Source organism: Thermobia domestica, chromosome 17 (assembly GCF_964235325.1).
Source record: "Thermobia domestica chromosome 17, izTheDome1.hap1.1, whole genome shotgun sequence".
In the NCBI taxonomy this organism is placed as follows: domain Eukaryota; kingdom Metazoa; phylum Arthropoda; class Insecta; order Zygentoma; family Lepismatidae; genus Thermobia; species Thermobia domestica.
In genome coordinates this window covers 43894810-43966898 of record NC_137470.1, presented here as the reverse complement: position 1 = coordinate 43966898, position 72089 = coordinate 43894810, and the positions used below count along the sequence as shown (strand labels likewise).

At 35.6% G+C, this 72089-nt stretch overlaps 2 protein-coding genes across 3 annotated transcripts; one reads left to right on the top strand and one right to left on the bottom strand.

Moving 5' to 3' along the window:
• Positions 1-20103: 20103 nt before the first annotated feature.
• On the bottom strand, positions 20104-28270 carry LOC145673806 (uncharacterized). The gene is made up of 2 exons (XM_081743572.1): positions 26813-28270; positions 20104-20793 (listed from the first exon to the last, which is right to left on the bottom strand). The coding sequence occupies exons 1-2, from the start codon at positions 28127-28129 to the stop codon at positions 20782-20784; spliced, it is 1329 nt and encodes a 442-aa protein (XP_081599698.1). The 5' UTR covers positions 28130-28270; the 3' UTR covers positions 20104-20781.
• A 14497-nt stretch (positions 28271-42767) lies between these two features.
• Positions 42768-60725, top strand: LOC145673805 (uncharacterized). 2 transcript variants are annotated; one of them, XM_081743571.1, is made up of 3 exons: positions 42768-43106; positions 44722-44827; positions 60084-60725. In XM_081743571.1, exons 2-3 carry the CDS (start codon positions 44808-44810, stop codon positions 60439-60441), a joined length of 378 nt encoding a protein of 125 aa, XP_081599697.1. In that variant the 5' UTR covers positions 42768-43106; positions 44722-44807; the 3' UTR covers positions 60442-60725. The 2 variants fall into 2 exon arrangements, with proteins under 2 accessions (XP_081599697.1, XP_081599695.1); XM_081743569.1 differs by having other exon boundaries at positions 44667-44827.
• The last annotated feature ends 11364 nt before the right edge of the window (positions 60726-72089 follow it).

The window sequence follows — 72089 nt, the reverse complement described above, 5'->3', positions numbered from 1 at the left end:
TTCTGATTTACCATTAGCTCCAGAGAACATGTGTCCACCCGGCTCAAAACAATCGAAATTATTAACAACCCTTTACAATAAGGATAGATATGTAATTCACTATAGAAACTTGAAACTTTATATGTCACTTGGATTGAGATTGAAGAAAGTGCATAGGGTATTAGAGTTTAAACAATCAAACTGGCTAAAGAAATACATTGATTTAAATACAGAGAGGAGGACGCAAGCTAAAAATGAGTTTGAAAAAGATTTTTATAAGCTCATGAATAACTCGGTATTCGGAAAAACAATGGAAAATATTAGAAAGAGGCAGCCCATACAATTAGAATGTGATCCTAAGAGGGTAGAAGCATTAATTGCTAAACCTAACTTTGATTACAGAACAATATTTAGTGAGAACTTGTGTGCTATACATATGAAAAAAGAGCGATTAACGTTTAATAATCCAATATATGTTGGTATGAGTGTATTAGAACTATCAAAACTGTTAATGTATGATTTTCATTATAACACGATGAAGCCGAAATATGGAAACAATATAGATTTATGTTATATGGACACCGATAGCTTTATATATGAGATTGAGACTGAAGACTTTTACAAAGATATAGCAGAAATAATTGACCAGTTTGACACGAGTGAATACAAGGAAAATAACATATATAGACTACCACTAATAAACAAAAAAGTAATAGGTAAGATGAAAGATGAGAATAAAGGTAAGATAATGACGGAGTTTATTGGATTGAGATCAAAGATGTATGCTTATAGAGTAGAAAATAAAGAAAAGAAAAAAAGCTAAAGGAGTAACTAAATGCGTAGTTGCCAAGGAGTTGCAGTTTGATGATTATAAAGAAAGCTTATTTAAAAATGTTAAAACGTATAAAGACATAAACCTCATTAGAAGTTATAAGCACGATATATATAGCATAACCGTTCATAAGCTAGCATTAGATTCCTCAGACGATAAAAGATATATACTACGAGATGGTGTAAATACGCTAGCTTGGGGGCATTATAAGATAGAAGAGAAGTAGATGTAATTATATGTAGTGTAGTTTTAGTTATAAGTTTTAGATGTAAGTTTTTATGATTTTAAATGTCATAAAAGCATATTCAATCTCACTTGGGGGTATCCTTCTGTGTTAAAGTACAATGGTCAATGGTGGCTTCATAAATTTTTGGGGGCAGTTAGGGGGTAGAGGGGAAAGTGGGGTAGAACATACATATCTCCCCTACTTATATATATATATATATATATATATATATATATATGTGTGTGTGTGTGTGTGTGTGTTCTTTATAAAATTTGAAACTGCAGTACATTTTTAAACTATGGAAATTCAGTACTAAAATGAAATCTTTCAGTTTCATGTTTCACGATTATGGCTTACAGACTAAGGAAGACGGTGAAAAAAGCCAGTGAATGATAATGGTATAATTGGTGGAATAAGAGTCTGGGAGTAAAAGGAAGTACCCCGAGAAAACCACTAACCTGATGTTATGCACCACAAATTTATTTAGGTTGTAATCGTACCAGGGACCCCATAAAAAATAGGTAAGCCTTGTTATGAGGCACCATGTTCTCCAGTTTATTATTGAAACCAAAGGTAGCGTATCTAAAACTTCTAGTCCTAATTGAGGAATTAGAATCGGGATTTAATCTATTATTGCGACGTTCGATTCATATTAAGAGGAAATACATTTCTTGCTATCTCGTACTGTTTTCTTGCTCTATGGAGATTAATATTGAAACAGAAAGTGATATCTGGAGCCTCCTGTTTGTAATATAGGGACTAGGTCAGAAATGAAACATATCTGTGTTGTACTGTATCCTTATAAAAATCTCGTTCTCGTTATTTATTAATATTTTCTCAGTACACCTATCAATGTTGAAGCTGGATTAGGAATGAGATTTCTGGGATGTCGGCATCTAAGACCATTTAACCCGTCACGATTTGAGGGATGACGTCCCTCGGCGAGCACACTATCCCGGAAAGGGATTGAGGATATGGACTATTTAACTTGATATGCACTTGTATCATATATAAATGGTCCGCACTTGTAACTTTGAAACTAATGGGCTACTGGTAGGGGGACATTGTTTGACATTTTGAAATGCCCTGTGATACTACAGGTTAACAGTATTGCCAGACAAGCATAAAGTTTTACTTTTTAAATAGTACTAGGTCAGGTTGTTGCATATTTCAAATTTGCATGTTAAACTAAAATTTGCAATGTTACATTTATTATTCAGTATTGCAAAATAAGGACGCTACAATATCATAAATATTCAAATGTTGGTTGTCTGTAAAGTAATTAAGACAAATAGTAAAAAATGTACATCCGAGTCCATACTGTCAAACACTATGTCATGATATGACGAATTTGGAATGCGTATCAACAAAGTTCCAAGATATTGAAAATTTGACTTTTTTCATAAGCCTTTTATTTGTAAAAAAAAATGCTTAGATAAAGACTTCATTCAGTTCCATGATTGTTTTCGACATATGTGAAGCTCACAAAGGAGGTTACAGCAATTTGATATATCATACCAACCTGGAGATACGATGAAAACTGTTAACGTTAGCGACACTGATTAAAATTATATAATTTTGAGAACTTATTGTAAATAAACCTACCAATAAAAGTAATTTTGTAATGTTATAGAATCAACGTAAATTTTTAAAATAAATAAAACAATCGACAAATAGACCATTTTCAGCAGTACAGCACATTTTATCATTTTTTCCATATATGCTGAATGTTTTGAAATATCAAATTTCTATAAACGGCATTATGCTATTGATGATTTGTAAAAAAAAAAGAAAAAAAATACATGTTTGTAATTTGATTTCATACTTATCTGAATACATTTTCGAAATAAAGTCGTTTGAAAAAAGTTAAATTTTCAATTCCTTGTAACTTTGTTTTTTTCTTCTTGAGAATACGTCCTATGGCGGCCTTGGCTTTCGATACCAAGGTACCTTAATTACCCAATCCGTCTCACTTTATTTATTGCTCTTGTAAAACTCCTAAGAATTTAGTTGTTTTTCAATGTTCGTGATAGTGTACAGTGTTGGGTAAGTTACTTGTAAAAATGTAACGCGTTACAAGTTACTTTACTTTCTCTTAAAATGTAACGCGTTAGTAACGCGTTACTTGATTCGCAAAAAGTAACTGTTACTTTACTTCGAAAGTAACGCGTTACTAGCGCGTTACTTTTAGGTCCGAAACTTTGAATATGTGGAAAAATTCTTATTACTTCAGTTTTCCGTACTGCTATTACTACCGCTATTATTATTATTATTATTATTATTATTATTATTATTATTATTATTATTATTATTATTATTATTATTATAACAATGTGTATAAACATGATATATGAATACTAAAAAAGTAGTTGATTGCCAACCTCGGTAGTCGTGAAGTCTAGGAGTAAAGGACATTGTTCACGAGCTTCTGAATTTGGGTTGAGGGTCTAGGTTGACTATTCGGGCTCGAGCCAAACGTTGTTAAAAGTTATAGGTCACTGGCCAAATATCTTCAAAACTGCTCGGGCCGGGTTTAGAATTGTCAACGACTCGAGCAGATCGGCTCACAACTCATTCACTATCGACTCAAACCGAGAAGTGAGCTGAGCCAACAACTCACCCAACCGAGTCGGCTAGAGCCCTTCACTCAGTTGAATCGAACCGAGCAGATGGCTTATCCCAACCAAGCCAGCTCGAGCAATGGTTCACCCCAAGCGAGCCGACTCGAGCCATCGGCTTAGTTAAGCCGAGCCGAGCTAAGCTTGTTATAAAAAATCTCTTGTAGTCTCGCTATCGAGACGAGACGAGATGCGAGCAGTGTCCCCTCTCGTGAGTAACACTAAAAGTATTCCATATTACTGCTTAGCTTACATTTCTCATGGCTTTCGCTTTCCAATGTAATCAGCCCATGAATTCAAAATGAGTTAAAACGAGCGAGCCACTTATCAAACTCGACTCGACTCGAAACACGACGCCAAAAACAGTGAATCGGTTCGGAACTCTACTCGAGAATTTTACTTTTTGACTTGACTCGAAACTCGACTTGGATTCGAGTCGAATTTTAGCTTGACTCTTGCCCATCCCTATGCGTTAGAAAAGATGGTTGCTTATTATTATTCTGCTAAACTAATTATATAATAACAACAATGTTGCTATGCAAAACTAAAAATACAGAATATAGAGAAACATTACACTACAACTGACGAAATGGGAACACATGAACTCGGGGTGAATCAAAATTGCCAATAACTCTAAAATCGATACAAGCTTTTTAAAGCTAGTTGTTCCAAACTCTATAATAATGGGACTTTAGGATATGCAAACTGATCTAAAAGAACCCTAATATTACATACCATCAACATTACATCAATAAAGTAGGCCTGCTCATCAGAACACCGTTTATTCATATTAAACCCTTACTGAATGTCGTTTATTATGGCACCCTAATTGTTGATAAATATTTCCCGCCGGGGCACTACTTTACTTTTAAATTCTGTTCAGCAGTGGCTTACTTACGATTTTGTTTCGGTGGGGCTTTGCCTGAAGATGTGAAAATTATGCAAGATATTTTATATACTTTACTATAGTAAGTAAGGTTTCGGGGGGCTTAATCTCGGAAGCCCGACCCCTAAATACGCCACTGCTGTTCACCATCATCTTCTGCTTTTAAGAAAAAGTATTCTTTCAAATGTTCGAACGATAAAATATTTTCGTTCTCCATCTTTATAAAAACACCATTCAAAGTAAAATAGACTGCCAGTACCATTGCACTCGTAGTTCACTCACTGAATGTATTGATTTGGAGCTGTCAAAATCTAAAACAAAATCTTCGAGATGCTTGCAATCAGTACCCGTGATTTCCCTGAGGCTGTCCTCATCTTCCAAAAGTAGCAAGTGGCACTATATTTTGTTATGTAAATAAACAAATCAAATTGTATCTATGAATGTATTTGCAACCCTACCAACATAAAGTTCGTGAGGCGAAACGGGAAAATGCACATCGAGATTTCCCGTTCCGCCTTGCATTAAGATGAAAAGTGATAACAGGTTTTACATGCTAATTTCATTACTAGAGGTCATAAGGCGAAACGAAAAAAAGTAACGCGAAAATGTAACAAGAAAAAGTAGCGCAAACTAGGTACGTTACTTAAAAATTTGTAACGCGTTACCTTTACAGTTACTTTGGAAAAATGTAACGCGTTACTAGGAAACGTTACTCAAAAAGTAACACGTTACTTGCGTTACGTTAATTCCTAAGACTGATAGTGTAGCCTCCTTAGATTGCAACACTGCATAAAAAGTGTGGTATTATGTGTTTTTCTTTAAATGTAGATTTAAAATATGTAATAAACAGACTCAGCGCTTTTAAAAAATATATAACATTATGTTAGGTTGGCATCACTGTTAACTTTGTTGTGTTACGGAGTATGGCAACAAAACTGTCATTCTTCAGATATTTGCATAGTACAACATTTCATTGTTTTTTGTTCATTAGTTTAAAGGCTACATTTGCATATGAAGATAAACGATCCACCCCATAGATAGATAAATAGACTAATAGGTATATACATAAACATTTCTTGCTATTTTTGAAAGTTTCTTGTTATGGAATTCGGAAGTAGTAATAATATTCATAGATATATATATTTAAGGGAGAAAATGATCCTATTCGTGGGATGCTAAATCAATTTCAGAAGACCACTTGTTTGTTTCCAGTGTTTTCCATCAACTGCATTTCTACAGACAGACGAAAGCAGAAAGATTTCCCATGCTTATGAATAGCATGGTTTCAATTTTAGTAAGTCCACTAAGATGGGTTATATTAGTTTGTAAATGCATGCACTGAGAAAAAAAAAATGTAGGTGGCATACTTAAAAAGATAGGTTACATGCGTAATTCCTGTAGTTTTTGGACTTAACGTACACTAGACGTATAACTGAAAACGCATGTTTTATAATACTTTCTGTATAAGTGTTCCATCTATACGTACTTTCCGTATGAAACAATATAGGCGGTCAGGATCTCACATACAAGTGGACGTATATAACATATAGCTGACGAAGGAAACATAAGTATATGCATGTGATATACGGAAAACTGTTAGATGTCAGACATCCTGCAATGGCATGATGTAACATCTAAGGGCAGTGCCTATGTAGCATACGGATAACTTATGCTCCGTACTTATTTCTATAGTGAGCAAGAGGATACCGTATATTTGTACAATATACCGCTGTCCGGAGAACGGATTTTTCTCTGTGTGGATGCACTTACTCTTAAGGCAAACTTAAATGCATGTGATGATAACACGAAATTCCCCATAAATGGAAAGCGTGTTACTATTTTTTAAAATTTCATTTGGTGTTTTGTCATTCAATTATAAATCAATTTTCAATGTTCAATTTATTTATTTGTGTATGTATGTATTTATTTATTCATATTTTTGGTAATGTAGGTTCATCTGTGTAAGGAACAATATTAAAAAAAAAAAAAACAATGCATGATATAAATTATTAGAAATTATTTAATGAGGGCCACATTTTAAATAATAATTTTGTAGCTTGAAATTCTCTAAAGTCGCTACCTGGTCACGTTCTTGGAGATAAACTTTCGTCTATTTTCTTTACAGTAGTGAATGTTAAAAAATATCTATAATTTAGTTTCACCCTTGGATACATTTTGATGGACAAAATTTCGGATTCGATTCCTGGGCTTGAAATTTGAATGCATTAGGGTGGTTCGGATGTTATTTTAAAAGATACAGCTCAACGTTTCTTATAACCTCGGCTATGGAAACGAACGCCATACTTGTATCAACCAAATACGATTGCTTCCATAAAGTTTGGAAGCTTTTGTAGCATACAAGGGACGACGGTCACCTGTGATAATAAAGGTTTTGTAATATTTCTGAGGAATCTCCATAACTTTGGTTCGAATCTCTCTACCTGTTACTCTAAGTGAGGCTTTTCCAACGATTATATCAATCCCATCAGAAAATGTACAGTCACGAACATTAATATATGGAGGCTGAAGCCATTATTTTTTATGGCTCCAACCTCCATTTATTAATGTTCGTGACTATACACACGTACTCACATTTCTTCACGTTTTCATTTCATTTTACTATCTCTTTACTTGAATCCGGATCTGATCAAAGATTTTCCTCCCGCCTTTAAGAAGCGTAGAATTTGTGGTGATTCAGGCTTCTCAGTAAGTGTATTTCTTTGTTCGTATTCACTTGTTCATAAGAGTGGTATTTTTTTACTTTATTGAATGAACTTCAGACACAGAGTACGATTCTATTTACACTGGAATAATAAACAATCTCTTTAAATGGTACACTGAGAAAAAAATTGTAGGTGGCGTACTTAAAAAGATATGTTACATGCGTAATTCTTGTAGTTTTTGGACTTAGCGTACAGCAGACGTATAACTGAAAACGCATGTTTTTATAATACTTTCTGTATAAGTGTTCCATCTATACGTACGTTCCGTATGAAACAATGTAGACGGTCAGGATTTTTTTTTTTTTTTTTTCTTTAAATGCTCAGATCCGCCTCTTCAGTTTCGGCATCTGAAGACTTTAACCGAAACGGGCTATCATCATCGCATTTTATTTTTCTTTAGCCTTTTTTCATCATCGTTTATTTGCAATAATTGAAGGGAAAAAGGGAACAAGGGAACAAGGAAAAGGGTGGGAAGGACGGAACCACAACACTCAACATCAAACAACAATGAACAACAAACAAAACAAAACATTTTGAAAAACAAAAAGAAAACGAAAAGAAAAACAAAATGGACTTGAGCTATCTCAACAATATTGCTAACTAACAAGAATTTAATTACTATCTAATTCCTACCAAATTTTATTATCATATATTTAACAGAATTCAATTGCTATCTAGCTCCTACCTAAATCGTCATGTATATTATGTTGATAATTCTTTAATATTTCCAAAATCTACAATTTCTATTTTCGTCTTATTGATTTTAGAGTTCATTAAAATAGCACGAAAAAATTTTCCTGTTATGCTCTGATCTCCAGTCAGATAATTTCGGTGTCTGCTTAATGCTGTTCTCTTCCTAATCTTGGTTTCTCAACTAAGTGATTTTCACCTGTGTGTGTGTTCCTCTCCTGTGTCATAGTTTCCTCTGTGTGGTTAATAATCACTATGTACACATTACTTCACTAAACACTGCACACACATCACTTCACTAAACACATCACTTTTCTGTAATGCACATAAGTGTCATGCTGACAAAGTTGGTTCTCTGATTTTTTTTTAAATTATGATTAAATTATGATTTTGGCTGTATTTGTTTATGTAGCTGTATTATTCATTGATCTCGGTTCATCCTGCACATCAAGAAACGGACCGTGAGTATCGACATGAGGCCCAGGACCCACTCGGAGCACTTAGTGCGGGCCCTGGTCAGTTGTGTCCCGCCGCCGCGTACACACGGACCGGAAGTCGCACGCTATCGTGACCGGATCGCGAAGCGGCTTCGAGATGATGCTCTATTTCCGAGTCTTCATGTCACAATTTCGTATATTATTATATATGATTGTTTCTATTAAATATTAGTGTATATTTATTCCCACTCATTTTATCACCATCGCATCACACACACACTCCCAGAGCATCCGGAGTTCCTTACCAGTCAAAAGACCGAGAATGCTCTAGGCACTCACACACCATCACTCAACCTCCTTCCTGGGGGCGCGGAGATCCAGCGCTTCCAGAAGTTTCCTTCGGTCCAGGAGGAAGGAATCCTCATTCATTCTATTTTCCATATTTTATGTCCATTTAGCTTGTATTTTCTCTGTAAAATGCTTTTTTGCATAGTTCTGAGTATTCCTCTGCTACATGTGCCAGGATTCTATAATCCTCTTCATCTTCCAAAATAGCTTTAATATCCTTCTGTCTAATTTGGTCACGAATTCGCAAGTGCTCCTCCAGGAACAGGCACCACAGAACACTGTGTTCAGGTGTCCCTAGTTCTCCACATTCACACCTATCATGTTCTTTCTTGTTGATTCTATAAAGATGGGTTGGGTAGGGACCATGTCCTGTTAGGAAATGAATTAGTCCTTTGTTGGGATTGAAGTAATTCCATTTAAGTCGCGTCCCAACGTCTGGAATAAACGTAAATAATCTTCTTGATGTTTTATCTAGTTGCCAGTCCTGTATCCACTTTTGTTGGATTTGCCTTTCTATTTCATCCAGTTTTTCTGCTTTGATCCCTAAGAGTTCTTTCGTCTTATTTAAATTTCCTTTTTTATACCAATACGTTGCCGCTCTCTGGATTACTATTAAATACATTGGTTTGAAACCCATCAAAATACACAATGCGCTGTGCGGTGTCGTGCTGAAGGCGCCACCGAGCCGAATTAAAAGGTTTCTTTGTGGGCGATTTATTTTTGCTTTTAAGGAGTTATTCTCTAATAATCGATGTGCCCATACGCTGGAAGCATAGTTCATCGAGGCGCTTAGGATTACCTCCTGATAAGTCTTAATTAATTTTCTCGGTAGCCTATAATTTGTTTGAGCCAATGAAATGAGTTTATTTGTTACTTTATGACCCTTTTGAGTAACATAATTAATATGCTCTCCAAAATTCAGTTTATCGTCTATCATAATCCCTAAATATTTAAATACTGATACCCTCTCGATCTTACTGGTGCCTATTTTAATTATTGGGCCTCTTAATAATTTACTTCCAAAAATCATGTATTTCGTTTTCCTCTCAGAGATTTTTAGCTTAGACTTTCCACACCAATCAAGTAATTCGTTTATAATTCGTGCTGATTTTCTCTCCAATTCTATTCTAGAGTTTGCTGAGATTATTACAGCCAAATCATCAGCAAAAGCAATTACTCGTTCAGTTTCCTCTAATTGGTTCAGTCTTTCTAAACACGGCTGAAATTCCAAATCCCACATCAATGGTCCTAAGATCGATCCTTGTGGACATCCCTTTTGTGCAGTAACTTTGATATTTCCCAGGTTCTCATGGATGATGATCTGTCTATTCAAGAAGTAATCCCTAACTATATTTACTAAATATTGTGGTAAATTTAGTTCTTTTAACCTTTCAATGAGGGATGGCGTCCATAAGTTATCAAACGCTCCCTCTATGTCAAAAAACAGGGCCAATGCATATTTTCTTCCCATGCTACTTTCCTTAACTTGATATACAAATGCATTTAAGGCATCTTCCGTAGATTTGCCCTTTCTGAAACCATATTGTAAACTATCATCTTCAATATTCCTATACTTTCGAATTCTATTTGCTATTATCCTTTCAAATAATTTTGAGATGTTTCTCAAAAGGCAGATTGGACGGTAAGAACTCACTTCTGTTAAATCTTTATCCTGACTTTTTAACAAAATTAGCAATTTCGATTCTTTCCACAACGAGGGAAATATCTGCTTCTTAAGTAGTGTGTTGAACAATTTTGTTAGATATGGAGTCCAAATATCCTTTTTATTTTTGTAGATCTCATTTACTATACCATCTAATCCTGGAGCTTTTTTAGTTTTTAGTTTATTAATTATTGTTTCAACTTCCTCATTGTCCGTTAGTTCGATATCTTCTTCTGCTGCCAATGCGATGGGTTGCAAATATTTGCTTCTTAATTCTTTCTGTTCTTCCGTATCATCTTCCTGATTATCTTTGGGAAAAAATTTGTTACTTAATTTCGACAATGTGTCCTCTCTAGTAGTATTAAATGAACCATCTTCATTTTTTAACGTTGATAGGGTCAGAGGATTAATTTTTTGCATAGCAAGTTTATATGGGAATCCCCATGGATCCATTTCTAAATTCTTTTTTAAAAAATGTTCCCAACTTATTTTCTTGGCCTTTAATATTTCCTCTGTGTATTTTAGTTTGATTTCTCTATATTCATTTAATCTTCTTCTTTTCAAGACTGTAGACCAGGTTGCTTGATAACTTTTCCGTTTAGCTTTGACTAATTTTTTTAAGCGATCTAATTTTGGTGACCAAAAACCATTATATGTTCTTTTAGGAGCCAAATCTGGAGTAGAAGCCTCTATTGCTTTTTTTGTATTTTCTTCTATTAAGGATACCAATTCATTCATATCTTCGAAATTGCTTATTTCAGGTAATTCTAAGTTTTTCTCAATTTTGCTCCAATCGATTTTATTCATATTATATTTCTTCTTAATTTGCTCTTCGTTTGATTCACTTCCTATTTCAAATGTGATTACTTCATGGTCGCTGGTGGTTACTCTATCCTGTACCATCCAATTTTTTATCCATGTCTCCAATTGTGGAGAGCATAGTGATATATCAATATGGGATGAGCCCATGGGACCCACAAAAGTTGGCTTATTACCCCTGTTCAATATAATTAATCCATTTTGATTTATAAAATCCTCTATCAATTCACCTTTATTATCAGTTTCAGGGGATCCCCAAAGAACAGATTTGGCATTAGCGTCCATGGTTAATATATACTCGTTATTTGGGTTTTGTTGAATAATTTCCTGTATTTTATCAATAAAAATTTCAGTGTTCATGCAGAATTGAAAATATGAATTTAAAAGCCAAAAACTTCTTCCATTGTAGTTAATTTCGACACAGATCAACCAATTATCACAATACTGGCCAATTTTGAGTACCCCAATTTCATTATTCAATACAGCAATTGCTACTTTAGATTCATTTCCTCCTATTAAAATCCTTGAAGATGCTGGAAAAGTTGTAAGTTTGTTTTTAGCTAAATAAGGTTCTTGGATAACTACGATATCCACTTCATTTATTTCTGCCTGTCTCCTGAGTTCCATTGTGGCGATTTTTGATCGCTGAGCATTGTTTTGCATTACTTTTATAATTTTTCTACGACTATGCATACCTCGTATGAACTATTGCCTCCCTACCTGATTTGCTGAAATCAAAGTAGACCCTGCCATGTGCGTTTACTAGCTGTTTATATACATTTTCTATACTCCAATAGATCCCTCGCCTTTCATAAACTTCATTCACCAAATCGATAAGTTCCCAGCCATTAGCTGGAAGATCGTAAATTCTCAATTCCATCCTGTCTACTTCCTCAAGAGATGGATATGTTATCGTTCTACCTTTTTCGTGCAAATCCCTCACAATTTGCCTAAAAGCTATTGTTAAAATTTGTCTATCCTCCAATTTCGCTAATTTATACTTGTGATCCATATTTTCATATAGAGGTCTAGGGCCTAATATGATTGGATCATCTCCTAGGAATTTTGTAGTCGTAGAAGAAACTGCATTGTCCTGTATGTTGTTCTCTCTATTTGGTTGAAAAGGTTGCTCGTTGCCTATTATAAAGGATTCTTCTATTTTTGGGATATTGTCCAATTTTTCAGTTTTATTTTTCTTATGTCTATTTTTTAGTCTATTTTCTAAGAGGGTAGAAAATTCGTTATTACCTTGATTGTCCTCCACTTGAGGTTCTGTTTGTACTATTTTATCTTTAGTACTTGTTCTTCCTTTCCTTTTCCTTTCTAAGAATTGTTCCAGTCTTCTTTTATCCCTTTCTTTCTTACTTGGTGATTTATTCTTCCTGATTGTTTGTTTATGAATTTTGTTTCTATCCATAATTGATTTTACTAATAATCCTCTCCCGGGCTACCCTGTAAGATACACATTCTTCACTATTGGGAGTCTGGCAAATCTTGTGCCGCAGTTTGCACGGAACACATACTTTTTTATCTTTTTCATCACATTCATCTCCTTTGTGGCGTAGACTACCACAATACCGGCATCGCTGTTTTTCCTTATTATCGCAGTATTTTGCAACATGCCCAAACTCTTGGCATATGTAACATTTTGGTACTACCAAAAAGTCCTTAACCTTATGCGACTCGTAGTCGATATATACCTTATCGTTGTTTATTAGGTGTTTCCTTATTAAGGGAGATACTTCTATAACTAAGTGACATCTTTGTTGTTTTTTCTTTCCCGCTCTGAATCTTGGTTTGATGGATTTGGCTTCCTCTTGGAGATTGTCTTCAAAATTTTGTTCTATTAGTGTTTCTATTATTTCTTGATCTTTCAAATCAGACGGAACCCCGTAAATGATCATTAGGGGATTCTTTTTTCTACTTTCCTCAAAATTAAAGTTATTCTTAATTTCTTCTTTTGTTGTAATTTTCTGTAGATCTTCTTTAGTTGCTGTTTCGAGGACGACGAGATCCCTAGTCGTTCTTACGCCAGTTATTTTTAATTTGTCTTTCCTGGGATCGATTGTTTCAGTTAATCTCCTTGCTGTTTCCTTCGTTGTCTCACCTTCTTTAGGTCGAATGATTATAGCCGGCTTAGTTTTTGCTGCCACCTGCATGATTTGTTTTTCTTTTTCTGTAATAGTTCTATCCTGTTTCACAATTTCTGACCATGTTGGTTGTCTTATAATCATTCCGCTTTGGTCTACTTCCATTCTACTGGTTTGGAACTCGTCGAGTTTTTTCGTGAGGTATTCCATTTCTTGAGATATTTTTGTTACATCCGGTTGTCTCTCCAATTTTAAAGTAGCTATTCTCTCTCTCAGTTGTGCTGATTCTGCTAATGAGTTGCTCTCTAATTTGACAATTGTCTGTGCATAATCTTTTATCTTCTCTTGAAGCTTATGATTTTCCTTCTCTAGATCAGCATAATTTTGCTCCAATGTTCTCAGCTTCTTGGTCTTTTCTTGGATTTCTTTTTCCATCCTGTCATAGTGCTTATCTCTATCGGATCTTATTTCTAATTTCTCCTTTTTAAGGTCTTCTATTTCAGTTTTTTGTATTGCAATAACCTTTTGAAGATCTTCTATTTGTTTTTTGTCCTCCAGTCTTGATCCTTTTTGCCCAGACATCATTTCTGTTTCCATCATTAACTTTTCTTTTAATATTTCTTCGTATTTTGATTGAAGATTTTCGTTGATTTTTTCCATTTGGGTAAGTTTCCCTTCCAGCTCTTCGCGGTCCTTAACCCAAACGACCATTCTCCTTTTCAAGCGTTCCAGTTTCCCTGTTCCAACTTTCTTCCAGTCTAGTAAATTATCTAGGTAGTCCAGCTCTGCTTCGTATTGATCTATAGTGTCAAAGCCATATGTTTCCATGGTTGGTTTCTTCGTTGTTTGAATTTCCGGAGAGCTTTCTTCTCTGCTTCTTTTACGAGCTTCTTCGTCGTCTGACTTGGTCATAGACATTGGGTTTGCTGATGTCGCTATTTGAGTATCCTCCTTTGCCTGTTTCTTGGCTTGCGAGCTCTTCCTACTTAAGGGTGGGCTACGTTGCATCATTTTAACATACCACGCGGTTGCCGCAAAAACCGAATTTGTCCCCTGAAAAATTACGGATAACCCCCAATACACTCACGTATGAAGGGTTGCCTACTTTTACTTACATAGATGAAGTCTGTACCTTAAGATTAAATGTTTTCTTATGAGTCTTTTTACATATATGGAGAAGCGCCTTAGTGGTTATGCTAACCAGTCCTACCACAATGCCCAAAGGGTTGCGTATCTGCTCCTTAAGATTGAAAATAATAATAATTACTCACCTATACATAGTCCATACAGCCACATGTTAAGAATGATTGTCAAGTCCGGAAATGATGACGCTGAGGTTTTTACTTTTTAAACTTCTTCGTCTTTTAAATGATACGTGTAAATTGTCTTTCAATGTTTTGTATCACAAATTAATATTATTGTTTTTCTTTTATAACGCATGAACCACTTGTCCAATTTACACCGGTTTTTGAAATAACACTCACCAAACATTCACACACACTACAGTACCATACATTGCACACGAAACACACTTTTTCTCGCACTCCCGAGCTCCTTTTCAGGAGCAAAACAAACGCACTTCTTCTCGTTTCTCGATCCAATACTCAAGTCCAGACGGTCAGGATCTCACATACAAATGGATGTATATAACATATAGCTGACGAAGATAACATAAGTATATGCATGTGATATACGGAAAACTGTTAGATGTCAGACATCCTGCAACGGCATGACGTAACATCTAAGGGCAGTGCCTATGTAGCACACGCATAACGTATGCTCCGTACTGATTTCTATAGAAAGCAAGAGGATACCGTACATTTATACAATATAACGCTGTCCGGAGAACGGATTTTTCTCTGTGTAAGAGAAGTGGAATAGGTATTGCAGGTACTCTTCCCGTATTCGCATGGCGGGACTTACAAAGTCCATAAAAGGAATACTGGATTGCATAGTAAGAACAAGCACATACCTGCTATGAAAACTAATGTATTTATAAAACATAGACCTGGTTGAGATCTCCACCAAATACGTTTATAAAGTAAGAGTCGAAATCAAGTTCTCCGGTAAGGTCTTTGTTCGTTGAATTTCAGTGTCAACTTCAGCACCGAGGCTATATGAGAACTGAACCTACAGCCAAATAACATGGGTTATATTCAGGAATCGAACCCGGGCCTCCTGCACAAATGGCGCAAACGTTAACCATATAACCTCGAGACAGCTAATTCTTCTTTAATAGCTAAACACGAAATAGCCGATGATTCATCCTAGGCTATTACGGTTTTTGTTGTATAACATAGTGTTCCTGACCTTTCTCGGAGTTTTCACCTCCAGCATATTATTATTATTATTATTATTATTATTATTATTATTATTATTATTATTATTATTATTATTATTATTATTATTATGTATTTTCTCGACTTCTTATCTAAGCAGATATCTAATGCAGTACATATATTGTAAACGGGTCACCCAAGTATATTACTTTTTTTCTCTGTTTTTCCTTAACTCTGAGGTTTTTAAGGAATTTATTATAATTCAGCATGCGCCCACATATCATGTACCTCTGAATTTTTTAATGAATCTTTCTTCAATTTCAATTGTTTCAAGTGCAATTTTCAAAATCTTCTGAACAATTCAGGTATATTCTTACTGGCAATTTTTTCCCATTTTTAGTATTTCAATGTTCTTTTATACAAAGTGGCCGAAAAGTAGGTATACACCCCTGCAACGATCAAGTATAAAATTCTAGTTTGTGGGTTTATTTGCTTCTGCCCTTTCGAGCTTAAGATGTAAGTAAAAACACATTAAGAACAAATAATAAAGAAACTAAGTCTGCCTGATGGATAACAATAAGAAATAATTTAAAAGGCAATGAGTTGATCACTGACGTATAACTGAAAACGCATGTTTTATAATACTTTCCGTATAAGTGTTCCATCTATACATACTTTCCGTATGAAACAATATAGGCGGTCAGGATCTCACATACAAATGGACGTACATAACATATAGGTGAGGTATGTACATAAGTATACGCATGTGATATACGGAAAACTGTTAGGTGTCAGACATCCTGCAACGGCATGATGTAACACCTAAGGGTAGTGACTATGCAGCATACGGATAAAGGATGCTCCGTACTGATTTCTGTAGTAAGCAGGAGGATATCGTATATTTGTACAATATACCGCTGTCCAGAGAACGGATTTTTCTCAGTGCGATGTACTTCTTTATCAGTTGGTGTTGTTCTGTTCCTGTAAAGTTTTCGATTTTCTGTTTCTAATATGGCTTCCGTTAGCGTTTATAATGCGGTAGTTCTTCTGACATCACTTCATATATTATTGCTATCTATTGATGTATTATTTTTGACACTTTATGGTGCCTTTCCTTGTTTCCGCTTTGTGTTATTATTGAACATTCACTATATTGTTTCTTGGTATGTATGACATATTCTGCACTTGCCATCTTGAATTGCAATGTTTTAGGATGAGTTGTTTTTTTTGTAGCGTTTTGTATTTACTATGTGGCCTTGCATTTCTTTTTCTGAGTTCAAATATAGTAATTTCTTCCACTAAAATGTCGTTTCCCTACCTACATGTTCCTGGTTGATTTGTTCTGGGATTCACCAATGTAGTTTTTCTTTTTTTTCGCTACGTCCCTATGTTCTCTGTTGATCGTAACATCGGTACTACTTTATTATTATTATTATTATTATTATTATTATTATTATTATTATTATTATTATTGATACAAAAGTAACTAAGCCTAAAAATAGAAAATTGCCAATAAATATTGTATAAAACATTTTGTTGCCATGCTCAATTTTCTTAAGAATGTCCACTATTAATTCACTATTACTTTTCTAATATTTCCAACTCAAATTGATTTACTTCACACAATCTATTAATACATTACGGATAAAATGAAAGTATTAGATATTTCATTAGTTCTATCGCCATATGTTTGAGTATTTTGACTTTATTTATAGTTTACGCACTATATTATCAAATTTCAAATTCTATAAATTTGGTTTGGTCTACCTTTTAAGAAATGGGACAAAGATTTTGTTATTCCTGTACCCTTATCCATTAGATTCATTTCGGACTTTTTCTATGTTATTACATTTAGGGGTCATTTTAACCCCTTGACTTTTTTCTGGTTTCTTCGATCGTTGTTCTGCAATTCTTTCTTGAAACGTACTGATAGGACAGTGATTAATATTTTCAAGTTATATTTTCTAAATTATTTCCATTTAGGTACACCCGGACAAGGGCTCCATCTTTGTATTAACAACAAGTGAGTGCTGTACATAAATTTCATAAACATTAAATCTCACTTACGCTTTCAAGAAATATAACTTTACTAGCATCAATTACCCGCTTTGCTTTGTTAAATTAAGAACAAAAATAGTGATATGTTTCGTTAGTCAGTTACTTTTTACTATTACTAAAGCGCTCCTTGATATTGGTCATTTCGATGATTTTATATATCCTCTCTCCACCATGTTGCGAGTCACGACATCAGAAGCATCACTGTTCCTCTCAGCGACCTCAAAAACGATAGAATGTTCCTCTCAGCGACCTCAAAAACGATAGAATCGACACTAATATCGGCCATTTTCGATCATTTGTAAATGTCTTTCCCCTCCTTTAAGTTACATCGTCAAAGTGACATGACAAAAATCATCTTATGTTCGAACTTCATCTACGTTGAAAATTAGATCGAGATCGGTTCGATGGTTCAAGAGTTATTAAGTTTTATTTATTTTTATATATATCTCCCCCTCCTACTTCCTCCTCTAAGTTCTATCGTAAAAGTGCATAGATTAGTAGCATCCCAGGCCCGAACCTCAGCTATGTTGAAAATTTGATCGAGGTCGGTCAAGTTATTCAAGAATGAAGTCACGTAGACAGCCACTTTTATTTTTATTTTTTACATATATTTCCTCGTCCCCCTCCCCTACATTGCACCGTCAAAGTTAAATAATAAACATTATCCCAAGACCGAATGTCATTTACGTTGAAAATTTGATCGAGTTCGGTTGGGTGGTTCAAGAGTTATTTAGTTTTATTTATTTTTATATATCTGTCCCCTCCCTTACCCTTCCATAAGGTGAACCGTCAAAGTGATATAAAAATAACCAACCCAGGTCCGAGCTTCATCCTTATTGAAAATATGCTTAAAATCGGTCCTGTGGTTAAAGCGTGATGAAATCACAGACTTTTATTTTTATTCTTTTTAAATATATCTCCCCCTCCCCTTTCCCTAGGTTACACAGTAAGTGAAATAACGAAAACATCCCAAGCTCGAACCTTATCTATGTTGAAAGTTTTATCTATTTTTATAGATTTCTACCCTCCCCTTAGTTCTACCGTCAAAATGATACGATAAAAGACATCTCAGGTCCGAACCTCATCTATGTTGATTTTTTTTTAAAGATCGGTCGGGTGGTTTAAGCGTGATGAAGTCACAAAGACAGTCACTTTTATTTTTACTTTTATACATATTTCCCCCTCCCCCTCCCCTTCGTTGCACTGTAAAAGTGAAACGAAGAAAACATCCCAAGCCCAAACATTATCTGTGTTGAAAGTTTGATCGAGATCGGTCGCGTGGTTAAAGAGTAATTTTTATAGATTTCTCCCCTCCCTCCCTCAGCCTAAGTTCAACGGTTAAAGTGGTATGATAAAAACCACCTCATATCCGAACTTAATTTATGTTGAAAATTTGGTTAAGATCGGTCGGGTGGTTTAAGCGTGATGAAGTCACAAGGACAGTAACTTCTATGTTTTACTTTTTTGACATATATCTCCCCCTCCCTCTCTTCTTCGTTGCACTGTAAAAGTGAAATGAAGGAAACATTCCAAGCACGAACCTTACCTATGTTGAAAGTTTGATCGAGATCGGTCGGGTGGTTCAAGAGTTATTAAGTTTTATTCATTTTCATACACTTCCCCTCCTACCCTCTCCCTCCCCTAAGATCTACTCTCAAAATGAAATGATAAAAAATCTTCCCAATTTGAACTTCGTGTACGTTGAAAATTTGGTTGAGATCGATCGGATGGTTCAAAAGTAATTAATTCACGAACATAGTTACTTTTATTTTTATATTTATTGATTTTTGTATATCTCCCCCTCCACCCCTTCCCCTACGTTGATCCCTCAAAGTGAAATGACAAAAAATCATCCCAGTCCCGAACCTCATCTACATTTAAAATTTGATCAAGATCGGTCGAATGGTTCAAGAGCTATTAAGTTAATTTACTTTTTCTAAGCCCCCCCCCCTCCTCGCCCTCTCCTAAGCTGTACCGTCAAAGTAAGTAGCTAGAAACACTTCCAGGCCAGAACCGCATCTACGTTGAAAATTTGATCGAGATCTGTCAGGTGGTTCAAGAGAGTAAAAGTCACAAACATAGTCACTTTCAATTTTATAATATAGATTATCAAGTTTTCATAACAAATTCCTATTTTGGCGAACTTTGATATACATTGCAAAACTTATGCAATAGGTGAACACTTTATCTTTTGTGTACAAGGGTTTCAAAGTTGTCACCCATATCCGCGTACAATATTATTTCTGTTTTCCTCTAAAATAAGTTCGTGCAAAATTTCTTCACTTCCGAGGCCAATCATCTTTCACCAGACTATTTCGAATACTTAACAATAACGTATCATATTAGACGCATTCCCTAGACATCAGTTATCTGACATAATAAGAATCTCCCAGCAATAAGATGATCATCAGGCCTTCTTCTTAGACTTTGTAACGCCCCTATCCAGGCCCAATCACTGCAACGCGGGAAATACGTCGAACGATCTAGCCAACAGAAAGGGCTTTGCGCGGACCAGATACATGCTCAAGAATTACTGGTGGAATGAAAATCCAGAGGTTTGGCAATATGGCAAAATCACAAAAAAGCAGTATAAATTCAATAAGAAACACAACAAATCAGATTTATAATTTTATTTACAATTAATAATACAGATTTCAAAAAAAATTCTTCTTCCTGGTAGTCAAAAAAAAATATTTAATTTTAAAAAAATTAATTGTATTGAAATAATTATGTCAATTCCTTCTTGGATGAAATTTCAATTATCATTGGATACAATGCACACAAAGGCCAATCCAGGACCTCTCTCATTAAAGGTACAAAATTCCAGATTCAGTTTACAGTCGTCGGAGGCCAGTCCAGGACCTCTTCCATTAAATGCAACAAATTCAGATTATCCACTAACGTTTGAGGCCAGTCCAAGACCTCACCTTCTTCAGACCTAATTTTTACCTATTAAAGCTTCCGAACTATCAAGTTTAATTTATTTCTACCATTTTTTAGTAAAGATTTCCTTCCTGTGTTTGTACTCTCTAATCAAGTCAAGAAATTATTAAAGCAGCTAATAATCCAACAAATAAATTAATAACTTCCTTAAATCCAGAAAAAATATCCTTTTCAATAATTATATTACTTATTATTCCGATGCCTGAGACTCGGATATTAATTTCCAAGCAAGTTATTTCCTCTCTAATTATTTTTAATCAAAAAATATTATTTAACTTCACGCGTAATAATTCCAAGAAAATAATTTTTGAAATCGCAGATTCTGGTGACCAAACCTGAAAAAGACAACATTCATATAACTGAGGTTTTGGGTCCAAACCCTCCACCTCGCTTCCCCTGGATTTTCAGTTGGAACAGGGACAACCGTAATGAATCCTTATTCTTTGAGAATTAAGCAAGCCAATTACTCTCTATTTTGGAGGCAATTACACAACCCACACAAGACGTCACAAACATTGGACTTAAACAGGAACTAACTTAGTACAAAGTTTTAACACTCACCTCATTTTTTCCTTAGTAATATATTACCTCTCTGGAATAATTCCTAGCTTCAATTGACTTTGGACCACTCCATGCAAACAAGAATAATTTTCATTTTATGAGGAGAAAATAGCATACAGAGAAATCACCGGGCCTGGGGGACCTCCGGAGTCCGAAATCAGATCCACTTAATATCCCAAGAGGGAAAAGAAATTGATACCTCTCATGCATACAGTTCCATTACTAATTTAAAAAATATAATTTTACACATCACTCGCAAAAAAACAAAAAAAAAAAAAAATATTTCGTCAAACCACTCTAAGGCAACAGCTGCTATAACAAACCAACAGCAATTAACAGAAGCACACGAAAAATTGCATACTTCTCAGAATTCCAATACGTAATATATTAACTCGAACAACACTTCACTCCTCATAGCACAAATTATTCTTGTTTTGCACTGTTCTTCAAATAATAATAATATTTCGTCGAAAAATCCAATAATCTTTATCAACTGACTGGATTCCTATTTCACTGCCACTCCATTTTGACAAGCATGGAAAGCGAGACCACATAGAAACATGCAAGCACACAAAGCGAGGTCACAAGCAATCCAACAAGTACAAATTCGTAACGAACACAGCAATCCCTAGTCATGATCCGATCCACAGGGCAGCTTCCTTCCAAGTTACCACACAAAGGTGGGAGCTTGGAGAAGTCAGCTGCGGTCATGCGCAAAGAAACAAAGGTCACCACTAGTAATCCTAACTCGACCGTAAGGTCGCATGGGAGAAAAAAACTCTCGACCGTAAGGTCGCACGGGAGAAAGGAAATCTTTTTACATTTTATATTTTTTCTTTTTTTTGTAAGTCTTGATAATGTAAATTAACAGTAGTTAATTTCCTTAGTGTTTTAAATACATAATACAAACAGCAACAAAGAATATTACTTTTTTTTTGAAAAGTGTAACGGTACGTTACAAACTCGGCGGCCAGGAAAAAGAAAAATTCTGCCTTGGGAATTTTTCGTCAAATCACTCCTCCTCTGGCAAGCTACGAAACATAAAAGAGACATTATAATTATACATATTTACATATTAACATACATATCTCAAAATATATAACTGTTTCAAGTTTTAATTATTTACAATTTATTATTCAATTATTTTATCAATTTTAAATTCATATTAAATCTGATTTTTACTATGAATAACTATATCCAACATATGTAATTTAATTAATATGAATTACTTTCACTTCACTAAATAAATAAAATTTTGATTACTATGGCCATAGTAATTAAAATAATAATTTAATCAAATATATTTACAATTGACACTTAGTAACAATAGAATATGACAAAATAACATTTAGCAAACATGGAAAATTTACAAATAACAAATATCTGATTAAGACTATTAATATCTATTTTCTTCAAAGGATAAGCAAGGAGTCAACCTAGACAATTTAATCTAAAATCTCTTTTTAAGATCTTCGAGATCTATAGATCTTAATTTCCGAAACGTGAGATCTACGGTAGGTTTCTGCTGCATCTGTTTCATCCGATAACAAAATGGTATTGGGAGTCAAAAATCTTCTAATAACAAAGGGACCTACCCATTTTTCAGCCAGAGATTTTGTAAATTTATCTTTTAGAGATGATTTCGCATGGGACTTCACCAGAACCTTGTCTCCAACATTCAACGTGACTGGATTTCTCCGACGCATCATTAGCATTCGACGTTTTTGCCAACTCTTCTCTAAATTTTCCATTGCCTGTTTCCACATTTCTGCTGAACTTCTACCACCAAAATCAGAATCTATAATGTCCCATCGATTTTCTAACGGTGTTGTGTACGGACGTCCATAAAATATTTCGAATGGCGACATCTTCAATCCTTCATGCTCACTGATGTTTAGGGTGAATTGCAATCGTGGAATGAAATTTGACCAGAGTTTTTGGTTTCCAGATATATAAGAGCGTAACGCAGCCTTCAAGGTTTTGATGAAGCGCTCCGCTACATTTCCCCCAGGGTGATACGGGCTCAAACGAATGTGTTTGATTCCTAGACCAAATAAAAATCTCTTGAAGGTCTCAGATACAAAAATGGATGCGTTATCAGTCGAAATGGCTTCCGGAACCCCAATTCGGCTGAATATGTCCATCAATTTATTGGCTACCAAATTTGAAGAGATATTTCGTAATTTTTCAATTACAACATATCTACTAGCATTGTCTACACCAATTAATATGTACCTGAAACCATTTGAATTGGGAAGAGCTCCTACTATATCATACATCCAGTGTGCATTTACACGATTACTATATTCAGAAGCTAAATAACCCATCTTACGCCTGTTTGATTCCTTCATCTTCTGGCAAACGTCACATGTTGAAACAAACTCTTTAACTTCTTCCTTCATCTTCTCCCACGTGAATTTTCGCATCAGTTTTCTTAACGTTCTGTATGTTCCAGAATGTCCACCCACCAGATTATCATTGTGGTGATATTCTATGAGAACTCTTCGTAATCTTTTGGGAATTACTATTTTAAATGGATTAAGGGCAGATTTTGTCCTTTTCATAAGAATCTTATTATTCAAATGATACCCTACTACTTGTTCTCCTTTTTCAATCTTCTCAATAATCATCTTCAGTTCTTCATCCTCCCTTTGTAGTTCGTCCAACGAATTCTCCACTATTGGTAATTTCCACTGGTTCGCAGCTCTCATATTTCCTTTGAACACAGCCAGGCCAACAGGTCCATCAATAATATTGAATTCGAATGGATCGTACATCCTCGTTAAGAAATCTGCTACGGTATTGTCGGCTGACCTAACATGTTTGACTTTAAATGAAAATTGGCATAGGGTTTCAACCAAAGGCCCGTATTTCAAAAGTCTCTTACTATTTCCCAGGATCCATGTCAAAGCTTTGTTATCGGTCAGGACTTCAAATTCATTTACAAGATAATGCTTGTACCTGGATATCGTTTTCACAAGACTGATGAACTCGATTTCGTAAATGCTTCTATGCCTGTCAGCCTCTGACAGGCGTTTACTGAAATAGGCGACAGGTACCAAGTTCCCTTTTTCGTTTTCTTGTGACACGCATCCAGCTACACTTTTCCCTGATCCGTCGACGTTGACAACAAAGCGCTTGTTTAAGTCCGGAATTTTTAAAACAACATTTTCTATCAATATGTTCTTCAATTTATCAAGAATTCTCTGATGCTCTTGTTTCCATTCAAATTTTACCTTTGGTGATTTCAGTGCACTTAATGGCCCCATTAACTCCTGGAATTCGGACGCGAATTTTGAATAGTAGTTGAATAAACCTAAAATTTTCATCAACCCTCTTCTATTTCTTGGTGGAGGGATGTTACGAATCGCAGAAACTCTACTGGGGTCGATTTCCATTTGATCTCCCTCAATTAGATAACCCAAATAGTTTATCTTTTTACAAAAGAAATGACATTTATCAGGTGACACCGTAATGTTGAATTCTTTAAATCTTTGTAATACCTTTTCCACTAGAATCATGTGTTCTGATAAACTACGTGACGCTATTAAAACATCATCAAAAAATAATTTTACACCATCATTTATCATGTCACCAAGTACCTTCTCCATAGCCCGAGACAAAATATTACTACCTGTCTTTATTCCGACTGGTAACCGCGTATAACGATAACAGCCTTTAGGAGTAACAATGGTAGTTATATCCCTTGACTCTTTATCCAGTAAGCACTGGAAATATGCTCGGCGCAAGTCAATTTTAGTGTATACGGTCTTATCTGCAAGCCCCGTGAGACATTCCTCTAAATTAGGTGAAGGAAAAACATCATTAACAATAAGTGAATTCGCCCTAATGTAATTTCCTACAATTCTATGCGTATTATTCTTGTTTCGCACCAAAAAACAACTACTAGCGAAATTTGAATGATCAACTTCCTCAATTATACCCTCGTCTAGTAACTCCTGAATTTGTTCATAGAAAATTCGTTCTTTGCCCTTTGGTATCGGAAAAGGTGTATCTTTAAATGGCTTGTGTTCTTTCAAATATAATCTAGCAACAAAATTCTTAATACACCCAACTTTGTCAGTTATTACATCCTTATACCTCTCCTTCAAAGAATCAATGAAAGCCATGATCTCCGGCTCGGTGAATTTCCAAGAATCATTTTCAATAATTTGGTTTTTCACCTGTATATGTTTATGGTCTTTCACCTGTACAGGGGTCTGATCCTTTCCATCACTAGATTGTCTAATATCTTCATCAATGTACTTCTTGTTTCGTTTAATAAGTTTATGGAAGTTCTCAGCTTGATCCAGGTCGATATCCGACGCCACTGAATCACTTTCACTTTTGGATGCACAACTTTGTTTTGTACTAGCGACTAATCCATCACTCCTCTTAAGATCTTCTGCACAATTCACCAATTTGATTTCCGATACATTAATGACCTTCCTGGAATCACGTGGTTTCCGACGTTTCTTTCTTGATTTAGGTTTATTTGCATCTTCAACAGTCTTTCCATCTTCAATCATCTCCTTAGAATTTAAGTTGTTGTCGCAACCCAAAGATTCTTTCTTGTTGTCAATAGCTAAACTATTAGATGATGTCAGTCCCACCACACATGGTAGATTCACTCTGTCTGTTGCACTGGACTCCTTAACCTTGGATGGTTTCATAGTCTTTAATTTGGTTTGTTTCTTGTTGATCCTTTCCAAGGACATTTCACTTGCACCACCTCCATAATTTCTTGAATTATCAATTACTGATCCACAATCTATTCTTCGGGTTAGTTCATCAGTCTCCGAACATCTTGGTTCTTGAACTCCTAAGTCATCTGTCTTAATAGGTAGCCTTTGATCACAACTACTTCGAAGAGCTCCTTCACATCTCACCTCAATTGAATTCTCAGGTAGATCAGCCTTGACTTCAGAATCAATCAAAGATCTAAGTTCCTTTAACTGCATTACACTCGGTGCACTTATTTCAAGCATCTTTAATTCAATGTCCCGATAGTCCAATTCACATTGAACCGCTGCATGACTATACCTAGAAACAAACCCATCCTCGCATATAAATAATGACGCCATGAATCCAGATAAAACTCCTAAATCCGCCTTTTCAGCAGGTGAATCCCCAAAAGATTTTTGGTCCTCAACGTTTTTTATATCTTTTAACTTACCTTTTGGTTGAACCAATCTCTTGTAGTTTAACTTCAATCTTTTTAGTCCACCACGCAAATTCAAGCAATTCCTAAAGTAGTCAATAACCGAATTCGTCGATCTCAAAAACGGTGTACCCAGTAAACACGAACAGGGTAACTCTTTAACAACCTTAAACCATACCCTCTCAAAATGACCTGAGAGATTTACGTTCACTAGAATTTCCATGTTCGTATAAAAATTAAGTCCTGATGGTGCATTAACCAACTTCTCTGGAGTAGATTTAATAAATTTCTCCAACCCACAAGCTTGAACCAAGTCTAAACGTATTATATTAAAGCTTGAGCCACCATCAATACAAATATCGGACAAGCGTCCATGAATCCTCCCAACTACAAAAGAAGCCACAGTGTCAGACATCTCACATGGAATGGTTACTGCTGAATTTTTAATTTTCTTTGAATAATCAGACCTTTCAAAACGATCCTTGTATATTCCTCGAACCTGAGACTTAACTTTCATCTGACTCTGAACATCAAATGAATTAGGTTGATCCAAATGTACATTAGTATTATGTTTTCCAGATTTTTCAAAATTTTTGGAATAACTAACATCAGGATTTTGGTTAAACATTACTAAATTCGATTTCCTTCTAGAAATGCCCATCTCCTTATTATATTCCGTCTGATTTCTAAATTCTAAATCATACCTTTCAGCAATTTCCAATAACTCTAACCTAGACACTGGAACATAATTATTTAACATTTTAAATTTATGATTTGGGTTCATCCCACTAATCATTACATTAACCATGTCGTACTCATTTACCCCGAATTGCAAAATATTCATAGCAATAAATACTGATTTGACATACTGATAAACCGATTCTGACAATCGCTGACGCCTATATATTTTCTCAGAAATAAATTGATGTAAACAAACTGGGGTAATAAACAGACCCACAAGCCTGCCTCTTAATTCACTCCAACTCATTTGATTATTTAAGGCAAATAATATTTCTTTCAAAAAAGCTCCTTGACACTTTCCAATTAACAATGACAGAATCATATTAAGAGAGTAACTAGTGTCTAGTAAAGTCTCTTCAATTTTGGACAAAATGTCAAATACAAGTACGCTATCGCTACCATCGGTTAACTTGACATCCTTAAATTTACATTCAAGAAAGTCGTTCGTTCTCTTAAAGGTATATTCCAACAAAAGATTATGTTCGAAATGCGAGTCTTCATTAATATTACCAAGATTTGGCAACCCTGCATTTACATCACCCCGTAACGGAGGTTCTCTAGTGTAATATAAATGCCTATTATTATGACTTAACCTAGGTGTTAAATTTCTCATCAAAGAAACTCGCTTATAATAATCTCTTAAATTTAGATAACCAGATGGCGATGATAATCTATTAGCCTCTGACGATCTAAATTCAGATGGAACACAACGACCTAATTGTCCTGAATTATCAAAGGGCTCACTAAAATTTACCTGTCTGTGATCACGAGCAGTTTCATTTACACTGCCGACATTAGCTAATCTACTAAAATTATTAGCAAAATTCTGAGGGCTCACTCCAGATTCTAAATCAACATTCAAGGTTGATGAGCGTCTTCTAGCAAAGCTATCAAAAATGGGTGGAGTCAAAGACATATTCACCTGACCACAGTCAGACCTAGTCTCAAGGTCCATAAAACCGGTACGGTCGAGGGTTACAAATTCTGAATTCTGTTCAGGAATGTCAATAGATACATAATCCCTTGGGCTACACATGATATTCAATAATAAATAAATAAATATCACTTCAAACATTTAACAACCAATTATCATCACAAATGTACCCACTAACTACTGACACTACAGTCGAACCAAACATAAGATCAAATGGAATCAACCTAACAAACACCTTCCTTGCTTACCTTTGCTAATAATGAAAATTTATTACAAGCTTCTTTTTTTTTTTTTAAATCACAAAGTCTGTATTACTTAAACTGATGACGAAAGATACTCAATAACAAATTAAAATATTTTAATATATCAAAAAAAGTTAATATTAAATTCAAAATTTATTATGACAACGCTAATAACTATATTAACCACAATTTAGACGCGTAGTATAATTAAACTCTATATTCATATTACCAGACTTAAACAACACAAAGTTATTTTTTTTTTTTTTTTAACTTGGAACACAAAAGTTGTTTTGAGAATTTGGAACAACACAAAAGTTCTTTTGAACTTGGAACAACACAAAAGTTGTTTTGGAACTTGGAAGGAAGCCACAGATGTAACGCCCCTATCCAGGCCCAATCACTGCAACGCGGGAAATACGTCGAACGATCTAGCCAACAGAAAGGGCTTTGCGCGGACCAGATACATGCTCAAGAATTACTGGTGGAATGAAAATCCAGAGGTTTGGCAATATGGCAAAATCACAAAAAAGCAGTATAAATTCAATAAGAAACACAACAAATCAGATTTATAATTTTATTTACAATTAATAATACAGATTTCAAAAAAAATTCTTCTTCCTGGTAGTCAAAAAAAAATATTTAATTTTAAAAAAATTAATTGTATTGAAATAATTATGTCAATTCCTTCTTGGATGAAATTTCAATTATCATTGGATACAATGCACACAAAGGCCAATCCAGGACCTCTCTCATTAAAGGTACAAAATTCCAGATTCAGTTTACAGTCGTCGGAGGCCAGTCCAGGACCTCTTCCATTAAATGCAACAAATTCAGATTATCCACTAACGTTTGAGGCCAGTCCAAGACCTCACCTTCTTCAGACCTAATTTTTACCTATTAAAGCTTCCGAACTATCAAGTTTAATTTATTTCTACCATTTTTTAGTAAAGATTTCCTTCCTGTGTTTGTACTCTCTAATCAAGTCAAGAAATTATTAAAGCAGCTAATAATCCAACAAATAAATTAATAACTTCCTTAAATCCAGAAAAAATATCCTTTTCAATAATTATATTACTTATTATTCCGATGCCTGAGACTCGGATATTAATTTCCAAGCAAGTTATTTCCTCTCTAATTATTTTTAATCAAAAAATATTATTTAACTTCACGCGTAATAATTCCAAGAAAATAATTTTTGAAATCGCAGATTCTGGTGACCAAACCTGAAAAAGACAACATTCATATAACTGAGGTTTTGGGTCCAAACCCTCCACCTCGCTTCCCCTGGATTTTCAGTTGGAACAGGGACAACCGTAATGAATCCTTATTCTTTGAGAATTAAGCAAGCCAATTACTCTCTATTTTGGAGGCAATTACACAACCCACACAAGACGTCACAAACATTGGACTTAAACAGGAACTAACTTAGTACAAAGTTTTAACACTCACCTCATTTTTTCCTTAGTAATATATTACCTCTCTGGAATAATTCCTAGCTTCAATTGACTTTGGACCACTCCATGCAAACAAGAATAATTTTCATTTTATGAGGAGAAAATAGCATACAGAGAAATCACCGGGCCTGGGGGACCTCCGGAGTCCGAAATCAGATCCACTTAATATCCCAAGAGGGAAAAGAAATTGATACCTCTCATGCATACAGTTCCATTACTAATTTAAAAAATATAATTTTACACATCACTCGCAAAAAAACAAAAAAAAAAAATATTTCGTCAAACCACTCTAAGGCAACAGCTGCTATAACAAACCAACAGCAATTAACAGAAGCACACGAAAAATTGCATACTTCTCAGAATTCCAATACGTAATATATTAACTCGAACAACACTTCACTCCTCATAGCACAAATTATTCTTGTTTTGCACTGTTCTTCAAATAATAATAATATTTCGTCGAAAAATCCAATAATCTTTATCAACTGACTGGATTCCTATTTCACTGCCACTCCATTTTGACAAGCATGGAAAGCGAGACCACATAGAAACATGCAAGCACACAAAGCGAGGTCACAAGCAATCCAACAAGTACAAATTCGTAACGAACACAGCAATCCCTAGTCATGATCCGATCCACAGGGCAGCTTCCTTCCAAGTTACCACACAAAGGTGGGAGCTTGGAGAAGTCAGCTGCGGTCATGCGCAAAGAAACAAAGGTCACCACTAGTAATCCTAACTCGACCGTAAGGTCGCATGGGAGAAAAAAACTCTCGACCGTAAGGTCGCACGGGAGAAAGGAAATCTTTTTACATTTTATATTTTTTCTTTTTTTTGTAAGTCTTGATAATGTAAATTAACAGTAGTTAATTTCCTTAGTGTTTTAAATACATAATACAAACAGCAACAAAGAATATTACTTTTTTTTTGAAAAGTGTAACGGTACGTTACAACTTCTTCTTCTTCCTCCTCTTTTTCTTTCACTTTTTCTTCTTCGTGTGCTTATAAAATACGGTGTAGTAACTATCGCAACTTAAATATGGCATCTTGTACAAAATTCCACCAAAGAAGAACAAAATTGAAGACATGGTCAAATTAACACCCTATATGAAAATACGTAATACAAGTAATAATTACATTCCTACATCGTTATTATAGATAAAATAATTAAGTAAATATAAAATAATAATACAGAAGACCCTGCTGAAAGATGTCAGAAAGAACAAGTAAGATTTTCAAAAAAAGCCATGCACTCAAAATAAAAAAAAAGGAATACCTGGGGCTCAAGTTGATCCCAAAAATGCATCTAAAGGTTAATGTGTACTTGCATAAGGCAATAAGCAGTTGAACTGGAAATCATTACACTAGCAAACTATCAGAGCAAAAATGGTAAGTGCTATCCAGATGGGTTTGGTGCGTTCGATACAGCGTCACAAGGACATGTTCCATTCCCTGTGTTAATTCTCCATTCAACCTGGAAGTAGTTCAAATTAATCATTTCCACTTTCAACGTTTATCGCCAAAGGACAAAAACTGTAACACATAGCGACAAGCAATTTCTTGCAAACTTTTCAGGGTATCAAGACAATATATTTGATCATCCACAAAACTACGAAGTATGTAGGTGATTCAATTTTACGATTACTTCTGATTTCAATACTGATTTCCGTAGAGGAAAAACGAGCAATGTGATTAACATGCTGCATGATGCAATCGATTCAGCGTCCGAAGTATAGATTCCATCTACTTCGTTAACCTTCTATTCAAAGTGTAAGTGGTTCAAATTAGTCACTTCAGGTATCAACTTTTATTGCCATAGAACCAAAACCTTAACAGATAGAAATATTTTTTTTAACGGTTCCGCCTTCCAAGAATATATTTTCTCATCCACTGACTCTCTAGTCAAACCGGAAGTGGCAAAATTTAACTATTTCTTGTGTCAAGGTTCATCGCTATAGCACAAACACAGTAAAAATATAAAGAAGCAGTTTCTTGTTATCGTCTCAGTGTCTCTAAACTAGGTGTTATACCCGTCTTCATACCGTTATTTAATTCTGTAGCCTCTGTTCAAACCAGAATTGGTTAATATAAGCAATTTTCGGTTTCAACCTTTTATCGGTATGGTGCAAAAACAATAAGAGACAGTAATGGCTTTGTGATATTGATTCAGAGTTCATGGAACAGATTATACCTTTGATTTTATTATTCTATTGTAAGCAGCATTATCTATCACAAAAGAAAATTCATGTTTTTCACGAGATACTGTATTTTGTCCCTTACTATGAGAATGAAATTGGTATGCGTACCTTTCTACCACCTCGAGATTTAATTAAATGTTTTATAGGCCACATCTCTAACTAAATCGAGAAATGTATTATCTTTCTGTTTGCAGTTCACACAATACAGTATAGCAATCTCGTAAAACTTAATAAAATGAAGAGAAACTACGTTTATGCACACGCACGACTACTATCCACATATTTACATAGTACATTACTTCTACTATGTTATTACGTAGATTATTGTACCCATACAGTACTCTTACCCACACTATAAGTCGAATCTTAGTTGCCCCTTGTTTTAGTGTGTGTTTTTTTTCATTCATCAAGTAGGACAAAAGAAGTAGCTGCGATTCGACATTCTATGATGCTCTATTTATCTATTATTGTCAAGCGAAGAAGACTCAGTAGAATATTACAAGCATAAAACCGTTCTAGATTTTACTATTAATAAAAAAAACATAAAGAGTTTACGTCTGAAAACTAAATTGAACCCTCTTAAATTCCAGTCAATAAACAACTAAAATCAAGGAGATGGATTTGATTTATTTCGTGTGTTGTCAGTACATTTCTTTCCATCATTTTTATTTCTTGAGCCTAATATAACTAAAATATTTTGTTTATCTTTAGATATAAAACACTCACCTTTAATTCTAAACAAAACAGAGAACATACGCCAAAATGCCATATGCCATTACATTTCGTTACATAAAAAAATGAAGAAAAAATTAATACATTTATACTTGAAAATGTAATAGATAATGTTACAAACATTATAAGAAATTATGTAATAAATTAAGCAATGATTAATGAAAAATAAACTGTAATCAAGTGCAAAATATTGGAAGTTAGCAAAAATATTAGCCCTTGTAAGTTGAAACAAGTTTCTTGAATAGATAGGGATACTTCACCTTGAAATATAAATCTTGAATGCATTTCTTGATATAATCTCAAATATGTTAAGAACTTTAAATCTTGAAGAATTCAACACAAGTTTGACGTACTATTGTTATAAGATTGTCATTACAAACTGACTAAACTAACAATGAGACCAGGGAGTGGTTTGAAGAACCAGCTTCTGTTTCACAATTTGTTTTAGCTAATTATTTTGTTTCCACATGCAGGATTTTAGGTCAAAAGATCTAAACTCATTTTTCTTTGCATCTATTTCAGGAAGAACAAGTAACACCAACATTTCTTTAGCGAATCTAGCAACTGAGAAAATTTAATAATGACAAAAATAGCCTACTTTAGTTCCTAGAACCCATTTTTTGGTGGAAACCATAACACCAAACCTTTTTTTAAAGGGGTTTTGCATACTTCTCTGAAGGTTTTACAGAATGTTTCTGTTATACATATATGTTTGTTCTGTTTGATACGGATAACATTTTATTATGCAGTTGATTTTGAGTTTAACGTTCCTTTCAGAAGCAAGGCTATATGAGACGAGACTCTTATTTCTTGGTAAATTAGTTGCTGCTGCTACAACTTAGACCACTTTGGTTATGTCTTGTATCTACATCACTCGAGTATTGCTTTTTAGATCCGGTCTCACTTGGTTAGATCCTGTAACAAAAGCTAACCTAATAATAATAATAATAATAATAATAATAATAATAATAATAATAATAATAATAATAATAATAATAATAATAATAATAATAATAATAATAATAATAAATAAGGTGATTGTGGAGATGGAACTGCCTAATATGCGATTCATTCTGATTCGCTGATTTTGGCAGGTTATGAATATATAAGAGGAGATCACGCTGGCCTCCTAGTGGAAGTTATCATAATAATCGAAGGGCTATCAAGGGCCACCACCATATCCCACGCCATTTCATACGCCACGATATTCATGTTGCACTTTGGTCACGGATTCGAATTTTGCAAGCCACAGAACATACTGAAATTTCCTCTGTATCCTCCACATCTCGACTGGCTTTGGCGTGGGCTGCTCCACTGCTCCGCATTTCGTGGTGTTGCGTCATCACATGTATGCGCACACACTTGTACATCACACTACGTAAACTTGGATAGCTTTCCTTTATTTGATTTAGATTTCACATTTCTATCTTCTTTTGTTGCTTTTCTGTGACCGATCAAAATTGCACCATGACTTTACACACGCACTGTCTTAATCTATATATACTATACTAATCTACCTATGTGTATGGTTAACAAGTCATGGCAGAGAGCAAATTCTGGTAGATTTACTTCATTTTTAAGTCTCTAGGACATTCCATCTGGATATTTTAAGCCATATTATAGTTATCAGGTAGCCATATTGAATGATGTCATTCCTGAAAAAGTGTGGGAGGTGAGGAGTGTCCACACAAGATATTTATCGTTCTTATGCATCCTATTAACCAATTCATTAATAATTTCCTTCCTGCAATGACTTGCGTACGGAAGTGTTACTGGCTGCTGGACTATTGTGGAAATGAAATTAAATGAAATTTTTCAGCTTTACGTCCCATGGATATGCCGGTTAGGCTAAAGGGGACAGTGATGATGAGAAATGAATGGAATGCTGGAATGAATAAAGCTGGGGGAAACGGGAGAACCTCAAGGAAACCCAGACACACCGAGGCACACAGTGTTTGTCCACCGTTTGTGGAAAGGTTTTATAGACCGAGTTTGGTTGATTTCTTTAATGGACTCACTGGACTCACTGGAACCTTTGGATTTAAGTACGAGATATAACACTTTAATTCTTGATTTCACAGAAACTTCATCTTCACCGCGGTCATAGAATTTACACCTGCCGGTGTACACACGCAATCTCCACCAATGGGAACAGATCTTTCCCCGACTAAATTTGAACCATTGGGATCTTTACCGGAGGAATACAATTTATCTTTGCCGGAGGTGTGGCCGAATTTTTCACCACTGGAAACAGATTTTATCCATCACTTGATGTATTGAGGGAAGAAAAAAAAGACAGTACGAACCATGAAATAGAAGAATATCCGTCAACACCGTCACCATCAGTAAGTAATTCCCCAATTCAGAACTCGGAACTGGAAAAGCTTTTGAATTTGCCTTGTGAGGGTACAGTGGAACTGATAGCGTTAAATTGAGTTGATTTTGAGTTTAACGTCCCGTACAGCAGCGAGGCTATATGAGACGTGGACCTACTGACTAACGTAGAATCCGAACCACATGAGCTCCCGCCGGCAATCGAATCCGGGTAGCGTTGAATTGCATTGAAGACAGTATAGCATAGTTGGAACCGACAAGTATTTGCATTGTGTGTATCATTTGCAATACGGAATCTCTTGAACGAAAGGTGATAGATACAATACTAACACTTGAGATTCGTGAAGAATTATTGTCAATATATATAGGAGAAAACATGGACATCCGTTTGTGATGATGTGGAGCTTTATGGAACGTTTTCGAGATGTTGTATGGGTCTTTGAACATAGACCTATTTTAGTGAAAATATTACTGGAGAAAAACAATGGGAAATATATGAACATGTGGTGTACGTGTACACATTTTTCATTTTTATATATTGACTTTCCTTCTTATTTCTAATGAAGTAGTAATCATGTGTTGTAGTAGTGAGAATTGTGGGCAAATCACAAGTGAAAGCTGTGTGTTAGAAACAATAAGTGTATACTTAAGCTGAAGTGCAATAAAGTGGTATGCAGCATAATGGAAATTTTCTTGAAAGGCACTTGTTGAATATTAGGACTTTAGTCTGCCCGCCTCCTAATGTTGAAGACAAATCTGCTCCCCTGATCCTCCAGAGCAATGTTTTTCAACTTCATAAACATTTTGAACATCGCTTAAAAAGTATAGGAACCATCTTACCGGTCTCCCCTCCCCAATATTGAAGACAGATTTGCAATGCTAATAACGACATGTGAATTTTATCACTTTATTAAATTCAAATGATTGTCGGAACAAGAATCTCTTGCTAAATTTCAATTATTTATTTATTTATTTTTGACTTCTTTTACGTGACGTAGTTAAGGCTCTGCAGCATTCTCCGAGCACTTAACCACGTACATACATTATATAAAAAAGCACCAATACATAGAAAATATTAACCATTACAAAAGAAAAGTATTGAACCACATAAAAACGAGCATACTACTTAAGTGAAATAATAGCTAAACACTTCAAATCAAAAATTGAAAATAATATAGAAGAGAGGATACAAAAAAGTCCATTTAGGAACACAATCTGACATTAAATAACGTGGAGAGAACTAAATTACATATTGCATATAGTGGTACTAGGAGTATGAATATATAAGCTGTACAAGTGTCTACCGTGTTCATTGTGTTCAATTGTGTTCAACGTTCAACTTTTGGATTTTCTTCACGTACATAACAATGTTTCAAATATGAACATCTCATCTCGCGTTGGTGAACTCGAAACCGCAACACTTACGGTATCGACATTTGCGGTACTGCTTCATTTGGGGTACTTGGACTGTCGACATTTATGGTACTGGAACATTTGCGGTACTATTCGGAATAACTTCTTATTATCCAAGTTAAGAGAGGATATCTTCGGATGTTCAGCTAGAGGATAAGCACACAGTAGCAACTGCTATACAAAGAATAAATTTTATAACATTGGTGCAGCCAGGAAGTTGCTTTAGGGGACAATATGACTTTTTCAGGGGACTCGATGTCGTTTTGCATACTAAAAGTAGACTAAACATCTTTCAGAATATAAAATCATTATTAACTCACCTTAATTACATACGTACATACAAACCCTTCTCAGAACACTAAGAACAGGTAAACCCGAATATAAGGTTCACTTATACAGAGAAGTGAAAAGAAAAACATTTACTAGAATATACGGTAGACACATCCTAAAGATGTAAACAAATGCTCATTTGTGACTGGTCAAAACTGAAAAAAATGTAAACATATCCTCACCTGTGATTGGTCAAACGCCTGTCCATGATATTTAAAGGGAACTTCTAGAAATATCTGTATGTTTAGTTTTCTGCTATCGGTTTCATTAACACTTTTCCGATAATTTTTGCCAATATTTACTCAAAATTGAAATATAATATTATTCTTTCTTTGTTTTGAACATATTGAGATATTTCTAATTAGGAGAAAGTATTACGGTATTATCTAAAGAGCAACTTGCCTGATTTATCACAAGTCATTCATTTTGCACACAGTTGTCCATTGTTATGAGCATATTTAAGGATTTTTGGTCAGATCTAGCTGGGAAAAAGTATAAGACACAAAGTCAAAATCAATGTTTAATGAATTAGTAATTTATTTTCATGATCTATAATAGAGTTCAATTATTACATTAGAGATAAACACATAACAGTAACACATAATGGTAGGGCAGAGCACATTCTGAGGCAGAGCTTCACCTCTGGAACTGATTTATAGTCATTTATAAGTTCCAATTCCTTAACCTTCGTCCACAAACACTGATTAAAATGGCAATTACAATCACTAAAGTGCGTTTCCTGTGGGAACAGTGTTCTCCGAGATGTTATTGATGCTTGCTTGAAATCCAATTTGATTAATTTCAGCTTTCAATCATTAATATTAGCATTCATCAAACTGAAAAAAAATCCCTGATACGTCTTACTTGCTCTTGTTCGTAGTAGGCAGAAGATCAAAAAGCCTCCGAGTTTTATTTGTTTTCCATGTTCCCGTTCGTTACATTTCAATACTGGCTGCACTGAAAAGTGCAGGTTACCCCGATGAAAAGTGCAGGTTTCTTCTTAGAGGTTTCGATTATTATGATAGTTTCCATTAGGGGGCAGCGTGATCTTCTCTTATATATCCATAACTCCTTAACTTACCAAAATAAGCCAATCAGAATGAATCACATAATATTAGGCCGTTTCATCTCCATACTCACCTTCTTTATTATTATATTCATTCTAATTTAGACTAACGTGGGGTAAAATTGATGCTTTTGGCACATGTTCCACGGTGTGTACACCAAATGTCGCACTGTCTAAGGGAAAGTTTAGGATAGTACCAGAAATGTCCCAGAAAAACTGGTTTTCTGGTTGTACCGAAAATGCCCAGTAAGGCAAATATCCTGATATATTTGAACCCTACGTGTTAAGAATAATTATTCCAGGCTCGAAAGCCATTAAATAGTCTTACCCATATAAAATATAATATTTTAATGAGATGGAAATGTATGAGGGTATCCCATCTTTCATACAATAGAAATATTTTTTTTCTCGGACTTTGTTACTGGGCACGATACCACTGGTGTAGTTCATAAACTACAGTAGTTCATAAACTACAACTTGGTAGTTATGTTTCAGCAAGTAATTCGGAAATGTAAAATCATTTGAATAAAAACCTTGTTTCTTCCTACACACACCTTTGCTTCCACGCAGTGTTTCTCTGTTTTTTTTTTTTTTTTCACGTTTTTGCTTAGGCAGGCTCTTCGTATATAACGCATTATTACTTCTTTCATATTTCGGAACTCAATATACAATGGATTTGGAAAGACAAAGTAATTCATTCGCATTGATATGCACTCACGCTTTGTCACAGAACTGGTCATGTATGCATATTTTTTCGTGCTGCAACGCTCTTTGGTATTCCTCGACCATGAATTCAGTCGACTGTATCGAAATTAAATTCAAGTTCTTCTAACATTAGAAAAGATTCATTACTATAAAGAACGCTCTTTATCGTTCTCAGGACCACGCCCGCATTTACGTCTAGCTGTTTATGATGACGTAAACACTTTATCAACTATATTCCTTTCGGAATTAATCCGTAGCCCTACGAAGTCACTTGCAGGGTATCCTGAAGGACGCTGTTAAACATATACTCAATCATGGAACTGATGTATACCACTTGATTTATTATACAATGCTGTCCTGTTGGCCTGCCAATAACTTCCACTCCATTCATATTAAGCCAGAAGTATTCTTCCACGTTTTTCCCCACAATTTCAAAACCATTACACTCCGTTTCATACCTACCTTGACCTCGCATTGACGGTTCTAGAGAGGTTGTTGTCGAATATCCTCTGAATAATGACCATTATTGAAATGATCTATTTGCTCATTTTTATTTCTTTGACCTTTTGCCAGAACATCTCTGTAAAATCATTTTCATCATTACTTTCGGAATTTTCAATTCCCAATAGAGGTCATTCAAATTAATTTCGTACAATAAGGACTAATCAATGTCGTATATGTCTTTAATCGACGACATATATTGCAAAAAACATGTATGCCGCATCATACATATCTTCGATACAATAAAAAAATCAAATAATTTAATAATGCCCGTGACTGAACGCACAGTATTAAGTACAACATGCTCATTGATTTTGAAATAATGATGCGATAGTAAAAGCAGATTATTTAAAATTTCTAACGTTCATTTGTACCCTGGTGCTTGAAGTTCAATAACCTGTTTCCAAGTTTCTCGATAACGAGTGGGACTTTTTAAGCCTCTTAATGTTTCTTGAAATATGTGCTCCTCAATAGTGTTCGTTATAATACAAGTCCATTCCTCTAAAAGTGCAACAGAAGTTTAATCAGTATAAAAAAAAGTGACCAGGAACGTAATCTTAACCTTGAGCTTTCCTTTTCAAAGAAGCAACTCAAAACCGAACATAAAAGTTTCAAATCACTAATAATAATAATAATAATAATAATAATAATAATAATAATAATAATAATAATAATAATAATAATAATAATAATAATAATAATAATAATAAATTACATAATGCTCTTTTTTCTCTTGATTGTGTTTATTGTACAACCTCCTTTGCTTCCTTGTAACTTCTAGTCGCCACTCGTCTTCGACTTTCTCGTAGCTTAAAGCACTTTCGTATTGCTTCACCACCTAGAAGAAAACATAATTACAACTAGTTACTTTTCGTGTTATGTTTCTGGATTATGAAATATAGCAATAAAGTCTATGTTTGTGTGTTAATCCAACTTTCCATTCAATCTTAAAACATGTTAATCACTACTACATCTCTTGTGCAACGTTCACGTGGAATTTATGTTGCTATAAAAACTACAACCAATCTCAAACTTCTCCTGATATATGTTTAATGTGCTGATTTCGTAGCTGAAGGCCCCGGGTTCGATTTCCAGTGAGTCAGAGGCCCCTTTATCGTATCATCTTGACGGTGCTCTAAAGTTTTACACAGCTTATAGTTACATATATCTAAAGTCTGTCAAACTGTATGGTTAGCCCATGAGCTTTCGGTGCCTTAAAACTCGGGTTCGATACATGGTAGGTTCAAGTGCCCTATGTCTCGTATCATCCCGGTGCTATATTAAATTTTACACAATTCATAGTCAAATGCACCTAAAGCCAACCAATTATGTGGTTAGCCCACAAGCGTTCGGTGTGGGAGAATTCTGGTTCGATTGCTGGCAAAACCCACGTCGCCACATTAAGTTCATATCTGCAATAGCCTCGATGCTGTGCTAAATATAATGTAATTCATACTCACATACACCTAAAGTACACAGGGTTATATGGCTCCCCGCCCTAGAGACCCTGGTTCGATTTCCAGGAGGGTCACGTTCCACATGTAATGTATAACATCGGTGACGATCTAAGCTTTACACAAGTTATAGTTACATACAGCTAAAGTGCACCGATTTTTATGAGTTTCGACGCGACAGACCTCGGGTTCGATTCCCAGTAGAGTCCGGTGTCCACTGCTCTGTATCATTTCGCTGTCGTTCTAAACTTTTACTCAATTTATAGTTGCATACACTTAATGTTTGCTGAGCTATATAGCTCTTCGCGTGGAAGACATTTAGTTAGGTTTTTGCTACAATCCAATGGTTCCTGTCCCGTATCACATAGGTTCTGTGGTGTGATAAACAATCAAAGAAATAATATGCTATATTTAAAACAAATCCTTCCGCATTCACAACGCTAACAAGCATTTCATGTGCATCATCACAATGTCAATTCCCATTTGTGTTCAAATATAGTACAAAAGCAGAAATGTGCCATACACATACGAAAAGAAACATAAACAAGTATTACGTTTCCATAAAATCAGAAAAAAAACGTAAAACAATATATTATGCATTTACGTCTTTTTTAAATCTTATCTGCAAGTTACACCAGCAGTCTCTATTAACAACCTCCTTACGTCGTGATTATAAAGCATGGGGATATTTAAGTAGTGACGTAACGAAGCTGCTACTACTCATTATCCAAAATGAGTAGGTAAATGTTTAAATGAGAGGATAATTACAAAATCTCTATAATTCGGTTAGCTTATGTATTTAACTACTTAATGTCATTGTGTTAGTGTGTGTGTAGTGAATGAATATGGCCTAATGGTTCAGATCACAGATCGTTAAATGCCTGGAACTTAGATCACGATCAACACACATAGCTGAGGCACACATACCTTGGTTATGCTGCGTCTGTCTGGAAGGATGACTCCTTACTGCTTGGCTCTGGATCTCCCTTTGGACAAGGTTGGTGGCTGCGCTTGGTCTCCACAGATTGCCAACTAAAGACCAACCATAACTCGATGATATCTCTTCGTAAACGTAATGTAGATCAACCCTTGATCTACTTGCGGTCTCCAACTAATCTCAGACCGATTTTAGGCTGTTCTCGTCTGATGTTCCACTGATCCACAACTGATCCACATCTGATCTACATCTGCTCTACATCTGATCTAGATTCTCTCTAACTCGGGGTTTTTGTTGTCCATTCCAGACGATGGAATTCGTCATCTTGTTCAACTGTGTTTACCTCAGCTATTGGTAAAACATTTGTTTCAAACCGTATTACATCGTGACCGACTTCCCAGACTATCAATTTCTGCGAATCTGAATACGAGTATTGTGCCATATCCAAATTGTGTCAAAATTGTATTACACATTTATGACATTACAAAGCTGACATTACTGTTCTTGGTTTTCATCTTTACATAATCCTGCGAGTTAGCGTCTCGCCAGGATTTCATTAATAACATAACACAAACACAACCATGTGCAACAACTTATATCAACAAACAAACGCACGTGCCAATATGACATAATCTAACATCATCGTAACATATTAATATTTTAACTTTAATTCTAACAAATCTTTATTCCAATCACCAAATTAAAACATTAAAACCAATATACCTCTACATGCCCCCCCCCCTTCAAAACGAGGGAACTCCATTCTCGACTAGATTTCTACATAGAAATCGATTTAACATTTAGTACAAAAATAATACAAAAATTAATATCTTAAAATCGTACATAACATCCACCACCTATATTTATCGTTATTCATGTATTATAAGACACATATTTCACGTTTAATTTAAAAAAGACACACATTCTCTATATTTGCTATTATTTCTTTTTTTTAATTCATGGCATGAATTTTAATGGTAAAAACGTACTCTTATGCCATCTAGCGATTTTACATTGTACTGCTTACTGCTCAGCACTCTCAACAAAATTATATACATATATTTCCTTTTTAGATCTCTTCACAGTACTTTTCCATTCGTTACAGTACCAAAGTTCACTGCATAGTTTCTAATTCAGATACATTTATTGCAAGTCTCTTTGTCTTGCTCACCATTTCTCTCACCATTAATCTTGCACTTTAAACACAATTCACATATCTAGAATACATTTGCACAAATTCTTTGTTGCTATAATAACGTCCTTATTACGTTATCTTATTTTTGTAGTATGCTAAAAATGCTTAAAATATAAAAACACTAAGTTTTCACTTCATTGAACATCACAAATAATAATCATGAGGTTGGCAACTATGTGTTCCAACCATGCCGTAGACTGCTGATGAGTCCGAACTTTTTGACTGTACTTGGCACTGAACTTGAAAGTTTTTTACGTGGCATTTTCAGTCGTTTCCTCTGGATGTGTGTTATAGCCCATGAAGTTCACGCTGTCACTATTTTTTCCTCCAAATTTATTCTTTTTAGATAATAATAATCTCGCACGGTGTAAAATAAAGTTTAGAATTGTTCGACTCTCGAGATCAAAGTTCGTGTCTATTTTCACTATCGGCACTTCCACAGTTCGTGTTACTATCGGCAACACTCCGGATTACATCAGTATCCGTTAAAACCTGTGCACCCCCATATATCTGTGCTTTTTTGTGATATTTCCATCATCTCACTACTGTGATCTGAAGTGTGTGTTTTTCAGTGTTTTCCAGTGTTGTGTTTATTAATTACAGTGTGAATGTATGTACTAGCATAGTGTATATCTTGTCTGGTTGTCCATAGGCCGTGTCCGTGTTTTCTATGTGAACGCTACTAGTGATCTTTGCTCTCTTTTTGTCTAGTTTCTTTAATCTTAATATTAAATATCCAGTAACTACTTTTACCAACACTACTGACATTTCTAAGGCTATTAAAACTACTATTAACATCACTGTCTTCTCTTCCATAATTCTGTAAAAAATATAAAATAACTAGGTGTGAGACTCTATTCTTCATCTATTTTCATCTATCTTATCTATTATGAGCTAATAAGTTTCTGTAATTCTGTCTATGATTTCCGTCAGTGAAAATTTCCACTGTATTTTATCATAGGCCTATTTTCCCATTCATTAAATTTTTCATTGCTTCTTTTTAATGCACAATAGATGCATATTTCTTTACAATGAACTATTTTTCTACTCTTATGTAATCTATCTAGTGCTAGAAATCAGTATTATTACATATTACTTCTCCCCTTTCTCCTCTCTTATTTTCCGCTCTTTTTTTTCAAAGTCGTACTACCAATAGTAATTACCGCTGATATTTACGTACTTAAATACTCTCTTCAACTACTCATATGCATATATTTATGTACTGATACATGTATTAATCTTTCTTCTATCTTTCTATAATATTGCAATCATTTATTAAGTCGGAATTAATACATATTGCATCGTAATTTGCATGAAAATGCTGTATTCATTATGTGGAGGCTTGGCTTGCAGCAAGCTTCCATCTTTGTTTCTGTAAGCTCCGCCTCTTTGAGGTTTGAAGGGATTTTACAGCACCAGCGCTCGTGCTGCGAAACATGCAGACATGGTTGCCATGCTATTGTATTTTCTGCGTCAGAGCAATCAACATCTGTCTTGCTTTCCATATAGAGATTAAACTTTTACGTCTGATATGTTACATAATGAATACTTTAAATTCTGTTGATTAATATCAATATGCTATAATTACCAATATGTTACTATATTAATTATTGATTATTTTTAATTTTCAGTTCTTTTTTTTTAAAAAAAACTTTGAATTTAGAAATTTAACTTGGTACAAAATACAATGTTTACATTAAAATTTTGAATGTTTTAGACAAAATGCAATACGTATAAATGCTATTGTGACTAATTTATGGTCTATTAATCACTTTTTTAACTATTGGTCTATTATTTTTCTTCTCGGTATTTCTTCTATTTTTTCAAACTTCTACGTACCTTTTCAACTTATTTATTTTAACTAGTAAACTTATTTTCTACAAATTTATATTTCTTTTATCTATTCTTATTCTTTATTTTATCTGTTATCTAGCTCTATTGCTATTTTTATTAAAATATATTTTTATTCTCACTGATTCTATTAGCTTTCAGCTAGTTGTCTCACTGATGTTTGATTGTTACTAATCCTAGTTATCGCTATATTTATATGATGTTCTCTAGCCTTATCTATGATGGTCTAGGCTTTGCTTATTACTATTATTATTGCTTCTTTTAAGTGACTGGAGTACAGGATGTTATCGTTTTACTTCATACGTATTTCCTTTCGCTCAGTTAAACCTCTCCGTTACACCAATGGATACTCTCACTCAAGGATCTCTAGGATTATCCTATTGTCTAGGCTTACTGACTCGTGACTCATGATTGCCACTCTTGTTCGGTAAGTATTTACACTAATTTCTCCAATTGTTTACTATTCTTATTTCAGTATTTCTTTTTCAGGTTATTTTCTCACTTTTTTTAAAAAAATAATTTTCTTCTCCATACCTGCAAATGTTCAAAACTATTTTTTTTCAAATCCAAGGTACTACCATGAGCAAAATAAATGACGCGTCTCTTTATTTTGAAGTTTTTTGAAAATATCTCCGTTTTCTTTATATGTTCGAAATTTCGGAAGGTTTCCCCAGCAGGACAGGTTAATAACAAACCCGTTTTTAATATTTGTGTTAGATATTAGCTTAAAATAAAGAAATTAGAAGCAAAAAACATTAAATCGACAGAAATCTCGAGAATTACCAACTCTGCTAAAGTGGGAAATTTTCAAGAACGCGAGGGAATTCTGCAGTTCAACACGAAGCAGCGACATCTATGTCATTGAGAGAAGCGTGGATTAGATCTACAAACGAAAATTTTAACGAAATATTTCTAGTATGTCTTATTATATGCATTATCAGCGAACTCCAAATATATGAATCTATGCTAAGTATTAACGTATAGATAGTGCAAATAGTGGAAATAACCTATGGAAAAAGGCGAATTGTTAGCCCAATCGTAATGAAAAATCGTCTTTACTGTAGAACAGGTTCAGCTTACGTAAGAGAGCAAATAGTTCAGTTAAGTAAAGCAACGAGTTTGTATACCGAAGGTAGACGGTTCGAATCCCGTGGAAGTACTGTTGTCATTTTTATCACTAAGGTTATTTTATTTATTTTTTATTTGGGAAAGAATCAAATTGTAACATATGTGTAATACTCATGACGATACCAAAAAAAAAAGAGAGAAAATATCGTCGCATTTGCATTAGTGTCTCTAATTTTTGTTTGCAAACAGATTCGTAATTATTTCCCCTGTGCTCACTGATGCATAACGAATGTTTTCCAGTAAATGTTAATTCTAATTTGGAGAATTTTATAGTTTCACAATGTTTCTCACTACATAGTCTTCTATCTACATGTTTGGATATTTTGATAACAGATTTCCCTATTAAATGTTTAATTTTCTCTATAAATATTTGTCTTTAATTGAAATTGTTTTGAATTTACTACATAAGCAAAGTTACCCGAAGGAGGGGAGCTCAAGTAATAGATATTCTACGTAAAAGCAACCTATTGTAGAATGATGATGCTTCTTACCTTCAGCACATAATCTTAACGTTAGAGAGTCAGAGAGAGAAAAATCCTGGTTTTCCTCCTGTATGACCACCCATCTTAAACCTCTACATATCATTGTTCGTCTCACGTAATTTCGGCTCTCCAAAGACATTCATATTTATTATTATTATTACTATTATTATTATTATTATTATTATTATTATTATTATTATTATTATTATTATTATTATTATTATTATTATTATTATTATTATTATTACTATTAATGAATATGCCACCGTTACATAATGTTGTAACTTTACACATCTTAGTTTAAAGTGCTTTCTTTAGTAATAATTTGAGCAACCACGTCACAAAATTTAAAATGTATGAGGGGGCACGTCGTTTTATTTCCCCTCCTCTCTTTTCAGCACCCTCCAACAGAAGGTATATAATTTCTGAGTAGCAGGGCAGACAAAATGAATAAGAAATATATTTAGAGCATCCTTTCCTCCTTCGTGAATGTAATATCACGTAGCATTTTTATTCTACTGAAGACGACCCTAGGCCGGTATGGTTAGGTAACAAAAGAAATACCTAATATATTTATAGCGTCCCTTATCTGTAATATTACCTCTTCTTTATTTGTTCGAGGCTTCCCTACACAACCAAGGGTGACAAAAAGAATAGGAAAAATGTCTAAAGATTACAAAAGACTTTATATTTTGTCAGAAACAAGGCAGTATATACACAACATTGCTTTCGTTAACAAGTGTTTCACCCTTGAGTCGCTTATAAAATTATGCAGAATAACTTTTGCCGATCATTGTTCTAGAGGGATTTGTCCAGGATGGTTTGGTGTCGAGCTAATAACGATAAGTATATTTATTTACATCACTGTTAAAGAAATAGCAAACTTTCTGAAATGAACTTACTTAGAAAACAGATCTTCCTTCTACTTAGCCAGAGCCCACTCTGAAAAATTGCATCTGGCATTCTGAGTGAAAGTTCTATGGGACTATTAGAAAAATATATTCCCGTTTTCACGCTGATGGTAGAATTTCTTAAACAGTTATTGAATTACGTTCGAAGGGTAGGCGTAAATAGCGCCCCCGCAACAATGTGGCGTTTGGACCGCACAAGCTGCAAGGCCAAAAAATATGCAGAAAGTACGCAGGGGCGGAGCAGGGCAAATTTTCACACGGGCAAAGTGACTTTTTGGCGCCCTTCCCCTAGTAGTAGCCTATATTTTACATTTTATCATAGTGTTTTTAATAGTTTAAACCAGGAGCGTCACTTCAGATTTTTCTTTGGGAGGGGCAAGACCTCTTGATATAAGTAAAATTTCGCGTTTTTTACCGATTTACTACTATTCTAATGATAAAATTTATATACATCTCAAACTCACGGGGGGCAAATGACCCTCCCTGCCCTCCCCTGTTTTAAACCCATTTTCAAAAAGAAATCCATTACCTAGGAAAAGTTCACAAATAATATGGCCCGCTATAAACAATACCAACTCCACCCCCCCTGGTCTAGTGGCTAGCACGCCTGCCTTTTGTGGTACCGGGTCCAATTCCCGGTGGATTACTGTTGAACGATAAAAGTGGTTCGGATTCCACTATAATTAGTATCCACATCTCCCTTGCCCATTAAGGCATAACCGTGGAACGCTAAACTCAAGCAAACAAACAAGCAATACTTAATTCCCGGAACTCTTTATTCTACATGCCATCTCTCAATTTTTCGATACAGCCCCCTTAGTACTATGAAACTCTCTTCTTCCATAGTGAAATGGAAAAAGATCATATAATTGCCACTACTATACAAGAATATAAACCAAAAACGTCAGTAGAAAGCACATTATAAAATTTACTTTTTGAGGCTCGTTTTGGTGCCCCTCTTTCTCTGGCGCCCCGTGCAGTCGCCCGGCCCTTAGTCCGCCCTTGAAAGTACGGACGCATAACTAAGGACTGCGGAGGAGAGGTTAGCCTTCATGTTATGCCACTGGTTTGACGTGTTTGAAATGTTCAGTAAGTGATCAGTTGGTGAAATAATTTCGACGGTTACTGATGTTTAAAGTTTAGCTAAGACAAAGCTACCTAATCAAATACATTTGATATCGCGATGTCACAATTTGATTTTTCCTCACATAAAAAAGATAAAAACAATAGTAATAAAAACCCTTACTCGTACTGGGCTCCTAACTAACTAACAACCTAATTCTTACAGACTAGTTGCTCTGACCAACTGAGTTTCGATTTCTTACGCGAAAGAAGTCTGTTATATTAAGAGGCATGCTTTTCATTATCAAAACTTTTCGAAGTAATACGAACATGGCTTAAGAACAGAGACGGAACTGAATTACCACTCGATTGACCTTGAGGGCAAATCACCAAAGCATAGCTATAAACGTAAGTTCAGCATGCATTTCTCTGGAGTTGTATTCAGTATTCCTATCTGCCAGTCATGCTTGTTCGTAGGAGTAATATGTTACAAACCTAACCTTTCGATAGAGCACAATGACAGAGAATCAAAATTAATGAATTCTTGCCCTTGTGAACTTGGGATACCACCATGTGCAATAAAACTGTCGCGTCTTCTGAAGTGATATTTTATCGAAAATAACTCGTTTTCCTTTATATATCCGAAGTTTTTGAGGGTTTCAAAATGAGGAAACGTTACTGACAAACAAGGACGCATTTAGGGGTGGGTCCAGGTGGTCCGGACTCCCCTCTGAAATCCCAACTTCTCTGTAAATTTAGCCTAAATTTAAGGATTATCTTTTAAATTTTATTATAATTTATCCTAATATTGAAGTCGGACTTCTCCCGAAACAAATTACTGCATACGTGCCTGCTGACAATTTTCAATATATTCCTTAAATATGTAAAATAACTAAATTAGGAGCAAAAAGCTTCAACACGGGCTAACTTTTGTCCACTGCCAATATTGTTAGAAGGGATATTAATAGCAAAAACTGATAGTCAATGCTGAACCTTGGAACTTCACTCCGAACAGCAAACTTATTATTGAGAACTACATATGAAACATTTTATCAAAACTTATCTAGCTTTTACCTGGCATAAAATTATTATATACACCAAAATTCACTCTCCTAAAATGTGTATCTAAACATTGCTCTACGTATCTACGAAGCAATGAAAATTATTTATCGAAATATGTGAGCAGGGAATTCTAACAGCCAGCCATTTTATTTAAATCGTAGTAAACCCTGTAACCGGGCGTTAACGTGAAGACAAAGCTTGGTCCATTGGTAAAGTGTTGGATGAATATAAACTCAATGTTCGTAGGTTCGAATCTATCCACTCACAATAACATTTTGTTTTTATGTGTAACGATGAAATAAGAAAGAAAAAATGTATAACCGTTAAGACAAAACTTCAACCAAGTCTGAAGAGAACAATACTAAAATAGTAATACAATGACGTCAACCAAAAATTATGTCATGTAGCGTTTGGACGAAATTACAGCTGTTAACAATTGCATAAATAAAAACAGGCTGTAATGCAGTCTAGACTTCTGAATGCATTTACTTCCTGAAAACTTCCGTCTCGTCATTGGTATGCCGTTAATCATTGTAAAACCTTTCAATTGGAAGTGAAATGACACAAACTAAAACAGTTTTAAATCAATAAATGTCTATGTGTAAAAGTAGGTGTCTTTTATCTGTAGTTCTGAGTTCCTTTTACTTTGAAGTGACAAATGAGAGAAGAAAGTATGGTGTTCGAAAAAAAATCAAATTTGAGATTTCAACGAATTTACACGTATTATAGCCCCTAACACCGAAAAAGTTATTTTTCGATACATGTTCATCAGTTCGTCCGTCCGTTCGGTACACTTTTCTGTGCACTCGCCTAGAAGCCATACCTGAAGCCATACCTCGCCTAGAAGCCATACTTGAACATACCGTAAATTAGTTGAAAAATTTACGGTATGTTCAACTTATCTGCACCAAATTTTAGTTTAAGATTTTCATAGTATTTCCTATAGTTTTTTTTATTTCCCTCCTACTCCCAAAACAAGGGTAGTTTCCTGTACGATGAAAATAAAAAAAAAGATATTTTCTCATAACTGGCTCTAACGATCTTGTTTTCTTTCTTTTTTTTATAAATCAATATTTAATTAGCAACCCTATTTTGTGGTATAAGGCATTTATCTGAGAAAAATCTACAAGGGGTAGTTTATACTAAGGGGGTGAGTATTTTCTCAGTGATTTTCTCAAAATGGACTCAAATGTTTTCGTTCATATTTCATAAATAAAGATTTCATTAATAACTTATCAATATGGCATAACTCGTTTGTCCTAAAAAAATGCGAGGGTTAGTTTATTCTTGGTGGAGTGTTGTCTGGGCGATTTTCTCAAAAACGACTCAAAAGAGTTTATTCATATTTCAAAAATAAATATTTCGTTAATAACCGAACAATATGGCAAAACTCGTTTGTCCTGGAAAAATATGCGAGGGGTAGTTTACTCTTGGGGGTGTTTTTCCTCCATGGTTTTCTCAAAAATGAGTCAAGCAATTTTGTTCGTACTCAGAAATAAATATTTCATTAAAAACCTAGTAATATGGAATAACTCGCTTACCCTGAAAGAATCCTCAAGAGATAGTTTATTCGGGGAGTTAGTTTTCCCTCACGATTTTCTCAAAAATTGCTCGGACAATTTTATTGATAATTCATAAATAAGTATTTCATTAATAACCCTATATTTTAGTATAAGTCATTTCTATGAAAAACAATTACAACGGATAGTTTATTTTTGGGGTCAAGGTTTTTTCCCTGACAATTTTCTCGAACGACAGGCGATTTTGTTCAAATTTCGCAAATAAATATTTCATTAATTACAAAAAGTATATCTTAACTCATTGTTCGAAACAATTCACAAGAGGTAGGCTACTCCTGACGTGTTCTTTTTGAACGACTTTCCCAAACTGACTCATTTGATTTTTTTCATATTTCATAAACAATGATTGCATTAATTGGTCTATTATATGTCTAATGAAAATGTGCTCGAAGTGTGAGTTAGTTTTGTAGTATGGATTTTCTTCAATCGAAGTTTTTTATTCGATAATCTGACATTCGATGTATTTGAATAATACGATAATTTTATTCGTATTACCCAAATACACACTTCAGTAACAACTGCGGCCTAACACAGTTAAGAAATTGAATTGAAAAAGTTTAGTGCGGTGGCCCTGTAATTGAATATTTTTTGAGAAACTCCCTAGCTTTTTGTGGTAAACTCAGGCTTTTCTTTTTCGAGCGACAAAAGAGAGAAGAAAATATAGTGACTGTGAAAATAATATCAAATTCAGATTTCAACGGATTTACATGTTTCATGGCGTCTACATAGCAAAAATGTGACTTTTCGACACCCTTTCCTTCCGGTCCGTCCGTTCGGCACACTTTTATATGCACTCGCCTAGAGGCCATACCGTTCAACTTATCTACACCAAATTTTAAACTTAGGGTTTACTTAGTATTCTTACAGGAGATTTTCCCATTTTTTCCTACCACCTAAAATAAGTGTGGTTTACAAACAGCCGAAAATCGAAAAAAGCTATTTTCTCCAAAATGGTTTTATCAATTTTGTTTATTTTTCATTAATCAATATTTAATTAACAACCCTATATTACAGTATCAGATATTTCTCTTAGAAAAATTTACGAGGGGTAGTTTATTCTTGGAGGTGACTTTTTCTCGACGATTTTCTCAGAAAAGACCCTGGCGAATTTTGTACACACTTCATAAATAAATATTTAACCTTACAACATGGTATAAGTCAATTGACCTGAAAAATATATTAGTAGTAGTTTATTCTTCGACTTGAATTTATTCCCAGTGAGTTCCTCAAACACGACCAGTTGGCAACCCTGTATCTCGACAACGAAGCTGAATTCGAAAACTGCAAGAGGACCATTTGTCTCCTTTTGATGTCACGAATCACCTCCCGAAGTTTGTGGACATCTTTCAGGTTCACCCTTAATGAACCTTCTTTTCGAAAAGTTAACTATTAACTTTAGGCATTGTTTATCTTTTTTTAAATCACAAATGTCGTTATTAATTTTAAAGCAGAGAACTACTTCTGAGAGAATAGATCTTGAAAAATAATTTTAAAACTTAGACTTTTGTTTTCGAGACATTCCAGACAAGACGAGACATTTTACAAGCTATCTCGTGTCCAAAACATTTGCCTCGTATTATCTTGGATGTCACAAAGCGCGTCTTGTCTCTTTCTCGAGACATGTCTTATCTCGTGCGCATTCGTTAACACTTGGGAAGGATTATCTTTCTACTCAAAGCATTGTTTTTATAATGGTTGCATATTTATGATAATTGCTGTCCACATAAATTACAGTCCTTTCAGTTGAATTAATTTTTATTATTATTATTATTGAAATTGCAATATCTAGTTTAACGTTGGACGATTATGCACCTACGCTAAGGGAGAATGATGATGAATGAAATGGTGAAATGAAGAAAGTGGGAGGAAAATGGAAAATCTCAAGAAAACACATACCCATGCACACGGTATTTGTCCACCTCAAATTTCACTTGGCACGAAGTGGAATCGAGCCACGGACCCCCTGCACCAAAGGTCCCTGCAATGCTTTATTATTATTATTATTATTATTATTATTATTATTATTATTATTATTATTAATAATAATAATAATAATAATAATAATAATAATAATAATAATAATTGAAGCGAGCTTAACGAGTTTCAACCGTACGACTCAACCAACGTTTGGGTGCCTGTTCGTTCGTTTGCTCCTCACATAAAAGACATTTCATTTTAATGAAACTAGTAAGTGCCTTCTTTTAGCTCTGCGAAGTAACTATTGCTTGGAATATGAATCTGCAAAACATAAGAGGTAAAATTAACCAAATGATGCAAGTTTCCACTTATATATACAAAACAATTTTCCAATATCAACTACGTGAATCTTGCCCCATAAAGAAGCCGAAACCCGTACACCGAAGAGCCCTCCGAGATTTGATCATTGTCCACACGGAAATTGTCATTTGAAACCAAGACTTTAATATGAAGCCAATAATTTCTTTAAAATAGACGGAAAATTCGGAAGTTATAAGCATTTTCATATTTTTGCCTTTTCCCATAAGGGAGCCGTAGCCCCCTATACTGAAGACCCCCCCCGGAGATTTGATCATTGTCCATTCGGACTGAGTTTGTCATTTGGAACCAATACTTTAATACGAAGCAAAATATTTCTTTAAAATAGACGAAAAATTCGAAAGTTATAAACATGTTAATAATTTTGCCTTTTCTCATAAGGGGGCCGTATTAGCCTACACTGAAGAGCCCCACGAGATTTGATCATTGACCACTTGGACTGAAATTCTCACTTGAAACCAAAGCTTTAATATGAAGCCAAAAATTAAACTTTTACATCAATTTAAACTGACTGGGTTCCGGTTCCCCCCACTATTGTTTAGTTTAGTTAAGTGGTAATTTGTGACAGCTTCACATTATCAAAAGAATCTTTCACTTCCCCTCCCCTCCCCCAGGAGTTCGTGCTGGATCCACCACTGGAATCAATAGACACTCTTCCTATTCTTTTTGTCACCCTTGATTGTGTAGGGGCTCCCTCGTACAAATAAAGAAGCGGTAATATTACAATCAAGGGGCGCTATATATTAGGTATTTTTTTAGTTACCTACCCCTAACCGCACAGGGCCATCTTTCGTAGAATAAAAAATATTACGTGATATTCCAATCATGAAAGGGGAGAGGATGCTGTAAATATATTTCTTATTCATTTTGTCTGTCCTGCTTATCAAAAATTACTTTCTGTTGGAAGGCTACTGAAATGAGAGGGGCAAAATAAAAAGTCGTACCCCCTCCTACATGGTTGCTCAAATATGTACTAAAGAAAGCATTTTAAACTAAGATATTTAAGATTTAAACTAGGAAACTAAGATATCCTACATTATGTAAGGATGGCATATTCAGGATTATTATTATTATTATTATTATTATTATTATTATTATTATTATTATTATTATTATTATTATTATTATTATTATTTGAATGTTTTTGGAGCACCGAAATTTTGTGAGACGAACAATGATATGTAGAGGTTTAAGATGGGTGGTCATAGAGGAGGAAAAACCAGGATTTTTCTCTCTCTGATTCTCTAACGTAAAGATTATGTGCTGAAGATAAGAAGCATCATCATTCTACAATAGGTTGCTTTTACGTAGAATATCAATTACTTGAGTTCTCCTCCTTCGGTCTACTTACCTTATGTAGTAAATTCAAAACAATTTCAATTCAATACAAATACATTGTGAAACTTTTCCGTAATTAAACATCTAGGGAAAATTAAACATTTAATAGGGAAATCTGTTATCAAAATATCCAAACACGTAGATAGAAGACTATCTAGTGAGAAATATTGTGAAACTTTATAAAATTCTCCAAATTAGAATTAACATTTACTGGGAAACATTCGTTATGCGCCAGCGAGCATATGGTGAGCAGTGAGCACAGGGGAAATAATTACGAAACTGTTTGCAAACAAAATTAGGGACGCTAATGCAGGTGCGACAATAGCATTTTTTCTTTTTTTGGTATCGTCATGAGTTTTACACATACGTTACCTTCCCGCTACCTTCAGCATACAGACTCGTTTCTTTAACTAACTGAGCTATTTGTTTTTTTTTTACGTGAACTGAGCCTGTTCCGGTAAAGACGATATTTCATTACGATCGTCCTACCAATTCGTCCTTTTCCATAGATAATTTCCACTATTTGCTCTATCTTTATGTTAATACTTAGCATATATTCATATATTTGGAGTTTGCAGATAATGCATATAATAAGACATACTAGAAATATTCGTTAAAAGTTTAGTTTGTAGATTTAATCCACATTTCTCTCAATGACATAGATGTCGCTGCTTCGTGATGAAATGCAGAATTCCCTCGTGTTCTTGAAAATTTCCCACTTTAGCAGAGTTGGTAATTCTCGAGATTTATGTCGATTTAATGTTTTTTGCTTCTAATTTCTTTATTTTAAGCTAATATCTAACACAAATATTAAAAACGGGTTTGTTATTAACCTGTCCTGCTGGGGAAACCTTCCGAAATTTCGAAAATATAAAGAAAACGGAGATATTTTCAAAAAACTTCAAAATAAAGAGACGCGTCATTTATTTTGCTCATGGTAGTACATCCAACATTGTTTTACGTCATTCGATTACTATCTTATTAGTTTTCGATTCTTCTTCTTCTTCTTCTTATTATTATTATTATTATTATTACGAGGGCTAGTCAAGAAAGACTTGGACTGATTTTTTTCTAGGCAATTTATTATTACTCAGCAACAGGCACATGATCCTTTTCAAAGTAGTCCCCGCCCATTTGAATGCACTTTTTCATTCGAGTCTTCCAGTCCTCAAACACGTGCCGCAGGCCATTCTTTGAGAAGTCCTTCAAAACCGCCTCCGATGCCTTCAGAACCTCGGAATTATCGGAGAAGCGGCGTCCACGCAGTCTGGATTTTAGGGCAGGGAATAGAAAAGAGTCGCACGGTGCGAGATCTGGGCTATACGGTGGGTGTGACACACAGTTGATATTGTGCTGATGTAGGTATTCGAGGACAGCATGTGCCACGTGTGGTCTCGCGTTGTCATGGTGGAGTCTCCAGCCGCCATTGCAAAGGTTTGTTCGTTTCTTCGCAATGTGCTGCCGTAAGGTCTAAATGACTGACACGTAATATGTTGCAGTTACAGTAGTGCCGGAGGGAACAGCATGCTGATACACCATACCAAGATGATCAAAGAACGAGATCACCATCACCTTGCCTGCCGACTTCACAATCTTTGCCTTTTTTGGTGTGGGCGAACCTGGTGTCTTCCACTGCGTACTGGCTTGCTTGCCCTCAGGATCGAAATGATGAAGCCATGACTCATCGCCGGTGACAATTGACTCCATATAGGCGTCTCCACCATCCTCAAACCTTTGCAACAGCTCCCTGCAAGTCTCCACTCGAACGGCCTTCTGCTCTGGTGTCAGGAGTCGCGGAATCCATCGAGCACACACTCGGCTCATGTGGAGGTGGTCATGCAAAATTGTGAAGGCACTGCCATGAGATATGCGTAGTGCGGCTGCCAGATCGTCGATACTGATGCGGCGATCTTCTCTAACAATGACTGCTGCCGTGTTAATGTTCACCTCAGTAACAGCTGACGCTGATTCACCTGGTCCACCAGCTTTCGTGATTGTCATTCGGCCCTCTTTAAACTCTTTGAACCACCAGAACACGGTACTTCGTGGCACAGCGTCATCTTTGTAGGCTGCTCTCAACATTCCTAGAGTTTCTGTTGCACTTTTCCCCAGGCGATAGCAGAACCGTATAGCGGCAAATTGTTCATCTCGTAATGACTCCATTTCTTCTACAGGCGACTTCTAGAGGCGGCGCAGAACATCACCTGCAATAAAAAGTCGTGGTTACCAAACATGCAATGATTCCTTAACAACATTTTATATATATGCACAGCAAGACCCACCCTACTTGTATGCCAAACTATGAAGCTCCAGCGTTAACAGATCTGCCGGAAAAAAAATCAGTCCAAGTCTTTCTTGACTTGCCTACGTATTATTATTATTATTATTATTATTATTCTTGATTTTGCATTTTATATATACGAATCGACTTGTAGAGTCGACAGTATAATATTACCAACAACGAAGTCGTTGTTATTAATGCTATTATAACTCCACCTACCACATACATGATGTAATCCGTCTTTAAACTTAATTCCGGCATTGTCGTATCTACTTTTAACTTTAATAATTTCTCTGTTAATCCATTTAATTCCTGTGTATGCAAAGAAAAATTTATTTGTCTTTCCGTCCAATTTCCCATTAATTTAATATGCTTATTACGCAGTTGTACGATCTGCTTCGTCGGAATTACAAATTCACCTATAATTATGTTATCAAATTTATCATAATTTACAAAATATGATCTATTTTTTTTTGTTTGTTCTAATTTTGTGGATGTAATTTCCTGATGTACACCTACCTTCGTCATATACGCATCATGTTGTACAGATAAATATATGACACTTGCATGTGTATATCGAAATATTACTTTTCCTGAATATTTTTCTGAATTTTGTTGACATCCCTCTAATGAATTATTTAGTACATTATTATTCAAACATTTCGCCTCATTGTCTAAAGTGATACTTTCGCAAAAATATAAAAAAAACTTTTAAACTCACACTTCGTTTTATCCAATGAGTGGTATGTACCTTCGGCCAAATACACCGCCTCTGGCAATTCATAAATTATTCTCGTATTATTAATCAAATATCCCATTGAGATCACATTATAAATAATAGAAATGATACTATCGTATATTATCGATGTTTTTAGTAACAAGTCAACATTATTTTCTTCATAGTGGTATTTCATTAAATATATATTAGACATTTGATAAAACATTCCATTATCTGACTTATAAATAGTGTGTTTTAAAACATCATGCAGATTTACCAGTCCTTTTATGTCTTTGTTCGATAATATATAATATGAAAGCTGATTATTTATTATGCTGTTTATAATTTTATTCACCCTTTCCTGAACTAAATGTGCAAATAAATTCGCAAGTATCTTACTTTGAGATTGATGTAAATAGCAATACAATTCTTGTATTTTATTTTCAAACCCCTGCAATACGTGTTGTACTTTTACTACAATACCATACACCAGAGAAATTTCATTATTGAAGGATGTTTTCAAGTTTTTAATTTCAGTAGCTAGTAAGTTTTCATGTTTAGCTAGTTTCTCTACCGAAGATGAAAATTGTTGATTATGAACCAAATTATATGTTGACAAACCAATAGATGACAAACCTAATAACCAAGAAAATATAAATCTTTTGCTTCTATTATAACAATGGTGGGTTATATTATTAAGAGCCTTTAAAGCACACCGGAAACCGAACCGGAAGTATCTCCACCATAAAAACCTACTTACGTCGTGATTATAAAGCATGGGGATATTTAAGTAGTGACGTAACGAAGCTGCTACTACTCATTATCCAAAATGAGTAGGTAAATGTTTAAATGAGAGGATAATTACAAAATCTCTATAATTCGGTTAGCTTATGTATTTAACTACTTAATGTCATTGTGTTAGTGTGTGTGTAGTGAATGAATATGGCCTAATGGTTCAGATCACAGATCGTTAAATGCCTGGAACTTAGATCGCGATCAACATACATAGCTGAGGCACACATACCTTGGTTATGCTGCGTCTGTCTGGAACGATGACTCCTTACTCCTTGGCTCTGGATCTCTCTTTGGACAAGGTTGGTGGTTGCGCTGGTCTCCACAGATTGCCAACTAAAGACCAACCATTACTCGATGATATCTCTTCGTAAACGTAACGTAGATCGACCCTTGATCTACTTGCGGTCTCCAACTAATCTCACACCGATATTATTCTGCTCTCGTCTGATGTTCCACTGATCCACAACTGATCCATATCTGATCTACATCTGCTCTACATCTGATCTAGATTCTCTCTAACTCGGGGTTTTTGTTGTCCATTCCAGACGATGGAATTCGTCATCTTGTTCAACTGTGTTTACCTCAGCTATTGGTAAAACATTTGTTTCAGACCGTATTACATCGTGACCGAATTCCCAGACTATCAATTTCTGCGAATCTGAATATTGTGCCATATCCAAATTGTGTCAAAATTGTATTACACATTTATGACATTACAAAGCTGACATTACTGTTCTTGGTTTTCATCTTTACATAATCCTGCGAGTTAGCGTCTCGCCAGGATTTCATTAATAACATAACACAAACACAACCATGTGCAACAACTTATATCAACAAACAAACGCACGTGCCAATATGACATAATCTAACATCATCGTAAGATTTTAATGTTTTAACTTTAATTCTGGCAAATCTTTATTCCAATCACCAAAAATAAAATATTAAAACCAATATACCTCTTCAATATCTTCTTCCAGCTACGTAATTGCACTTCTTAACGAATTGTTTTACAATGCACTGTTCGTGGATTTTACATTGTTTTTTATACTCAATCTACATAACATCCAGAAAATTCTACCATATTATGTCTCTCAATGACCTACATTATATTTTTGTTTGAAGGGAATCCACTTTCACCCCAGGGGTGCTGTCAGCTGTCTGCCCAAAACAAATGATTCATATTTAAAGGCATCGCCTTTCCGTAATGGGTAATTTGTTTCTTTTATAAGAAGTTAAAGTCGAATTTTTCAGAAAAATTTGGAATAAGCATCTACTATTCAAACATTAATTAGATGTCCAAGGCTATTTTTAGAAATGTCGCTATAATAATTAATGGAATGACTATATAAGAAATAAGATCTTTTCCTCGATTGCTTTGTGTTAAATGTTACCTATGTAGATAGTTTGATTTTAATATCCAGTTTTTCAATGTTTTATGCTATTATTTGTAACCCAGAAATGAATTAATTTCATGCTTATTATCATTCATTTACCTGTCAAATTTATAATTCATGTATTTTTAATATCACATCTGTCATTTTTATTCACCACTTTCACTATAAAATAAATTAGTACTCCGTCTACTTATTAATATATCGTTGTAGCCAAACTCAAGAATAATTTCCAATAACCATTTTTTTACCTGTCAATCTTTTATATTAATTATTTCACAACTGTCATTTTTATTAATTTATGTATATTATAACATGGCTGAGGACACTACTAATAATTGAGTTTCAACCAATCAGAATGCGATGATGAGAAATGTATATAGCTCTACTAAGCTCCCATTTGGTCACGTCGAGAGCTTATAACAATCGATGTTTAACCTATGTTCATTAAATTCATATCAAAAATGATTTAAGACATATTTGAAAAACAGAGTAGAGTCGTCTAGCGAATGAATATCCAGCTGTGAAAGTGTTACAAGTAACTTCTATCAGGAACACTGTTTTATTTAAGTTTTCATTAAAATGCATTTTCTTTACAATTCCACTACATGTCACTAATTTTATGGCTTTTCCATTGCAGATCTCCTATAATTGAAAAAGAAACTGCCTTCTGCCTACGAGTAATTATCTTCTGGTACGTCTGTCATCTGTCCAGTATACATATCACAATGAACTACACCGACATCTCTTCCCCAATAATTAACGGAAGCGAAACCAGTTATAACGAAACTATCGTCTATACCGATAGTTACGTTCTTAATAAGGGCGTATTCATCTTCATGTTTCTTGCGTTTCTGCTGATGGTACTACTGTCTGGCTTGTGCGATAGAATTGGAGGAAATTATGTGATTTCTGTAGTCTCTGAGAGATACGAAAGATATGAAATGGGGAAAATAAGAAGCGAAACAAGGAAGAAGGCACCAACTAATGAGTGTTGAAAGAAATTACAATTCAAATTGTAATTAAAAGTGAATGTTCATTGAAAGAGAATGATTAATCATTTGTCTATATTTTTGTGCAAACAAAATCTAACAGTTTCTTCATACAGTAGTTCTCGTTCTTATAAAAATGCTTGACATTTTAACTGAACACTTTTAAATCCATTCTCAAACCACATTGATTTGTTTCCTCTCAATTTTATTTTTTAAGTTTAATTTTGTAAGATATCAGTTTGTAACATTATGTAGGATATCTATCTATATTATACACATGTAAATGAACATTCAGAAAATAAACAAGTAAAATACTAAATAGTTTATACATTTATTGAATAAGTAACTTACTTGTCATAAATAATAAAGAAGTTGGTAAAATGTATATTTTCAAAACACTATGTTCCACTCAGGGGCGAATCAAGGACGGATTTCTGGGGGAGGTGCGGTGGGTTGTAATATTTCTACTTAGAGATAATTTTAAGAGCTCCAAACTCTGGGATGGCATTTATTTATATATAAAATAAGAATGTTTCCTCTTCTGGGGAGAGCGATAACCCCGATCGCTCCACCCTGATCCGCCCCTGGTTCCAGTTCAGTCTCTTTATCTATTCAAAATGTTTCACTGACTTTTACATATTGATAATTTTTCGTCTAGCTCCATCGTATTATATATCATTACGCAATAATAAGTCGTAAGATTAATACAACTATATCAACATTTTTATCGTCAAATTCTATCAACCATCTTTGGTTCTACGTGGGATTAAGGACATTTATAGAGCTGTTTAAAAACACTTGCATGTGAAACACGTTACATTGTTTCCAAATTCGGGGCTGTAAGATATATATTTTGAAAAAGCGTATTTCATTGTTCAGTCATGAATATGACTTTGAGTGGCGAATATATTAAATATAATCTAGAATCACTAGGAAAAGGTACCTTGGCCTCACATAAACGGGTAATATAATGTGTCTTATTTTCTCCGTTAAAATATAAATGTTTCACTGCATAATCCGTTTCACATAACCTGATAGGACAAATAAGTTTTCTTCCCACCACTAGTGTTGCCACGAGACGAGACATTTCTCGTGTCTCGTCTCGTCTCGTCTCGTAAACGAGACGAGACACGAAACGGGACTGAACCCTTTTAGACGAGACACGAGACGAGACAGACTACTTGTCCCGTCTCGAAAACGAGACGAGACACGAGACGAGACGGGACGTCTCCTGAAATGTCTCGTTTCGTCTCGTGTCTCGAAAATGAAAACGCTGGCGAGAATGGGCGAGATTGAATTTGCCAGTGGTCATATAGATTGCAAAAGGAAAATCCCCTTTGTGAGAAAACATGTTGAAAAGCCTTCGTAGGAAGGTGTCCTCTGTCTATTGAATGAAACAATCGTGATACATGAGCTTCCAGGAATATCATGTCCCCAATTCCCCTTGCTGTAAACTGAGGAATTCCCAATTTTTTTTCATTTTTGGCTGGAATGATGACAAACGAAATCAAAGACAGGGAAGATTTTTACAAGGTCAAGAAACCGAACTACCACCACCATCTATTCAATTTGAGAACTGGGTAAGGTCTACACTCATTACAGGCTGTAGTTGAAAGTTCTGGCTGAGATGGCGGAAGAGAACAGAACAGACTATACTTGTCTTTATTCTCTGGTGGCGGTATTCTTTTTGCTATATGAACCGAAAACGGCAATTGAAGTATGCCATCTTGCAACTAAAATTTTGTCTTCTCTCTCTCTCTCTCTCTCTCTCTCTCTCTCTCACACACACACACACACACACACACACACATACACATAGAAACACACTTTTACCATTTTACCAATCGCTCGCTTATTATACAGCAGTCATGTTGTAAAATTCACCTCTTCGTTTGGAAGGCGAGTGAAGGACAAAGAAAGCAGAGATATTATCGACGAACCCTTCAAATTGTTTGCTTTCAGCAAATTTATGATACTAACAATAACACTTTAGGTGAAGAGGTTTTACAGGGGGACCTTCGTTTTGTTACGCGGAAATGTTTGATTTGACCAGAGTGTGAAATTGCCCTGGCGTTGAGAGGAGGGGAATACTTCCCTTTCCTAGTGAATAATATTTATTAGGACCTGAATTATCTTCAGAAATGGTTTCTTACAGAGTGTAAAGAACATTTGGTATAATATTCATGGAACTCCGTTGAAAGCAGAAAATATCATGAGAATGATCAAAATTCGAACATTGAAGAACATAATTAACAGAAAAGAAATAGGATACCCAAACCATATTTTTAAACCTGCAATAAAATGTATATCCTATATTTTTACTAATTCCTTACTCCCATGAAAGTATCCTGGGGTGGATATTCTCTCCAATTTTTTCAGACTGAAATCCTTTTATCCCGTAGGATTTCGCCCCCTGACACAATACGAAAAAACAAATGCTCTTAAAATCCATACACATGACCCTTCCGGGACTCAACCCGGGGCTTTCAAGCCGATGGCCTATTGCCGCAGACCGCTCGGCTTGGTATGAAGATGTACGTTGTATGACTGCGAATAGATCTCGACAATATAAGAAACTATAATCCAAAATGGCCACCCAAAAATCAACTTTCTTTTTTTTAGACCACTAGCTAATCTGGGTGTATTGTCATGAGTTTGTTACACAAACGGGGCAACCACGACATAGTAACACACACCCCGCGGTTATGGGAACAGATTTGAACCATGGAGGTGTAGACTGGCCCCAAGCATTCTTTCGTCCGATGTATCGTTCAGCTCCCATTACTATGGCACTTCAAGTAGAGTTCACTGTGCAGTAACATATAAAATTTCAATCAAATACTTTCCATTACTCAATAAAATTATTTGGTTCCGAGCTTTTCTAAAAAAATAATTGCAACAAATCTAAACATGCTAAAATGAAAAGTAGTTTTTGGATTGGTATGGGTTAACACTGTGAAACCTAAAGGCTGGAATATATGAAATCAGAGTGTACATATATATCTGTCTCTCTATTTATCTATATATCTTTCCATCTGTCTCTCTCTCAATATATATGTTGATATATATGATATATATATACAGACACTATAAAGCAAGTGGGCTGATAGTATACGATAGCGTCGGGGATGGTGACACCTTTACATCGAACTTTGCTTGTCGTGTAAACATTATTTGACATTAGTGTCTTCATCTTTGACGTACCTATGAGCAATTTACTGTATATTCGTGTATTGAAACTGGTGAAACAAATTTCAATGTTTCAGAATGAAAAAAAAAAGCCAGGGTCGAGAAACCTCAGACAACTAACAGCAGAGACATATCTTGTAAACTATTTGTCCTTGCCTTGTGAGCTTATTTAAATTTATTTTTAAGACCTTTAGGCAACTTTGGCCGAATGAATGATGATGGAAAATTAATGGAATGAAGAAAGTGGTAGGATACTAGAAAACTTCGAGAAAACATACACATTCGAAAAATGAAATGAAATCTTTGAGTTTTACGTCCCACGGTTATGCCGGTTAGGCTAAAGGAGACAGTGATGATGAGTAATGAATGAAATGGTGGAATGAAGAAAGTGGGAGGAAACGGGAGAACCCCGAGAAAACCCACGCCCACTGTGTTTGTCCACCACAAAGTTCACTTGGCGGGGGCTGGGATCGAACCCGAGACCCCAAGCACCAGAGGTGAACGCTCTACCACTGAGCCACCGCGGTCCCCACACACATTTGATGTTTGTCCACCACAAAGCTCACATGGCACTAACCGAGATCAAACCGACTACCACATACACCAGAGGTGAAGGCTTCACGGTGTAGCTACCGTGACATTTCTTGTCTTGTGTGTTCTGGGTAACACTTGTAACTTAGTTGTACCTTGATTAGCATGGTGCAGACTGCTACATTTTACTTTCATTCCCATGGTATGTTGCTATATTTTTTACGAGACGAGACGAGACGAGACATGCTTTGCACGAGACGAGACGAGACAGCCTGAAGTCTCGTCTCGTCTCGTCTCGTGGCAACACTACCCACCACGCTCAAGTACAGGTGTGAAAAACGTGAATGTTGGTGTTCTGTCTTCCACCAGCCCCCGCACATGGAGGTATCAAGGCCTAATATGCCTAAATAATAAATTACAACTTCATAATATCATTATGTATTTTAAAACACTTAATTACAATTACCTTTATTGGTGAGGTAAGTAACACATGTATTATTATAATGGAAATTTTATTGAACAGTTGTATTATTTATTTTCTTTCTGTTGGCAGTCGGGGTTGTTACATAATGTGTGAATGGCACGGGATGACAGGATTAGTAATTAAATTGATATAAACTTATTGATACAATAATTTCATAATAATTGAAGAAAAATAAAATCGAACAAGTACAATATATATATAGGTTAATTATCAGAATGTTAAGATTATAACAATAGAACCTGAAATGATAATAACAAAAACTTCTAGCTTCCTCTCTTATAAACAGATGTTCTTACATTAAAAATAATAATATTACAATGGATTTTGTTGTATAGTGTTGTATATTGGTGTGCGCTTCAAGACGTCTCTCTGTAAGAACACTTCTAGAAACAGGGAATATTTGCATGTGGATGTGTCGGAGTGCAGTGACAGCGTTCATCGTGATCGATAGATGACTGGGGTAAAAACCGTATTTAAATCGGTTCAGTGGTTGAGTGTTTCAGTGACAACATACTCTTAATCAAATTAGCTTTTAGATTTCTAAGGATTGTAGACTAAGGTATTTCGTTATTTCAGTTGATCTCAACAATGAAAAGGACTGTGTCCTTCGTTTTTATTTAGATTAAATCAGTTTGTTTTAATTTATTTTAAATTTTTAACATAATATCAATATCTGCAGATTCAATTTACTATGAACATAGTCGAGACTTTTAGAATTGACAACTCTTCTGGTAAAACCACCGTAAATCAGGAGGATGACAATGAGACTGAGCCTGTGGATTCCAATAACTTCTGTGTCTGTGATTCAGATATGTTTAAGTCTAGCTCTACACTGGAAGTTTCTGACACATCAAACGAAGTGCAATGCCAACATTACAATAAATATTTTCTCAAATAGATTATCCGTACATATTGGCAAGTGCCATCGCGATATATTCAAAAATAAACGAACTATCGCAAAATCAAACCACCTCGTCAAATATTTATCAAATTTACTATCACACGAATTTCTGGATATCAATTCGCAAGGATCATCAGCCAAACTAGGCGATCTTCTTTGTCACTTAAAGGCCAATATTCCGATCCTTCGTCGAGTTCCACGAGGCGCCCGTTCATCTGTATCAGATTCTTTATGTGAAATAGTTAAAAGTATCAGAAATAATAACGTTTTCGAATTTTGGATTGACCTTTTCTCTTTCCATATGTGGTTCTATGCATCCCCACCTTCTGAAAAAGTCTCAAATCTCACCACTTGTGTGAAACAAAGATTCAGAAACTGGTCTCAAAATCACCGGGAAGCGCTATTAGACCAGCATTTAAAAGCCTACTATAAACCTTGCAAAGTAGCAAAAGCCCTTCAAATCCAAGATCATCGAACAGAAATTATCAGACGGAGAGGTTAGTGGCGCAGTGATATTATTGATTTCTGAAGACATAATGACTACACCAGATGCGCCAGTGTTGAAAGCTCTTAGAGAAAAGCATCCTGCTCAATCCCACTCATTCGCTAGTCCAGAACCTCCTATAGCCTCTATTTCTGTACACAGAGAATCATCTGCAGAATTCTTAAAAGCACTGAAATCCTTTCCGTCTGGATCGGCTGGTGGAATTGATATTCTACGCACCTCAATTCTAAAAAAATGATACTAAGTCAAGACTTCGAATCAAAAGAGCACCTGATCACTTATACAGGGTGGTCCAATTTCGGTTACCTATTTGTGAGTTGGCAACACCGCCGAGAACTGGGAGAGGGGAGAGTGAGACGGCTGTCAGCCGTTAACAGGTGGCCTTGCATTCAGTTGACAATGAAGCGTTGGCCTGTACAGCAGCGCGTGCTTCGTGTGGAATAATTTATAAAGCAAGAGTCCATTGTTCTCCTACAACGAACATTCAGACATGAGTTTGGTGACGAGAAAAGACAAGGAAAGGTTACATTAGAGAAAACCATACGCAGGTGGCACATTAGCTGTAATGTGGCTGACAAAATACACACACGTAAGAAAACAGTTCGTACATCTGAAAACATCTCACGTGTGCGGGAAGCAATTCTTGCCAGTCCAAAACGTTCAGCACGATGATATTCCCTTACATTGAATCTTCCTCAGAGCAGTGTTGGTCTAATGTTGTCAAATGATTTGAAGTTTCATCCATTCAAAATGAGAAATTATACAGAAATTATGAGAGTCAGGTGAAATAACGCGAGTGAAGTGTTGAAAAACCATGTTTCCTGGAAAAGTGATATCCAGATTTGGGGATATTCCATGGCCTCCAAGATCCCCGGACTCGACTGCCCTTGACATTTTCTTGTGGGAGCATTTAAAGGACAGAGTGTTTAGACATCGGTTGCAAAAACTGGAGGTACTGAAACACAGGATTCAGGAAGAGATATTCGCCACCACTCCAGATCTCTTACGCAGAGTAATGGCTAGCTTCTGTAATTCAGTGTTGGGCAAATTTCAATTGAATTAACAATTAACAATTAATCTGTAAATTTAATTGTTAATTGCAATTAACAATTGAAGTAAGTAATGGTTAATTGTTAATTGCAGTTGACCATTAATAAAGGAGAATCAATTGCAATTGATCAATCGATTCAAAGTAATTGCGGTGGAAAGTAATTGCAATTCAATTCTGTAATTCAATTGCAATTGAAATTAATTAGCAATTAATTCAATTGCAATTGATTTTCACAGCAATTACTTTCAATTGATTGATAAATTGCAATTGATTTTCACTGATTAATTTTCAACACTGTAGTTCAGAGAGGGCGTGGGACAATGGAAACTTTAGCCACGACCAATTGACTCACCACCCGTCGTGACCCACGACCCACCGTGCTCACTCTGACCCACCACCCACTGTGACCCACAGACCCACCAAAACCCATTGTCATCAACTCTGACCCATGATTCACGCCCTCTTCTCTACTGACTAGAGTTTAAACTTGTAATAAAACAAGCCTATAAAAGTATCGCTCATCGGAGTTTGAATTTCTACGATCAATCGCTCAAGCACCGCTCTATTACAATAACGGCGGATCTGACCTTTCTAATATAAATAAAATAAAGAGTTTGTTCGTGTGTCTGTCTGTCTATCTTTGTGCGGCCTGTGGACCAGACGAGTGGACCGAAACTTTTCAAAATTTGGTCACGGGTAGCTTAGTCTAGGCCCCAGACCAAGACAAGGAGTTTCTCTTTTAAATTTTGAACTAGAGGGTCTCCAAGGGACGTTTACCCGAACCGGCCTGGGGACAAGACAAGTCGACCGCGAGTAACCAAATTTCGGTCAAAGATACCTTGGTCCAGGTCCCACACCAAGGCAAAGCGTTTTCGACAAACTTCGAACCAGGGGTTCTCAGGATGGCGTTTACCGGGAGAGGTAAAAGTAGTAGAAAATGACCGATATCAGTGTCGATTAGATAGTTTTCGCGGTCGTTGAGATCAATGGTGAAACTCCGATCGCATTAACTTCCAAATTCACCGTATTCGGCTGCGGGCCAACGGGTCAACGGGAGGGGGGAGATACCGAAACGTAAAAGTAATCCAAAATGACCGATATTAGTGTAAAATCCATAGTTTTCGCGGTTGCTGATATCAATGGTGACACTACCATTAGCGATGACTTTGAAATTCATCCACCGTTGTATGCGGGCCTTGGGTCATCAGAGGGGGGAATTCCGAGACATGTAAAAATAATCGAAAATGACCGATATTAATGTCAAATCCATAGTTTTCGGGATAGCTGAGCTCAATGGTGAAACTCAAAACTGCGTTTACTTTCACATTTAGCCCCCGTCAGCTAACAAACGAGGGCATTATAAAGGGGATCACGAGACATGCAGAAATAATCCACAATGACTGATGTCAAATCCGTAGTTTTCGCGGTGGCTGACGTCAATGGTGATACTTTTCTTAGCGATGATTTTCAAATTTAGCCACCGTTGTATGCGGGCCGGGAGTCACCGGGGGTGGGGAATTGCGAGACATGTAAAAATAACGGAAAGTGACCGATATTAGTGTCAAATCCATAGTTTTCGCTGTCGCTGAGATGAATGGTGATACTTCCACTGGCGTTGACTTTCAAATACAGCCCCCATCGGCTGCGGGCCAGAGGCATTGTTTTTTTTTTTTTTTTTTTAAATTGGAATCACAGGATTATAGGGAATTTTACTGGCATATGTAAAAAGTAGTAGAAAATGGCAGATGTTAGTGTCACATTCATAGTTTTCGCCGTATTGGTTGGCGTTAGTGGGGGCCAGAGGAGATTTTTTCACAATACGAACCAAGGGGGTCTGAGGGGGCGTTTATCGGGACATGTAAAAGTAGTAGAATTTGTGTCGAATCCATATTTATCGGGGTTGCTCAGACATATAGCGTCACCCCCGATAGTGTTTACGTTCAAATTCAGCCCCCATCGGCCTTCTCAATGGAAACACATATATGTTGTTGGATATATTTTCACACAAAATATATCAAATTTTAGAAATGTTTCTTAATTGTTCTCCCGTTGTTCAGTTTGTTTACATTGATATTTTTCTGATCCGTACGAAGAACGGACATAACAGCTAGTACGAAATGGTAAAGTGTTTGCTATGGACCAAATTAAAATGAATTCAATTATATAGATAATTATTATAATTATAATTAATAATTATTTCCTTGTTGAATTATAGATACTTTTCAGTGGAAAAATGAATAAAATTTAAAAGTCCCAAATCAACGTAAAGTAGACCAACGTAAAGGGAAAAGGTATAGAATTTTCCATATAATTAAGCTTACAAGTTTAACATTTCCATGTAATTAAGCTAAATTTCCACTTTTGTGTCATTTTGTGCGCCTATTTCCTCGTTTTCTGCGTCACCGGAAATGGGTCAATATTATCCTACAAATATGGCGGAACAAGTTAATGCTGTTCCGCCAGGAACGATTTCGAGGTCGTTTCATTCACATCGTCTTGTGCGTGTTTTCTACCGTTTTTTAAGCCTATATCCACGTTTTTTGAATCAATGGTAGTGGGTCAAAATGGGCATTCAATGTGGTAAGAAAAATGATACACTCTCCCACCAGTATCGAATTTCAAAGTCGCTTTTTCGCATTGTTTAATGCGTATTTTTACCGTTTCTGCGCATATTTTCACGTTTTGTAGGCCAGCGAAAGTAGGTCAAAGACGACCTACAAATATGGCAGAAAAATACATATTCATTCCACTTTCAAGGTCCCTCTTCTACTGATGCACAAAGCGACACAAATCATGCATAAAAAATGTGAAGGAAACGACCTCGACATTCGATGGTGACGGAACAACATTAAGTTATTCCGCTATACTTGTAGGCAATTTTGACCCATTTTCGTTGTCGCACTAAAGTGGAAATAGGATCACAAAACGCTACAAAAGCAGGCACTATACGATGCGAAAGAAACGACTTCCAAATTCGATAGTGGCGGAACAATGGCTCTATTTTCTCACACATTGATGGACCATTTTGACGCATTTCTGCTGATGCTCAAAACGTGGAAGTAGGAGAACAGAACGGTACAAAATACACACTAAACGATGCGAAAGAACCAACCCCGAAATTCGATAGTGGCGGAACAGTGAGCCATTTAACTCGCACGTTTAACTCACCTCAGGTGATGCACAAGACGAGGAATAGGTGCAGAAAACTTTACAAAAGGCACTAAACGATGCGACAGTAACGATCTAGAAATTCGATAGTGTCGGAACCGTGGGTCATTTTCGTCACATCTTGGAGGCTCATCTTGACACACTTCTGGTGACGAACAAAACGTGGAAAGAGGGGCACAAAACGTAACAAAACAGGCACTCGTCAATGCGAAAGGAAGGATCTCGAAATTCGGTAGTGGCGGAGGAGTGAGTTATTTTCTTCACACTTTGGAGGCCCATTTTGACACACTTCTGGTGACGCGGGAGAAGTGGGTATTTTCGACACACTTTGGAGGCCCATTTTGACACACTTCTAGTGACGCACAAAACGTACAAAACAGGCACTAAACGATGGGAAAGAACCGACCCCGAAATTTGATATTGGCGAAACAGTGAGCCATTTAACTCCCACTTTAAAGGCCCGTTTAACTCTCTTCCGGTGACGCACAAGACGAGGAAGTAGGCACAGAAAACTTTTAAAAAATAGGCACTAAACGATGCGAAAGAAACGACCTAGAAATTCGATAGTGTCAGAACAATTAGTCACTTTGGTCAAACTTTGGAAGCCCATTTTCACACACTCCTGGTGACGCGCAAAACGTGGAAATAAGGGCACGAAACGGCACGAAACATTCACTAGTTGATGCGAAAGAAAGGACAACGAAATTCGGTAGTGGCGGAGCAGTGGGTCATTTTCGTCCCACCTTCGAGACCCATTGTGACCCACTTCCAGTGACGCACAAAACGTCGAAATAGGCGCACAAAAGGGTACGCGATGTGAAATTAACGACCTCGAGATTCAATAGTGGCGGAACTCTTGGTCATTTTCGTCCCACCTTGGGGGCTCATTTTAACCCACTTCCCATGACGCACAAAACGGAAGTAGACGCACAAAATGGCACAAAACGATGTGAAGGAAACGACCTCGAAATTCATTGATGGCGGAAGAGCAATAACTTGTTCCGCCATATTTGTAGGCCAATTTTGACCCACTTTCGGTGATGCACAAAATGTGGGTATAGACGCATAAAGCGACACAAAACACGCACAAAAGATGCAAAATACCTCGAAATTCGATCCCAGCTCGCGCAGTTTGAACTTTGTGGTGGAAAAAAAACGTGCTCGTGGATTTTCTCGGGGTTCTCCTGTTTCCTCCCACTTTCTTCATTTCATTCATTTCCCATCATCACCGTCTCCTTTAGCCTAACCGGCATAAGCGTGGGAAGTAAAACTAATGATTTCATATCATTTTTTGTAGTTCTTACCATCAAGGCTGAGAACTGCACGGTCCAAATTTTAGCCAAAGTAGAAGCCCAACCGGAATAGTGATGTCAACCGGCTTGGCTCGGTTCAACTGAGCGTACAGCTTGAGCTGGCTTGGTTGGGATTACCCATCGACTGGGCTCAATTGAGCCAATGGCTTGAACCGGCTCCGTTGAAACGAGTCCATAGGCTGGGTTCGAGTCAGCTTAACAGAGCCGATGGCTCGAACCGGCTCGGTTGGTGTAAGCAATCAGCTCGGTTCAGTTCGGCTCGTGTGAGCCATCGGCTCGAGCTGGCTCTGTTGGATGAGCTGTTAGCTCGGTTCACTTCTCGGTTCGGCTCGATAAGTGAATGAACTGTGAGCGAGACGCTTGAATCGTTGACAACCCTAAACCCGGGTCGAGCAGTTTTGAACATGTTTGGCTGGAGTCCCATAACTTTTAATAATTTTTGGCTCTAGCCCGAATTTTTGGCTCTAGCTCCTCCTGAGCTCAAACCAAGAACCTCGTGACCGATGTCCTTG

What these genes read in the sequence shown, in the direction of transcription:
- LOC145673805 (XM_081743571.1), top strand. Translation starts at nt 44,808, where the DNA reads ATGATTGCCACTCTTGTTCG. An exon ending in ATGATTGCCACTCTTGTTCG is followed by an intron (nt 44,828 to 60,083) that starts GTAAGTATTTAC and finishes TTTCCATTGCAG; the next exon opens with ATCTCCTATAATTGAAAAAG.
- LOC145673806 (XM_081743572.1), bottom strand. Translation starts at nt 28,129, where the DNA reads ATGTTTGAAGTGATATTTATTTATTTATTATTGAATATCATGTGTAGC.